This window comes from Diabrotica undecimpunctata, chromosome 3, assembly GCF_040954645.1.
Source record: "Diabrotica undecimpunctata isolate CICGRU chromosome 3, icDiaUnde3, whole genome shotgun sequence".
NCBI classification, from domain to species: domain Eukaryota; kingdom Metazoa; phylum Arthropoda; class Insecta; order Coleoptera; family Chrysomelidae; genus Diabrotica; species Diabrotica undecimpunctata.
In genome coordinates, this window is record NC_092805.1 from 107,688,594 (window position 1) to 107,760,682 (window position 72,089).

Sequence of the window (72,089 nt, forward strand, 5' to 3'; positions counted from 1 at the left end):
TATAATACCCGAAGCTCAATTCGGCTTTACATCAGAACACTATAGCGAGCTACAAGTACGCAGACTAACAGAGTACATAGCAGCTGGATTCAACGATAAACAATTTACAGGAGCTACCTTCCTAGATGTAAGCAAAGCATTCGACAATGACAAGACTGATCTCTTCATACTTGGGCAATCGTTGTTTCAGAGTCCGGATAGGACAAGGCCTATCCGAACTCGGGAACCCGGAGGCTAAAGTGTCACAGGGAGCAGTACTGTCACCTCTACTGTACACGATATATACAGCAGATATACCTAGAACACCAGGTACACTATTAAGCCTCTATTAGTGGTAAACAACCTACAAACAGCGCTAGATGACTAGAAGAATGGAGTTTAAAATGGAAAATAGCAATAAACTCAGATGAGACACAGGCTGTACTTTTCAAAAAGAGGAACCAACAACCAGAAGAACAGGTAACTGTGCAAGACAGTCCCATCGAGTAGAAAAGCGAAGCAAAATACCTCGGATTATCATGGAAAAAAGGCTTAACATTTAGCAAACACGTAGAAGCCACAGTACGAAAAGCCAACATGACAAGAGCATCTATAAGAGGCCTAGTAGGAAGGAAAAGCAAATTCAAATTGAAAACAAAAATAAGACTAATAAATAGTACAATCCTTCCTATACTAACATATGATGCATCTCTTGCAAGGGGACACACATGCAATACTTCAAAAAATACAAGCGGCAGACAACAACAGCCTAAGAGAAACAGTCAACGTACCAAGATACGTAGCAGAAAGATTCCTCTTTAGAGAATTGCAGCAAATCAGAGTGACTGACACGATGAAAGAAAAAGCTAGGATAAAGTTCGACATGAAATACACGATAGAAACGAGAGTTCAAACAAAAAGAATAATTAAAACTTCAGAAATGAGAGATTTGAGATCAATTTTGAGAATACATTAAGAGACAGAAAACCAAATAACTAAATAAGAGAAGAAATCTCTATAAAATACTTTACTATATTGTACGATAAATACGAAAGAGAATGTGTGATACCCACAATTGGTCGTTTTTACAAAATTTTGCCTATGAAGTAATATAGTTTATAAGTTAAATCAAATGCCCAATTTATCCAGCCAAAATGTTGATAATGATGATACATTGACAATCATTCAATTATTAGGTTTAAATAAAAATTAATAAGCATGCATTTCTTATTTTTATCTATTATTCAATATTTTATATAAAGTAGTGCAATAGGGTTTTTTCTAACGAATGTGGTTGTAGAAAATAAATGTGTAGGCCAGTAAATGAACGTGAAAAGGGTGATACCCTGTAATTTTCCGTGTCACCACAGAATTGCATGAAAATTTGTGAGATAGGTTCTACCTACCATCCCCTTCACTTTTGGACTTATGCCGTAAGTAGCTTTTTATTTTTTAGGAGTGAAAACTAACCCCATTAAAAAAACATCATATAATAGTAAATTAAAGCGGGTAATTGATTTACATCATATTTAAACGAAGTAAATAAATGTCAATTAACATTAAACAACATAATTTAAAATTTTATCATAGCTTAATTCCTAACCTATCACCCCCTGGGGGTGATATTTAGGGGTTATTTAGGGGTACCACCCCCTGGATTAGTTATAATTAAAACAATGTCATTGATTACCTTGTATCCACTGATTTGCATGGAAATTTGGTTTAGGGTTATACTTACCCTCCACATAAAAAATGGACTTGCGTCGCTGGTTGCTTTTTATTTGTTAGAGTTAAGAACGACCCCTAATTAGAGAAAAAATCATATAATAAATTGTAAATTGAAGCAATTTGGAATTATTTAATTATACAGTGGCGTTAAATTTAGAACCGCTACAATTTTTTACCACATTCTATGCTTATAAAAACCACCCTTGCGAAGAAATTCGAATAGTTGTAGTATAGTTTTTATGAGATTATTGGTATTAATACACTTTTTGCTTCCGCTGATACCTTAATGTGTTATCTACAGGCTGTAAGGCTCGCCTAGTATGCTATAGCTTTGTAGGATAGGATGATGCAAGTCATTTCATAATGTAGAATCCTCTACACTCAACTCCATGGTCTGAAGTACATAGATTTACTTTTCATAATTAATAAAAAACTCAGTAGCTGTAAATTGTATGCCCTCTATTAACCTAATATCCCTTCGGGGTTGGGGTTAAGAAAGCGATACTGCAAATTCTAGGTAAGGTCTGACGTAAGTTATTTAGAGTTTCAAAAACAAGTCTGGAACTCTATATAAATTTTTGACACAAGATATAAGTAAAGCAGAATTTGCTTTAGTAATGCTATTACATCTGTAGTTGTTTGCATACACCAGATTAACTTATGGTTGACCAAAATACCAAAGGCATTAACTCCCTGATCTTGTTTTGTTGGATTCCCATCCGTAAAATGTCACAAATGGATTATTATTACAATTTCTACTAAAATATTAATGAATACTAATAATATGTGGACAGTAATACAACTTTAAATAATCAGAATAAGTCATTTATTTTACAGAGATCCACAAGTTAAGTCTTATATAGTAGAAATAGAATGGGACCTAAAATGGACCTTTAAGCGTAACCACTGGTTACTACATGAATCCAAAATAATGTAATCATCTTCCACTTGTACGAAAACGGTCTCACCGAAAACAAATTTCCTAAAAAGTAACTCCATATAAACCGTGCTTTTTATTTATTTTGATTTATTATACCTTGCTGAGTATTTCCCATGTGCCGCTCTCCCCTAATTTTACACACTAAAAAGAATGAATTTGTTAAAATTTATTATTTTTCTTCAAACTGTATTGAGAAACCAGTTTTTCTTCCCCGCCTTATAATTATTTAATTTTTGAAGGTTATGTACTTTATGTATACTAATTATTTATTAAAATGTTTAAAACGTGTCTACATAATTAAAAATAGTGTGAAGTTTAGTTTATTGTTTGTCAGTTTATAAAAGAATTGGTGAGTCTTTCCTGTCATATCTTTTAAATTGTTTACACAAAAATATAATCAGTTCTATTGAACTAATTAAGATTTTCGTTTATTCTTGTTGTACTAAACAAGCTAAGTAGAGGTATTGATTTTTGAACTTTTTAATTATACAGTCCTTTAATATATGCATGATGTGCAATATAAAATTATTAACTAATGATTTCTACTTTCCTTGCTAATTTCTTTTTTTTTTTCGAAAAAATCGCTTTCTGCATTTAATGTTTATGTCTAATTTTGTAATTCAAAATAATTTCGGTTTAAGTAACCCTCTTGAAAATTTTGAATTGATTCTTAACGGACAAATAGATGTTAGAATGGCATCATTGTCTCTATCAGGTATTCATTTAGAACAAAGTTTAAAAAAAAGTAATTAAATACACAAAAGTAATTTAAAATTATAAATTTTTCTGGAGAGTCTGAGGTTTGCGCTAAGCATGTCAAGTTGACTATATTTCGTGGAAGTTAATAATGGTGTTTTGTGTTATATTATTGAACTTTATTGGAATCAGTAGATATATGAAATAAAATAATTGAATCCAATGGCATAGTAATGAATCACGAATTCGAATGAAGCCTATTGCCATTCTTGGATTTTATCATACATATTTAATGAACACCAGATTTACACCCAGGAATTCAGTAAAGCACTAGACCGTTTAAAAAATATAAAATCTTCAGGACCAGATAAAATACCCATCAGCATTCTCTTTTACTTTATCCCTATGCGGGGTCGGCTTCCCTAATTACATTTCTCTATAAGATTATATCTTGGGTCACATTAATATCAATCCTCTTTACCGACGTGTCCTGCTTAAGCGTCTTCCTCCTGCTCTACCTCTCCTACTACTTCCAAGAACCCGCAAGTGATTACCGTCTCGACTTTAAACGTGACCAAACCCTCTTAACCGATGCTCTCTCATCTTGGCAACAATTGGTGCCGCCCCTGGACTTCCCCTAATATACTCATTCCTAACATTATCCTTTTTTGTCACTCTACACATCCATCTAAGCTTTCTCATTTGCGCTACATGCATTCGTTGTTGCTCTTGTTTTTTAACTGCTTAACATTCAGTTTCGTATACCATAGTTGGGCTTATAGCTGTTTTATAGAATTTTCCGTTCATTGCTTCATTGGAATTTTTCTATCACACAACCCACCACTCGCTTCCTTCTACTTCATCCACCCAACCCTAATTCTACTGCATGCATCTCCATCTATTTCCCCATTACTCTGTAATATCGGTCCTAGGTACTTAAAACTAATATATTGGATTTACAAATGCAATGATTTGCTGGCGCCAGCACTAACACCAGGTAACCATCACGCTAGCAGCCGGTTACACATACAATGATATTTTGTCTCGTCAGTCTCAGTTGTTAAGTGCAACGTGTTCTGGATATATGGAGTTCTCTTTTTAAAGGATATTAAATCAATATGTCAAGTAAACTGGTTCGTAGAAGTTGTCGAATAGTAGCACATTTGGTGCTTAACGATATCATGGACGATTTGCAATGGAAATATAATCATAAACATAAAGGCCGTATAGGGATAAAATCATGGATTAGTCGTAGGCAAACGTTAGGTGCTTCGCAGAATTATGTTAAAGAACTTTCAATGGAAGACCCTACGTCTTTCAAGAACCTTTTACTTATAACGATGGCACGTTTTGATTATCTTTTATAACTTGTAACATCATATGTCGAAAAAACGAATACCGCCATGGGACACACTTTATCTGCTGAACTTAAATTGCAAGTAACATTAAGATATTTAGCCACTGGCGATTCTATTGCATCATTGTAATGTTTACACCATGTACCTAAGAGTACAATATCAAAGTTCTTGCCAAAAATGTGTAATGCGATCTACAGCGGACTCAGAGAACATATTTAAGCAAGTATTTTTATTGTATTTATACAAAGCAACAGTTACATAGTACTAGTGATATTCATTGTACTCATCATTTAGTATAGAACCTATGTAGAGCTTCCGATAAAATGTTACTAGAAAGTAGGGAATGAGCTGCATAGTCAGAAGTCCTGCTTGATGGAGTTGTACTTGGTCGAGATAAAATGGATTTCAAACACCTAGCAGCACGTAGACGTTGGTCCACTAAGTATGACTGTAAATAAGCCATTGATTCTAGAACCCATAACTCCGGAAGTTTCTTAAGCTGGCATGCGACAGACTTTCCAAAGCAATCAAATTCATTTTTCTCTGCTGCTGGTTCATTAAGGTCGACGCAATAGCTTTTAATTTTTCTAATGCTTTCTCTGTACCGGTTTTGTCATATTTCTTGGATCTTTTTGGTGAAATATGTACTGTTGTACGGCTGCGAGTCCTAGTGAAAGGTGGTATATTATCATTGGTTGCTGTATCTTCTGTAACATCAGCAGTCTGCGATTATGTGTTGTCTATGTCGTAACTATCATCATGTGTCTCCTAAAAATATACACAGTTAAAATAAATTATTACTTTTAGGTTTCGACAACACAAGTAGAATGGAGAAACATTGTAGAAGTGTAATGAATTTATTTAACTGCTATGTCTTTATTTAATTTATAATGTCTTTACTAATTTATTATATTGTTCCTACTTTAATTTATCAAAAAGCACGATAATTTATATTAATTTATTTAACTAATAATACATAATTTATCTGGACGAACGTAACAATTAAAATCGAGAGCGCGTCGTCAAAATTAACTGCCTCTCTTCATAACAAAATTCCTCTATAAATATAAAATCCTGTTATTCGAGAATGAAAACAGCTGTTTCTCGAAACCCATTGAATAGACTGCTGTTTTGGCGAAAGGCCTATGATGAGTCATTCCCATGACTCGAAACTTCCAAGCGGGACCAAAAAAACCAGTCTGGGGTCGCACTCTCAAATAACTACAACAAAAAAGAATTAGTCATAATATTTACAGTTTAGGGTCAGAATTTATCGTAACAGAAGGCTTTTATACAATATGGAATTTCCCGAATTGTGGTGGGGCACTAAACGGAAAACATATTTTATTGGGGTGTCCACTCAGATTCAAACTTTTATAATTATAGGGGAACATTCAGTATTATTCTTTTTTGCGTTGGTAGATGATCAATACTGTTTCCAATATATAGATATTGAAGAAAACGAGCCAGCCTGTGATCGAGGAGTTTATGTAAAGTCAAGCCTAAAGACTGCCTTAGAAAGTAACACATTGAATGTTCCTGTTTAAGACAGTATTTCTAGCAGACAATGCGTTCCCGTTAAAGGAATACCTATTAAAACCTTATTCGCAACATGTTCTGTTAATAATAAAGGAGAACTTTTTTAACTATCGGCTATCACGAGTCAGAAGAATTGTAGAAAATGCTTTTGGAATCTTTGTCGCCCGTTTTCGTGTATTTGAGAAACCGATTGCCTTGTTACCCGAATCCGAAAAAGTGGAATCTATAGTACATGCTGCTTGTGCACTACATACCTGACTACGAAAAACAACTACTATTTATCAGCATCTACCTATCACAAACAACTACTATTTATCAGGATTTACCCAGGATCTGTAGATGAAGAAGATTTTGTAACCGGAACAATAATAGCAGCACATGAAACTCGTAATTACTCAAAAGCGGCAGCGGCTATTAAAAACAAAACAGCTGATTGGTTCATGGGCGAAGGAGCTGTTCTATGGCAAACTGAATGAAAGATAATGAATAGCAATGCATCTGCCTGAGTTCTCCTCAACTAGCATACAAAAATCTGCAAAAAAGAAATCAAAAAAATCCAAATCAACTAATTGTGACTATCATATTATTAATCAAAAATCTCTATTTATTAATAATTACCTTTACGAAGATGTCCCTGAATCGCTTTCATTTAATGTAACCGAACTTACTGCATTCCTCGAAAACTCCTTTGGCATCAACGACCCTCTATCTGAAGCCAGTAAACTTATCACTGACATACCCTCCTTAATAAAAGATCTCACCCTAATATATACTAAGATAAAAGATAGATCCTTAAAAAATCGTATAACACGTCTGATAAAAAAATTAAGCTAAAGCTCCATCCCGATCAAAAAAATTTCACTGAACACCTATTCACTGACGATGGTAACCCAAGTGACCCCTCTGTTCTTTCTTAACAGTTCTTCTTTCTTTTCTCCTGTATTCTTTAAAATTGATAACATTTAGTCTGATATATTGGAATTGGATTTTATCCTCGCCTTAAAAGAATTCAAAAGATTATTTCCTCTCAATATCCCGGCATTTTTTGTCTCAAGGAAACAAATTGTAAAATCGATCATCAAGGCAAACTTAAAATTTTGGAAGGACATCATCTTCTTCTTAGTCGTTAACCTGATGCAGGTATCGTGATATCATGAAGCTATTAACTAAATTTCCCAATGTTCCTCCACGTTTTTCTATCTTCTGCCATTCTAGCACATTCTGACAATGGAGCGCCAATGGTAGCAACAATATGGTCCGTGTATCGTGTGGGAGATCTACCTCTATTTCTTTTGCCTTCTACTTTTCCCTGGATGGTAAGTTTTTCAAGACCATTTCTTCGAAGGACATGTCCAAAATAGACATCATCATATTTGCACAAACTGTGCAAGAGCCAGTAGTGGTCAATTTTTGTATCTAGTGATGTATACTTTCCCTTCTACCGTTAACTACAACTTAAGAAGCATTTTTGTTGGTGACTTTAATTCTCATAACAGAATTTGGTGCTCATTTTGTATTTTGGTAAAGGCGACGTTATTGAGAATGTCTTAAATTGTTCAGACACCTTTCTGTTAAATACTGCACTTAATACCCATTTTAACATGTCTTCAAGATTATGTTTCTTCTTCTTCTACGGCACTACAGCCCAAATTGAGCTTTGGCCTCCTTTATTTTTTGCCTTCACTCTTGTTTGTCTGTGGCTGATCTTCTCCATACATGGACTACTAAAAGCGCTTGTGCGTCGCTGTTTACTGTGTCTTTCTTGGCTTTCCAACCGGCCTCTTTTCCTGCATTCTAGCATTCAGTGCTCTTTTTGGTAGACTGTCCCCTCCCATTCCTATCAAATGTCCGGCCCATTGCAATCTTTGTATTCTAATGAAGTCTGACAGTGGTGCTTCGTTATTCAGTTAATAAAGCTCGTTGTTGTATCCACTCCTGAAGATTCCGTTGTCCCCCACAGGTATTAGTATTCTCATCAGTACTTTCCTTTTGAATGTATCGAGTTTGCTTTTGGATGTTTCTTTCAGGACCCATGCTTCATTGCCATAGCATGCTATTGGTCGAATTAAGGTTTTATAGATTCTCATCTTTGTATTTCAGTGGACATTTTTAGACTGAAATATATGGGATCCTCTTTACACCCACAAATCTCTTTAATCCTCTTTATTCCCTAATTACCATAATGCCGTCTTCTTCCAATAACAATATCCAACACCGTATCATAAAATCTGTATCTTAATTAATTACTCCACTACTTAAAAATATTGACTTCCATCTAACTAGTTCACTTCCTCTACCCTTGATTTCACCCCTGGACTAAATACCTTCCTTCAATAGACACCTCACTCATCATATTTACCAAACATGAATATTTTAACATTCTAATAAAGAAAACATTTTTAGAAATTATACAAAAAAAAATTATATGATTTAATTGTCTATACCAATACGTCTAAAATTACCACTGGTGTTGGCTGTGAGGTCACCACTAAACACGTTCTTGTAAGATCATCTCGGTATTCTGTTGACTTTTAAATGTATCTTCCATTAAAACAGATATATTGCCATTTGTTCAGATTCCCTTTCATCTATCCATTCAATCAATACAATCTTCACTGACCACCCATTAGTTCAAAACACATTTATGACATACACCAAAATATCTTTGCTAACGATGTAACAGTCTTTCTCATATGGCTGATTTCTCAAACTAGTTACTGGTAATGAAACAGCCGATCATTTCGATAAAAAAACTACCAACCATATCACTGGAGTCACCACAATTTAACTAGCTAGCAACCTCAAACTCGTTTTCAAAAAGTCAATAGAGAATAATTGGCAAAACTTATGGCAAAAGAGCAAAACAACTCTTCACGAACTCCAACCGTTTATTGTTTATCGCTCCCTGTACTTCCTAACTAGGCGTAAAGCATCGATTATTAGAAGACTCAGAATCACTACACCAGTCTTACCTATGATTTTTAATATCAATTAATTTACAGTTGAAATTCCATTGGTCTAAAAATGAGGCAGTTAGATAATAATGTGACAAAATATTTCCGCTTCAAAATAAGCTGTCCCAAATTAGAGTAATGGCAAATTTAAATTTGATTTTGCATCTTCATCTCTGGTATAGAAATAAAACACTTTGAGCACACATCGATATATTATAATGTTGAAATAATTTATTTATGGCATAAAACATATTCGGCACTAATCAACTAACAAATTAATGTCTAATTACGCTAAACACATGAATAAAATGAATTAAATAATAAATAAGCCACTATTGTGTTATAGCACACTTTGCAGCACTTGCGCCTCTAGCGGCGATTGCCGAAAGCTGAATTAGATGTTAAAAGTAGGCACACAAACGATGCTTTGCGTTTCCACTCCTTCTTACAGCCCTCCTTAATCAGGACCAACAGAAGTACAGGGCCATCACAGGTCACAATTGACTTTCTCCTTTACAAATTGATAAATTTTGATGTCTGCATGATTGCATTTTAGGATATGGGCTATGCAGATCTTTTCACAAAAAATATTTTTTACCTAAAATTAAAAATAAAATTTTTTTTAGATGTTTCTGTAATTATATAAGTTAATATACTATCAGCAAAAAAAATAGGACCTACAACATTAACCCTTTCTTTACCAGCGAGGTATATATACGGTTTGGGAAAAAGTGCCACTGTTCCCAGTGACGTATATATACGTTCTCGAGTGAAAACGTTTTTAATACCATGCCGTTTGTATACGGCATCAAAATTTTTTGCACCTCTGCCAGCCCCATTGCCGCATCTATCCGGCATTGTTACAATGCCATCAGCTCCAATTCCGTATTGTTACGTTCGAACATGCATTGTGATGAACCCACTGCCGTATTGATACGGCAGCTTCATGGTACAATACGTATGATACATAATGTTCCAAAATCGGTTCGCTTTCGCGCATGACGTAGTCAAGAACGCTTATTCCCGTAACATTTGAATATAGTTGTATAGGACAGACTTTTAATTTTAAGTTTTTTTATATAATTTGGCTAATTTAATCATAGTAATTATAAAGAGATGATAAAATTATGTCATTATAATATTTAATCATAAATAAAATTTGGAGTTAATTTAAGTTTATTGATTTTTGGTACAGTTATTTTGTTAACATCGATATCCTTTATAAAACAAGTTTTAATTATCTTTTATTACACGTAGGTACAGGTTAATTAACTTATACTCCAGAGTTCGATATTTCAGATGTGTAAAAAGATACAGAAAAGTGGTAATGAAGGTACACAAAATTTGTACGTATATACCTACCGAACTAAACACAAAATCAAAATAAATAATGATAAAGTCAACTTTATTTATATCGAATGAGCTAGCTGGCCATCGAATATAAGTGTAGTGAGGTCACACAATATTGCACAACATTTAAAATGACATCTTTTGATCTTTTGTAATATTTACACATAAAATTTTCTTGGTATTGTTTATAATAATGATAACATTATATATTTTAATAATGATAACATGATTTAACAAAGAAAAATATGTTATTTTGGAAGATGCTAAATTGATTTCCTCCGAAACAGTTCTCATTGCAAATTGCATAGCAGGCTGACGCTAGTTTCTTACTTAACAAATCGATATGAAAAAACCATTTAAGGTTTCATGACTAATAATTAATAAAAATAAAGATTTAGACTTACGTCGTTGTCCTAGAAGTAGTAAGAAGCTGCTCAACATACTTTTTGGACTCTCTGTGTTCGGCTCTTTGTACGCGTTTCTTTTGGTTGGTTTAAAGGGTAGATGATTTTGATTTAGGCAAATAAAGACTAGGTACTGCCTCAGGTTTGAGTTTTAGACCCTTTTTAGAAACGTAATTTACAAGTTCCTGTTGTAGATTTCTTTGGTAATCTTCAGTTTTAAAATGTTTAGAACAAATTCTTGCAGTATTACAATTAAAATTATCTTATCTACAACAAGATATAATTCCCAATTTTCTGGTCACACTATCTTTAGGAAATGTATGAAACCTAGAGATTTTATCTTCATTGTCATTATTGCAACAAGCAATTGCACAGCGCACTTTGAAAAAGGTACAAAATCAGATATACAATGGCAAATAAAAACTTTCAGTTTTACAAAAAAATACTATACAGTATAAATATAAACAGTAACTAAACAGCATTTGTATAAAGGCACATATGTAAGCATATATCTAAATTATTTTTCTATTATAAAATAGATAACTCAGTCAGTATTGAGTTACTTTAAAATATATTTATTATCTCAAACTTGCAATTTGCAATAGTCACCATTGATAACCGATATTATTGTTGAACTTTTGTTTTTATACAAGCTTTCTGTCTTGCCGGTGTAGAGTCGTCCGAAGTCGATATTTATTGTGTTTTGCGTTTGAACTAATTTGTGTCTTATTTTCATATTATTATATTGTTAAGTAAATTTTGCTTATAATAATCGGTAGGTTATAGTAATGTGTATATTTTTTATTTTACTAAATTTCATTATAACTCATCTAAAATACCATATTGAATTGTAAAGCAGATTTTTCTTTATTGTAATCTATTTTGTTTTTATTTCAGTAAAACTGCTTGGAAGTGAGTGACAGTGAATCAAAATAAGCAAATCTACTATTATATACCTATTCACAGTATTTCCTCTGCAGAAAATTTTTAAATTTCAACGGATATTAGTAGTATACGTATGAAAACAAAAATAAATATTTCGCCTGAATCCCTAGGAAAAGTAAAGGTTTTACGCTACTGAAAATATATTTTTTATTCAATTATAACCAAAACAAAACATTTAAAAAAAAATTAGATCATTTTTTGACCATAATTTCAAAATTAATGTGTACCTTAAGCTGTAATAATGGGTTCGTGGTGGCTCGGGCGATCTTGACTACGTCACACTCTTGGGCCAGCTATCAAATGTCATGCGCAATATCATACCTTGTGTATTCATTGTACCATGCGGCAGCTTCTGATACACGGCGTTTCGGTAACTGTCGGGTATGGTCAGGTTTTTGGTCTATTTTTAGCATGCGTCTTGTACCGCAAATATCACGTTAGCACGGACTACGCAGTACGCAGTATTCTGCTGTTACTGTTGCAGTGCAAATGTATTGTGAAATTTCAAGAAAATGTCTGATTCAAGAAAAAGAAGGCGCTCATGCGATACAGGTGGTTTGTGTGGACTAACGCAAAAAGAATATGATGATATACTGGCATGCTTGGATTTCGATGAATAGCCTTTTGTAGAAAGTGAAAGCGATTATGTACCAGATAACGATGATTCAAAAGAGGAGGAGATTGTTAATGTTATTTATGAGAATGATGAAGCTATTTCTCAAAATGAAGGTGCCGATAAGGACGAAGCCGAAGTTGTGGTTGCAAATACATCGAGAAATGAAAGCAAAATAGCTTTAGCGTATGATTTTAGGATACAGTGGGATAAACAGCAATTTGTTCCTGTCGTGTACGAGTTTGATGTCACAAATTCAGGTGTCCATTTAGACAATATTGAGAATACTGCCAGGGAAATAGATTGTTTTCTGTTCTTTCTAAATCCAGGTACCGTTAATTTAATTTTACATGAAACAAATAATTTTGCTGCAGCGGAAGTTTGCAAAAATAAAAAGATTGCTTGGTCGCCACTTACAGAAAATGAATTTTTTACATTTATCGCTGTGCTATTGCTCGCAGCACGCCATAGAAAAGCCAAACTTACAGAAAATTGGTCAACAAACGATTTGTTATATACACTCATATTTTCTAGTATAATATCCCGGAATCGCTTTCAGTCTATACTGAGAATGTTATACTTCGCTAAAAATGCTGATGAACCACAAGCGGATTCTTATTACAAGGTGCGAGGCGTTTTTTTGCAGGTAAAAAACTCATTTGCTAATAATTTTACGCCATTACAAAATCTGGTAATCGACGAAAGTTTGGTTCTATTCAAAGGACGGCTGCAGTTTAAACAGTTTATAAGAACCAAACGCCATCTATTCACAATAAAATTGTTTTTTCTGTGTGACTGTGAAACGGGTTATGTGTTAGACTTTATTGTTTATGTAGGTAAAAACACCGAAATAAATCATTATGAGGATATCGGCCTCTTAGGATCTGTGGTTGTCACTCTTATGAAACTCTTGGACAAAGGTCACTCGCTCTTTACTGATAACTGGTACACGTCTCCTAGTTTGTGAAGTTACCTATTTGACCATAAAACTAACTATTGTGGAACAGTCAGGGTCAACAGAAAACACATGTCTAATTTAGCAGCAAAACTACAAAAAGGTGCAACTTCCTCAATGTCGAGTTGCAATATGTTAGCACTAAAATGGAAGGATCGAACAAAAGGTCACTATGCTTACTACCATGCACTAAGACAAATTGGTAGAATCGGTTAAAAAAGACAGAAAAACAAACGAATTCATTAAAAAACCAGCTTGTGTAATAGATTACAATATGAATATGGGAGCAGTGGACAGGACTGACATGTTACTAAGTTCCACAGAAAGCATTAGGAAAACCATCAAATGGTATAAAAAGCACTTCTTTCACATATTGGACCTTTCTATTCTAAATTCACATGCAATATACCTTACACAACACCCAGAGAAAACACCATTGGCCCAGTTTCACTTGAATCTTATTCGGCAGCTTCTAGACAGATATGTAGATCTAATCTTGAAATTATCTTGCTACAATGAGATGTTATTTTTAGGTACCATTTAGCAAAATATACAACTGTAGTGCCTGTGCGAAACGTTTTTCGTCTTGTAGGTAGACATTTTCCTGATATTGTCCCCAACAACAAAGTTCGTAGATGCACTGTTTGCTCAACAACAAAGACTCAAGCAAAGAAACGGCGCGAATCAAGGTACATGTGTCGGGAATGTGACGTGGGTCTCTACGCATATCCTTGCTTTGGCATTTACTATACCCAGGAACAATAATTATTCTAATGACTACTTTCGTATTCATTTCATATTTAGTTATTAAAAATACTTTCGTTTTATATTTTTTTGAACATTAAAGAGCATTTTCTGAGTTTTTCTTTGCATTTAATGAGCAACCGTATATATACGTCGCTGATACTGCTGGCACTTCAAAAACTCTGGGAACGGTGGCATTGCGTCGCTGATCAGGTCAGATAGATCAAGTCAAGAAATGATAATTATTTGTGTATCCACATATCCGCCATCATATAAAATGTATAACTTCCGTTACACTTTTTTCTCAGATTATTATTAAAAATTTTGATGGCCTTTACACTATAATTAAAAATAGGTAAATGTAATAATATATTTCTATCAAAATCAATTTTTTATCAACTTTTATAACTTTATAACACTAATAATCAAAAAATGATTATTTTATTAAAGTAGTTAATAGATCAATAAATCCTTCTTTTAGTCGTTCAAGACCTTTATTCACAACCGACAATGAAATTCAAAATAATTGATGTTGAAGAAATCTATAAAAATGATGATAAACTCAAAAAGGAAGATGTCAATATGTTAATGGAATGGGCAGAAAAACAAGCACATTTGCCAAAAGTTAGCGGTATGTATCTTTGTAACTCCTAAAAATAATAATGAATTATATTTATTTATTGCAGAGCTAATAATGGCTTGTTTTCTGCATAGCTGTTTTTACAAAATAGAAGCTGCTAAATCTGCAGTAGATGTATATTTTACGGGTAGTACTTTGAACCCGGATATGTTTCAATTTAAAACTTTAAAAGACCCTATAGTTAAACGTACTACAGACAATAAGTAAGTAAAATAAAACTATTTTTCTACGTATATGCAAAAAAAGCGTAATTTAACTATATTTGACAAAAGTATAAAATAACAAAACTGTAGGAATGTAAATATGTTTCGAACTAAAATTGGTTCTTTATTGTATTAGTGTAATAAAAATTGTATTCTATTTATACTCCAGTAGTCAGAGACAGAAATGTCACTGAACCTCTAAAAATGGTACGAACAAGCTGAATTTTGCTAAGATTTTGGGACTCCAAAAAAAGATGCAAAAAAGTTTGCCACTCCTACCTTCGAATTTCCCCCTAAAACCTCCCTCGTGATTCTCTTTCCTGCTGTCACACACTATGTAGCTTCTTCAAATTTAAATATTTTTAAACTATTTATTATTTGTCTAGTGTTGTGTAGATGTATTATTTAATTTCTATGACATTCATACAAGTACTCGATAGCCTATAATTTTGATGAAATGCCCCCGAAGATGCTCTGAGAGCGAAAGTACTTGGGCAAGATCTAATAAAAAACTATGCTCGATATTTGCCTTTTGTTTGATTAAAGTTTATATTAATAAGACCCAACTTTAACTTAAATGATGGAAATCTGTCAATTAACTATATATTGTAACCTCAAAATTCTGACATTCGACTTTGTCTTGCCTTAAATTTGTTTAAAATGTTATTTTTTCAAATTTAAAATAATGCTGATTACTTCTTTAAGTTCGAATTCTTCGAAAATGAATTTATATAAATGTATGCCACTCACAAGTTTATAGAGAAAGAATAAATTGTTTAGAATAATCTGATGATTTATATTTCTTTGACAGGTTTCCTTTGACAAAAGATACAGTTTTGAAGTTATACTTCTATACGCGCGCTCCACGTTGGGAATTTGTATGGAAGTGAATCTGTGAAATCATTACATATGTAAGATAATGAGTAAGAGAGAGACAAAAGATATATTTTCTATCTCTTCCTCTCTCGAATATAAAAATGTTCCTTTTGTATATATAATTTAATATTATATATATAATAAAATATTTATTAATATTATTATTTATGTGATATGTTTTGTATTATTTATTAAATGTTCATAATTATATTAGTCTTTTGTATTTCAAAATAATCTCAATAAATCACTGTATGATTCAGAACTGTCAAATTTGAAATACGTTTGTGTCATGTGCTCGGTAGTATAGTAGTCAGTATCCCCGCCTGTCACGCGGGAGACCGGGGTTCGATTCCCAGTCGGGGAGGACTTTTTTATTAATATTATTATATGGTAAAGTAAACATATATATGCGTAAGTAGAAAAGTTATGTATATTATTGTCATTTTTAAATACTTATGAATATTGCGTTTTAATTTGTATTGTATTAATATACTGAATTATGTTGCACTCTTTTGTACTGTATTTTTTTTATGTATATTATTGTCATTTTTAAATACTTATGAATATTGCATTTTAATTTGTATTGTATTATTATATTAATAACAAAATAAACAATGAATTTTACTGCAGAGTATGTGTAAACAAATTTTTGCATTCAACTCCTTTCATACATATATGAAAATAAAAATATACATTTTCATCAAAATATTGATTCAATCCTTCATTTACTATACTCTTATTACAGGTCAAAAGTTGTTTATTAATTGTTAGTAAGTTGTTATTAATTCTGTGTCTCTTTTTGCTATGTCTTACCTATAGCATTACATATGTAATGATTGTGCAGATTGACTCCCAAATAAATTTGTAACGGCGAATGCGTGTATAGAAGTGTAACTTCCACCGACAGTCCCACTGGACTGCCACACCCGTTTTTTTTATTGTTACATTGCATGTTTACAATCTACTCTATACACAGAGTAATAAGTAAGTAGTCTGTATGTAAATTAACGTGAGTTAGGTACCGTCCAGTGACGGTTCTCTAAGTATTATTGCGGTAGGTCTTCTGGCCATATCCTCTTCAATCTTCTTTCGGCAAGTGGTTGGGTGAATAAGTTATTTACCAGTTCGTTGTTGTGATCAGTGGTGCGATTTTTATATTTTATTGATTGATTCTTTATTATGTCCTTAAGTAATGGGATGTCCAGATCATTGTGAAGTGTTTGGTAAGATACATACCATGGAGCTTTACTTATACGATAGTATAAATACTCCATACGGAGTATTTTGGATTGTAATGTTTGAAGTATCTTCGTATTTGAAGGTTTACTATAGCCCCACAGTTCTATTCCATATGCCCAAACTGGTATAAGCATAGCTTTGTACAGAAGCAGTTTATTTTCAAGAGATAACTGAGACCTTTTGTTAAATAGCCAATTCATATTTTTTAGTTTAAGATCTAGTTGTTTCCGTTTAGTTTTAATGTGCGTTGTCCATGTAAGTTTTTCATCCAGGTGCAATCACAAGTATTTGACAAATGGTTTTATAGGAATGAGAGTATTATTACTATTTATTATTAACACTGATCTTCCATGGCTTAAGCCCGTTTTGTAATTGATCTAAATGATTTTGTACTTTTTGTGATGCTACATTAGGGTCGACATCAACTGCCAAGATTCTCGTGTCATCGACAAATGTAGCTAAGAAGGTATCATTGCTGATTGGAACGTCTGCTGTAAATATCAGATATAGAAATGGGCCCAAAACGCTACCCTGAGGTACGCCAGATTGTATGATGTGGTAATTTGAGTAGCTGTCTTCAATTTTGACTTGGAAGTAACGGTCAGTAAGATATGATTTTAGTATAAATGATAGTTGGTCTGTTAGGTGTAATTTCAGTTTATCTGTTATCTGTTATCTGTTATCTGTTTAGCTGTTATCAAGTTATAGCCAGGAGCTTTCTTAGAATTTAGCATTTTTATTTGTTGTTAAACCTCTGTCGGAATAAATGTTATCAGAGGAAGAGATAGTTGACATGGAGTTTCGATCTACATTCTTATATCATCATCTTAATCGTTATTAGTATCTGGTGCTGCGAATACAGTTGCAACATGTTCTACGAATACTGTTGTTTTTTCTGCGTTTGTGCGGGCCCAGGTCATATCTGTTTTTCTTAAAGGTGAATTTGTTATTGTCGGTCGGTTAAACTTTTTTGTAGCTTTCCATATAGAGTGGTCTTCATGTGAGAGACTCGAAACATAAAACTAGAAACAGACGTTTTTTTCTTCATGTAATGCTCTATTTAGTCTATGACTAATCCTGTTAAGGTACGTTTTATTTAGTGGATTTCTTGTTTGTTGCCATATGCGTCGAGCTCTTCTTCTTTTCTGCTACCAATTCTCTTATATTAAGGGGGATATTATGGTTTTCTTGCACTGTTATTTGGTTCTGTGGTGTGGCTTCCCATCATGTTGTTTGTAAAACTGTTGTTAAATAGTCTACTGCTTTCTCTACATCTTCGTTTTCTTTTATCCTAATATCTAGTATAATTTTTGTATTTACAGAATTTTGGAAAACATCCCAGTTTGTTTCTTTAGTTGTGAGTTTGGGTGGTGGTGTTCTCCATATTATGTGTCTATTTAAAGTTATTATTATTGTACTGTGATCTGATGTTAAATCAAAGTTTGACTCTATTGCACTATGAATGTCAGATATTCCTTTTGTTACAGCAAAATCTACCAAATCTGGAATTTTGTTGACATCCGTAGGCCAGTATGTGGGGTTCTCCCGTACATAAGTATCTTAAGGTATTTTGATGGATGATATTCATTATTGCTCGACCTTTAGGCGTGATTAATCTGGAACCCCATGTGATGTGTTTGGCATTCCAGTCTCTTGCTCCTATGAGTTTGGATCCAAGAGTTTGTATGAAATCATGATACTCTTCGCTTGAAATTGGATGTCTAGGTGGGCTGTAGACTGATGATACACTGAAGGAGGTATTTGTTTCAATTTTAATGATTGATGTTTAAATTTTTTTTGTAATATAAGGTTGAACTGCATAGTGTTTAATTTTTGATTTAATAATAACGACAGAACCTGCATGTGCTCCTTCGTCTGGATGGTTTGCATAATACACAGTATAGTAAGGTATCTTAATAACCGTTCTTTGTGTGGCATGACTTTCAGATATTAATAGAATGTCTATATTATACATTTTTAAAAACAGTGATGTCTCTAATATATGGTTTGAAATGCCATTAGCATTCCACGATGCAATTCGTAGTGACATGAAAGCTATTTTGTTATTTTATTAATGACTGTAGTTAACATGGTTAAAATCATGCTATTTTGGTTTAAGAGTTAAGAGAACATATTTTTGAATTCGTTTAGGAAATTTGATAGTTTATCTGCTAATTCATTGTTGTTATTTTTGTTATCTGCATTTATGTTTCCAATGGTAGCATCTCTATAACTGATTGTGTTGAAATTATGAGCATGATGTTGGGTAGGTATATTTACATTGGGATTGTTGACAGGATTTTGAGTGGTGATTTGTTTTGATTTGTCATGGTATCTGACATTTAGTAGTTCACGATAAACAGAACATCCTCTGTAATTAGAAGGATGGTCTCCATTACAGTTAATTCAAGTTGCTGGCGTGTTTTTTGGTTTCTTGCAGTCCTTTGTGTTGTGTGATCCAGCACATTTTTCGCAATTATATAGTTTTGCACAGTACGTTTTAGTGTTATATTTCTGTGTATTGTAGTATATTTCTTTTAATTCTCGGTGGTTCAACACTTATTTTACAATGTTGTATATACTGTAGTTCAAATATTTCTTTGTTGTTCGTTTGAGGCTCGAGGTCCACAAAAAATAATGGTAATGGTTCACGACTCAATCTGTGTCTGATATTTGTAACGTTCCTTACCTTATGACCCGTTTTCTGGATTTCCGCTTTTATTTCATCTATCGGGAAAAAGCGATGTAGATCTCGAATAACTGCTCTGTATGCTCTGTCTTCCTTAGGTTGGTATGTATGGTGAACGATATTTTCCTCTCGTACGTGATGTATAAGTGTTCTGTAGGATTCAGGTGTCTTTGGTACATTTTTTTTGTGTTGTTTGTTAAGGCTTTAGTAAAGTAAGTTTCTACTTCTACTGCTTGGGCTAAATTATCTATCATTTTACTATATAAAAATATATATAAATATATATACATATATAAAATATATATAAATACATATATAAAAATTGGAGGGGGTTTGAGATTGGTGGATTTTTATTCGTATCATTTACGGAGTTTTTCCTGTGGAAGTGGCTGAAACCTATTTGAGAGTGTAATTGGAGCTTCTTCTTCTCTTGAATTTTGATGTTTAAGCCTTTTTATTTTTAATCTTATTGGTTGCCATGCGTGTTTATTATTTTAAGAGTCTTCATGTTCTTTATCTGACATCGAATCATATTCATTCTGTGTTTCTAGATTGTTTTTAAGTTTAAGTTAGCTTGAGAGTTTGATGTAGAATGAAAAAAGTTGGTTTGCTGTGCAACTACTGGCTGTATCTGATATTGTTGTTGATAGTTATCAAAAGGTATCATTTGGTGGTTGACTGTTGGTTGATTTGAGCACAATGGTGGATCTTGTATTTATTTGACTTACTTGGTAATACGGATGTATTAGATTTGTAGGCTCGTTCGGCATTAGAGTTGGAAACTGCACTGTAGGATACTGAAAATCATTTGATCCTGGTCCATTCCCTGTTGGAAACATTTTCTCTTCACTTAGAGCTTACTTTTATTATTTTATTATTTATTTACCAATAATCAATTTAAATACACCATATTTCGAGAAGATTAATAATTAGTTAGCACAATTACAATTATCTTCAGAAAACCGCCAAAAATTAATATTTTTTGGGGAGAATCCCAAAATTAACATTAAGTTTGACAGTTATTTTGACGATTGTTAAAAAAAAAGAAACAGTTATGTCTTTATTTCAACAGATTAAACCTTTAATAAAACTTCGTAACAAAGAGGTAAGTAATACCATTCAGATATATAATAAAATTTTAAAAATACAGAAAACATAGTATGAAGCTTCAAGCTAGTCCACAGTACCGCGTACTGTACCACTTTTTGCACCATTTTAGAGTCCCAAAACTGACATTCTTAGCAAAACTTGTTCGTCTCATTTTACAGATCAAATCTCTGACGACTGGACTATGTATCTCTCATTCTAGCACTTTGTTATTCGAGTTTTCCATTTTGTGAATATTTAATCCCATTTCTTTGAGAGTGTATTACATATTCAACGATTGATATACATACATTAACATATTAAATTACGATATTACTTTATACAACAACAATAACAATAAAACAACAATAATTACTATGATTTCAAATTATGAATATAATTTTATTGTTTTTTTTTTTAATTTAAAAGTACAAACGATTCTTATTCTGTTTTTTTTCTTCTTTCTTGTCTTATTGGTACAAGCTTTGTCCATAAAATTTGTACAATTTTCAGTGACAACAGAGCATATTACTTATTTACTTACTTATTTATTTGTATTGCTATTAAGGCTAAAAAATAACCAAAAAATTAGTTTTAGAGCATTATAATAAATATATTCTAGATATGAGATTGCAATAAATCTTAATTCCTACGGTCAACAAAACAATGTCGTTATCTGTATATTATATATTATATATAACGTAAATATACAGTGATGAGTGTCTTACCACCCGGCAAAATAGCGGAAAGGATAGGAGACAGATTAAGTTGTGAGATAGTACGAGATAAAGCTAGTTCTTGACGTGGCTATTTCACTTCAGTCATAATTATACGGATGACCTCGAAAATATTTTATTTTAATAATTGCTGATGTTAGAATAAATGATTGAATAAATTAAGATATATTATAGTAAAAAACAACAATTATTAGCGATTTTAAATTATTAATCTGTAAGTTTATTTATAATAAAAATAACTTAACTGAAATATTTGATTAAACTAAAGGTAGGTATGTTCTATCCGAAAACAATTATTGTATGTGGAATTGGTGTAATAGTTAGAGACGTGGTCTAGTGACAAGAAGATTGTGGTTTAATTCACACTAAGGATAAAATTTTTGTTTTACTCAATCAAAAAATAATAGAAAATATGATACATATTAGGTAAAAAGTTTTCGAAAAACTCATTATTTAAAATTTATTTTTGTAGAATTTTTACTTATTTAAACATTCTTTAAATGTTCTTTTAATTTTGAAGAATGTTTACTTTATTTTCGAAAGTACGACGATACTTTTTTTTCAATAAGATATTTATGTTTAACTTTAAACACTTCTAATACTAGTAACGACTGACATAAATGTTTAGCGATTCAAAGCAAAACGATCTCTGCATAATTTCAAATTATTAAAAAAAAAAAGAAAACCACATGTGGGTTTTGAACTCTAATCGTCTTCGACGTCTGTGTCGAAGTGTCGAATTCTTACCACTAATCCACGAAGGATTGTGATTATTCCCTGACAAGAGTGTATGAAACTCCTCAAATCATAGTAGAAATTATTCTTGGTTAATAATTTAAAACTTTGGATTAAATAATTACTATTAATTAAATTATTTTATTCACATTTTTGCTTTATTGTGGTCAATCAGTTTTTACTTTATGCGAAATTAAAAAATGGAAATACGTCACACATACGTTACACATAATAATTATGACCGAGGTGATTTAGCTCGAAGCTAACGTCTAAAGGTGTGAGACTATCGATAGTGGTAATGTAAATTATAGGTTTCTACCGATTATTTCCCACCTCCACGAGTTTCATCTCTTTTTATTTCACAAGGTAACTGTGTTTTCTATCTCTTACGTTAAAAAGCCGGGTGGTAAGACACTCATCACTGTATACATTATACTTAATCGTTTAACTCAATGCATGCACATGATTTATATTGGTAGATATTTGTCTCGACTTTTATTTGTTTATTAATATTTATATTAATTAATGGCTTTGATTTGACATCAGATCTTTCTTCTCAATATCGCTAAAGATAGCTGACAATTGTTTATTATACAGATTGTCTCACAGCCCGCTCTCAAGAAAAATATTTATTTATCACTCTAGTAAAAATACTCTATTAAAATTAAAATCGCGTCTTAGTTGAAAAAGACATTTACACTAAACAAAATCATTCACTCTTATTTCTCGCTCAGCATATATTTGCAAATAAATTCACTTTAAATAAAAAATGGAAGCTTTAAAGAAAAAGCGCAAATCACTTAAAGCATCAATTACACGTATCTCAGAATGGTTTATAGCCAATAAAGACACAGAAAACGAAATACTTGATTTTGAAAATAGGAAAGAAAAACTTTTTAATTTTTTCACACAATATGAACAAATTCAATTAGAAATCGAACAGACTGATGACAGCGACCAACAATCAGCTGATCGAGCAAATGTTGAAGAAAAATACTTCAACACACTCAAAGGTTTGCAAAGAAAAATAATAGAATTAAATTTAACAGAAAATAAAGTACCTAGCTCAAATAATAATGCTGTTTCCAGTGCGAGGCTGCCTGAAATTAGCATGAAAACCTTTACCGGAAATTTCTCAGAATTCAATGAATTCTTTCAACTATTTGAAACTCTGATCACAAACAATTCAAGTTTAAATAATGTACAAAAGTTTATATATTTAAAATCCTTCCTCAAAGGAGAACCTTTAAACTTAATTAGCAGCATCGAAGTAGTAGATGCAAATTTTGCTATCGCTATAAAAACCCTAAAAGAAAGATATGATGACAAATCACGAGTGATTAGTACTCTTATAAAAAAGCTGTTAAAGTCTCAATCTCTAGTTAAATGCACTCCTCGGGTACTAAGAGATTTTCTTGTACACACGAAGCAAACGCTTCAAGCTCTTAGTAATCTCGAAGTTCCAATTGAACATTGGGACCTCCTTTTAATAGAAATATTTTTAGAAAAAATAGATTTTGCTTCTCACAAGGCTTTTGAATATGAAGTAGGTTCTAAGAATGTTCCAACACTTAAACAATTTTTTGAATTTCTAGAAAAAAGATGTGATGTTTTAGAGAAACTTAATTACACTGAAACTCAGTCAAAGTTTAATAATAAAGTCACTCAAAAAACTGCTCATATTTCTACTATAAATAATAATAAATCTAGCTATGAAAATTGCATATTTTGTAAACAAACTGGTCATAAAATATATCAGTGTAACTTATTTAAAGACACAAATTCTCGAGAAAGGTTTAATTTTGTAAAGCAAGCACAGCTTTGCAGAAACTGTTTTGGCACTAAGCATTTTACTGATAAATGCATCTCTAAATACACATGTAAAATTTGCAATAAAAAGCACAATACACTTCTGCATGAAGAAAATCATTTTTCTCACACTCATGAAAATAATTTATTCTCTCCCACTCGAAGCAATCAAAGTGCTTCAAATTCACATGATGGTAATCAAAGTCACGCCAATAGGCAACAATCACGCTTTAATGCACCACAAACCTCTCAATCGTCCGCAAGTATACAAGGTGATTCACAAACTCGCCATAGTGCACCACATATCTCTCAAAGTCATTTTCATGCTCCTCAAAGGAGTAATAATGCCCAAGTTACTCAAACAATTAATTCTCCACATTCATATAATGAATCACCAAACACTTCTACTCACTTAAGCACTCAGACAAATGAAAATTGTCTACTCTCAGATACGCAAAGTCAAAATTCATCTTGCATCTCTTCTCTCTCAACTTTCAATCCAAAAAACGAAGTTTTGCTAGCCACAGCGCTGGTAACAATTTACTCTAAAAGTGGACAACCTGTACACGCAAGATGTCTTCTCGATAATGGATCTCAATCGAGCTTTGCAACAAAAGATTTAGTAAATAAACTAAATTACTCTACCACTAATAAAAGATTACAAATTTCCACAATCTCTCAAAATTGTTCCATCTCAAATGAAATGGTAAACATTGAATTTTTCCCATATAAAAACAATGATATGAAATTTGAAGTATCATGTGCAGTTTTGGATAATATTACGTGGAAAATACCTCAGGTACCTCTAGATCGTAGCAAAATAAAAATACCAGATGGCATAAAGCTCAGTGATCCCTCTTACTCCTCCCCAGGGAGAATCGATCTCTTATTAGGTGCAGAAATTTACTGTGATCTATTAAAGGATGGTTTAATTCATATTGGAGCAGGTCTTCCAGTGCTTCAAAACACTCATTTAGGATATGTCATGTTCGGGAACTTATCTCCACAAGTTTCATCTAAGAAAAAGATGCACTCTCACTCAAACTGTAACTATTCACACTCGAATCATATTTCTTTATTTGTTCAATCTCACACTGAAGAAGAAAATATAAATAATCTTCTCCAAAGGTTTTGGGACATTGAAGAAGTTCCCGAAATAAAGCATTTAAGTCCTGATGATGAAAAGGCTGAGAAAATATTTAAAGCCACAACACAAATTCTACCGAATGGACAGTTCCAAGTAGATTTACCCCTATGCACGCCTAATGAAAATAATAAATTGGGCGACTCTTTCCAAATGGCGCGAAGGCGATTTCTAAATTTGGAAAACAAATTCTCAAAAAATGATTCTCTTTACAAACAATATAAATCTTTTATAGATGAGTATGTTGAATTAGGACATGCAAAATATGTTCCGTTGTCTCTGCAGAATGTACACTCAGAAAACAAATATTTCTTGCCTCACCACAGTGTAGAAAAAGACACTTCTCTCACAACTCGTTTGCGCGTAGTTTTTGACGCATCCATGAAAACCACTTCTGGTTTTAGCCTTAATGATATTATGTTAAAGGGTTATACCACACAACCAGAACTATTTGACACTTTAGTCAACTTTAGACTCTTCAAGTATGTATTCACATCTGATATAAAAAAGATGTTTAGACAAATCAGAATAAACCCCAACCAAACTTTCTTATTAAATATTTTGTGGCGCAACTCTCCCTCGGAGCCGTTAAAATGTATACAATTGGAAACGGTTACCTATGGAACGAAACCAGCTACCTTCCTTAGCACACGATGTTTAATTGAACTCGCAAACATGCATAAGGAAGAATATCCTCTCGCTCATGATATGCTCATTAATTTTTGCTATATTGATGACATATTATATGGTACAAATAGTATTGAAACACTCACACTTGCGCATGAGCAAATCACTGCACTGCTACAAAAGGCAGGCATATCTCTTCACAAATGGTGTTCAAATTCACCACAATTTTTAGAAAATATTTCACAATTTTCAACTGACTCTACGTATGTTATATCTTCAGAAAATCATTCCAATAAAATATTAGGTCTTTGTTGGGACTCTAAATTAGATAGTTTCTCTAGTTCAGTGCCAGAAATCGAAATAAAGGATTCCTACACTAAGAGACAAGTGCTCTCGATAATCGCCCATATAATAATAAATTTTTTTCGACCCCAAGGGATTAATTAATCCTGTAATAGTAACTGCAAAAATATTAATGCAAAAAATTTGGCTTTCAAAAATTCAGTGGAATGAAAGTTTAGACTCTACACTCTTAAATGAATGGTTAAATTTTCTCAAACATATTTCAGCACTAAAACATTTAAAAATTCACAGACCTTTTTTTATTGAAAATTATATATGTACTATACAAATACACGCATTTTCCGACGCTAGTGAAAAGGCATACGCCAGCTGCATATATATTAGAGTTACTTATAGCTCAAGAAATGTCTCTTCCACACTCATCACCTCTAAAAGTAGGGTAGCTCCAATAAAAACATTAACTTTACCTAAGTTAGAACTTATGGGTGCTGTTTTATGCAGCAAACTCACTAAAAGAATAGTTGAAATTCTAAATAATAAATTAACTCAAATAGACTCAATAAACTGCTGGACGGACTCAGAAATCGTACTTGCTTGGTTAGGCTCACATAGCTCGAGATGGTCACAGTTTGTTGCAAATAGAGTTTCTGAAATACAAGGAAACCCACAATTTAAGTGGCGATATATAAAGTCAAAACAAAACCCCGCAGATATTGCGTCAAGAGGCATGTCTGCTCCTAAACTTCTAAACTCAAAATTTTGGTTTCAAGGTCCCTCATTTCTACTTAATTATGACTTAGATTTAACTTCTTATGATTCAAAACCAAATGTAAGTAAAATACCCGAGGAAAGGAAAATAGTTCATCTAGCACAAGAAAGTCCAATAAGTTTCATTGAAAATTTATCTCTCAAATTTTCAAACTTCTCAAAACTACAACGCAGTATCACACTTATTCTCAGGTACATTCACAATTTCAAGTTTCCAAATGAAAAATATGTTGGACCCTTCTCTGTTTCAGAATTAAAAAATGCTGAAAATTTAATAATAAAACTTTTGCAAAGGGCACACTTTTTTCGAGAATTTTCTTGTCTTGAAAATAAGGAGATAATTTCAAATAGAACAATTTTAAAACTCAACCCATTCATAGATAATCAGCAAATGATTCGTGTAGGTGGTCGTCTAAGGTACTCAGACGTCCCATATGAACAGAAGTACCCATTACTTCTACCCTCTCATAATCACATAGTAAAATTAATGCTGCATAGAGAACATATAAGATTATGTCATGCAGGCCCTCAAAATACTCTTTCCAATTTTCGTTTAAGATATTGGTGTCTAAATGGTCTCAAAGAAACTAAAAGAATAATTAATAAATGTCACGATTGTTTTAAATTTAAAGCAAAGACAGCCACACAGTTAATGGCTGATTTACCACGGGAACGTTCATGTTTCTCCCCTCCATTTACCAATATTGGTCTAGACTTTGGTGGTCCATTTCTTATAAAAAGCTCCAATTTAAGAAAGGCTCCAAAAATAAAATCCTACATAGCGTTGTTCGTATGTATGGTTACTCGTGCAGTGCACATCGAATTAGTCACAGGTCTCTCTACCGAAAGTTTCTTACTTGCTTTAAAAAGATTCATCAGTAGGAGAGGCTGTCCACAAATTATCTACTCAGATAACGCCACTAATTTTCTAGGAGCTAGAAATCAGTTGAGGGAAGTTGCACTATTTCTTAAACAAAAGGAAACCTCTGAGTCCATATTCAATTTTCTCTCCTCTTCTGAAATCCAATGGAAATTCATTGTAGCCCATTCTCCGCATCATGGTGGAATTTGGGAGGCGGCCATAAAAAGTGCCAAATATCACATTTTAAGGCTTTTAGGCAATACCACTTTAACCTTTGAAGATTTTAGCACAGTTCTCGCACAAATAGAAGCAGTACTAAACTCACGTCCTCTTTGTGCTATGTCAAATGATCCAAATGACTTTAACACATTGTCTCCAGGACATTTCCTAATAGGAAAACCAATTACGTCATTTCCTGAAGAGATAGTGACGGAAATACCTGACAATAAATTAACAATTTGGCAAAACTACATGAAGATTCAGCAATCATTTGCCAAACGCTGGAAAATTGATTACCTTAATCAACTTCAGAATCGCCCCAAGTGGTTAACACCACAGAAGAATCTTGAAGTTAACGACTTAGTTTTATTAAAGGAAGATAAAGTTCCACCCCTACACTGGCCATTGGCAAGAATTGTTGAATTGTTTACTGGTAAGGACGATAAGGTCCGTAGTGTTAAAATAAAGACTAGAGATGGATGTTTTAACAGACCCATTACAAAACTCTGTCCTCTTCCTGTGGACAAAGTAGAAAATTAAAATTTTAAATTTTGTTACATTTATATGTATTACTCTAGTTTAGGAATAGTTATTTCTTAAATTACATTTAAGTTTGCTTACTTTCTCAAATCACTCTTTCTTTCGTTTTGAAGTAAATACTTCAACGCGGGCAGTCTATGTTCCAGAAATGAACATATCATTTTAAAATATAAAATAAAAATATAGTTCTTTACACTTTTCTTAGTGTAGAATAAGTAAAATAGTCACAGCCGACTTATTGGCGCCACAGCCTCTTAAATAGCTTTCACACCTAAATACAAGAGGGGTAATCTACACTTTTACGTATCAAGTATTATTTCATTAGTTCGTTATCACGCATCGCCCTTGAGGCACGTGCATTTTAAAACACTCTCAATTCACGTATAAAATATTTCTCCACGCCGAAATCGGGCATTTTTCTCATAAATACGGTTTTCTCTTTTACGTGTGATAAAGAAAGAATTATTTGATATTGTACTGTCAGCTACGTCCGTATTGAGGCTTGTTTACTCTAAAAATAGTTAATTATAAGTCGATAAACTAAAGGTGATTTTATTTCTCTGGAGTTATATTTGCTCCCATTAACAATCCTTATCCTTCAACGGTCACTGAAGAACCAAACCTATGGAGATACATCCATTCACAAGTCCTTTGAAGTAAGGCTTGGAATCAAAAGATTTCCAACCCTCGAATATAGGGAGCCAGTTACAAGGCCCCCTCACTGCTTTTGTTTAATTTTCATTGTGTATTGTTAGCGTTGATGTGGATATATATTATCAAATGGTTATTAATTACAGTGTTTAAAAAATTATAATAACAAGTTTGAGATTGCTGTGTTGAGGTCTTTCTATACTATGCTCTCAGCTTAGCAAGCTAGGGTATTTTTCTTTGTCCTGGGGCCCTTTTTCCTTCAATTTTACCTTGCAAAATGCATTGAAGTAGCTCGTATCTGCCTTGATTTCTCATTATATGTCCCAAGTACTGCAGTTTACGGCTCTTCACGATGTTGACCAAATCCGCAGTTGTGTTCATCCTCCGCAGAACTTCTTCATTGGTGACTTTGTCTGTCCATGGTATCTTCAGGATCCTTCTGTATGACCATAGCTCAAAAGCCTGAAGTTTTGATAGAGTTTCTACCTTCAATGTTTACGTTTCTACTCCGTACAGAAGCACTGAGTACACAACATTTAAGAAGCCTTATTTTTGTTTCTAGGCTGAGGTCATGCCTCTTGAACTTAGAACTTACAGTCAAGAGTGCACTTTTTGCCTTTCCGATGCGACATTTAATCTCTTGGGTATTGTCCCACGACTCATTGATTATAGTTCCCAAGTAGTTGTATTGTGAGACACGTTCAATTCTCATTTGGTGCACATATAGATTTGCTCCAGGTAAGTTTTCCTTGCTGATGATCATTAGCTTGGTTTTGCTGATGTTTATATCCAGTTCATATTTTCTACTTGTTTCCGTTATTTTGTTCATTAAGTTTTGCAGCAGCCCTTCTATGGTATTGTAAAACACTATTGTATCATCTGCATACCGCAGGTTATTGAGCTTGCCTCCATTTATTGAGATGCATTGATCAATATCTTTTAGATCCTCTTCAAAAATGTGCCCCGAGTACAGATTGAATATCAGTGGTGAAAATATGCATCCATGTCCCACTTTCCTTAAGATTTTGACCTGATCTATATATTCTCCATCTATTCGGAGTACCGCTGATTGATTCCAATACAGGTTAGCTATTATTTTTAAGTATTTTCCGTCAATCCCTGTCCTCTTCAGCACTTCCAACATTTGTTCATGCCTAACTCTATCGAAAGCCTACTTGTAGTCAATCAGGCATGCAAAAACATTACAGTTGACATCTCTACATTTCTGAAACAATACCTGCACGCTAAATAAAGCTTCCCTCGTACCAACGGCGTTCACAAATCCAAACTGATTGGGCGCAATTTGTTCCTCGCATTTCGGGTAAATTCTTTTGTGGATGACTTTTAAAAACAGCTTTAGCAGATATGGTTCATTAGACTTATGGTCTTATAATCTTCACAAACTTCTGCTCCTGTTTTTTTGGGCAATTTGAGCCATATTTTTCCTGCCTTGCATTTAGATGAATGTCACAATTGTGACCTTTGGGTCGCAATGACTACGTAGCTTACTTAAATGTGTGTAAATAAATTAAATCTTTTTGTTACATGTTTAAGTTCCAAAATTAACTTAACTTAAATTAACTAGACGATATACGAGCTAATCCTCATCTAATCTATGACATTTTGGATGATATTGATTCTGATTTTGAATTCGAAAATGAAGACGACAAAGGCAACACATCTGCGTTCGCAAAATTCAAAAATTTTGGCCCAGGCCCCTCTGTCATATTACATTAATGGAGGAATTAAATAAAATTTGAGTGTACCGGAACGGGTACAGTTATGATGGATAGATTACAAGCACCTGTAGTCTTCAAAAATGACAAAGAAATGCCTAGACAAGAATATGAACAGTTTACTAGATGTGATAGTGTAATGAGTCTTGTTAAGTGGAAAGACAATAAAGGTGTCCTGATGTTGTCTAATGCACTTAGTATCGAGCTAGAAGCCGTAGTAACTAAAATGATGTAAATCTGAGAAACGTTTTGTCGAAGTATCATGCCCTAATATTGTTAAAACATACAATCAGAATATGGGTGGGGTCGATACATACGACCAAATGATGGAATTATATAGAACATATTTCAAAACTCGTAAGTGACCATTCAAAGTAATGCTACACTTATTCGATTTAGCATTAGTAAACAGTTGGATAGAGTATATTAGGGAATGTAGGGCTAATAGTTCTCACAAGAAAGATATAATGGATTTTCTGTCATTCAGGAGAGCTTTGGGAGAATTTCTAATTGAAGGTTTGAGACCTAAAAGAAGTAGGTAATAACACAGAAGGTGCAGGGAGCGAAGACGGAGACAATGAAAAGAGTTTAGGAAATCCTCAAAAGAAAATGAAACGATTTCCGGTTAAATTACCTAAACAAGATAAACGTTAGATGGTTATGAACATTGGCCTCTTAATCAGGATTTACAAAACCCACTTCGTTGTCGGTTGGAAGCTTCCCAAAGCCGTTTACGCATACGTTGTAGTAAATGTAATGTTTACTTATGTTGAAGTAAAACAAAAATTATTTCAAAGTATCTCATACGCGATAGTTTTAAGTATTATATGTTTACATTATGTGTTAAGTTGCTCAATATATCTAATGTCAATATTTTTCAATAAAATATTTTAATATCGTCTTTATTTCTTTATTTTACTCAGAAGTTTTCAAGTCCCAAAAATGCCCAAAGTATACATTTGTGACTATCTCAAAATTGTGAGAGTATTTTGTATTAAACCAAGGCACACAATTTTGAGGGTCCTTAGAAACGTCCTGAGGGTCCCTAAAAAATTCTGAAAAAGATTGAATGTCATTGCAACCCAAATACAGTAAAAACAAGACATTGGTATTCTTCTGCAAAACCTTATCTTGTCGTGGGTCTGTAAAGGTTAAGATAAAACGCCGTTTGATATATTTGTGGCAGAACTCAACTACTCCCAATTTTAATCCATTTGGATATTTTCATTAAATAAACCATTTTATAAACATTTAGATATAATTAATTATTATATTATAAACATAATAAACTGATTATTTTGTACTTGGGTAACAAAGGGTTAAAAAATAATTTTTTATGTTTTATGTTTTGTACTGAAAATATATTATTATATCTTTCGATTAAGCCACATTTTTTAGTTTGGTGGTCATACTTCCTAAAAAAGCCCCTAATGGAGACAGCGTATTTATTTTAAAACCAGGTGAAAATCCAGAAAATTACCACTACCCCACTCAGTGCAAAGTGCTGGATGCCCAACGAATAATTCATTTACATGAGAAGGGTCCCTTTACAGGAATTCACATCGTTGTAGACCTGAAAGATGTAGTATTTGGGCATGTTATTAAATTATCGACTACGGTAATGGCCGTAAAGAACTACCTGTATATACTTCAAGTGAGTATATATAAATATATAAATCATAAAATTAAGAAATTAAAAGTATATTTATTTTATTCGGTTTTTAGGAAGGTTTACCAGTTCGCCTCAAGCACATCCATTTTATTAACATAGTATCTTTCATAGATAAAATATTAGCTGTAATTAAGCCCTTTATGAAAAAAGAACTACAGGACAAGGTACGGTCACAAATATATATTTTTAATTAGCTTTGAGAAATAAACCACAAATTGTAATTGAAACTCTTTATTACAAACTATTTTGACTTTCTGATTAGACAGATTATATTGTAACGATCTAAAGAACCTATTTTTTATTATATTAAATTCAAAATGTAATTTTTATGCGCTCATTATTTAACTGAATTACGTTTCAAGTAATGTAAACATTAATAGTCCAAGATCCCAGAGCGATCAGACATAACTTATTTTCACACAGATGAAACCTTAGAGTCTGAGTAGCGTCTCGTGTGCTTTGAATACCTGCGTATTTATGAAACTTTCTGAGTGACACCTGGGCAGGTACCAGGTGAGAAAGATAAATAAAAAGACAAAAAAAAATAAATTTACATAACTGATTTTTATACACATTTTGTAGAATATTATTTTGAAAATACTGTAATAAGTGTCTGATTTTTAAATATGTTATTAATGGAACTATAATAAAGTTATATTTAATCAGTCAGACAAATTAAAATGACCAAAAATCCCTCAAATACAAAAATTAGTTAACCAGAAGTATGAGCGCGAGAGTGCTGTGCGCATGAGCCTCATGAGTAAAAAATTCATATACATTAAGAATACTTACTGTTTTCGATCCGATTAAATATTTTTGCATCTCTATTTAAAAATCAGACATGTAAAAGTAAGTAAAGTTCATTTAATTTTAGTGGAGTTTTAAAGCGTCTGACAAAAGTTCTGGTCCATGACAAGTGTCTGACACTTATTACAGTATTTTCAAAATAATATTCTACAAAATATGTATAAAAATCAATTATGTAAATTTAAGTTAAATAGCTCTTATTTTTAGTTACCTTTCTCATCTGGTACCTGCCCAGGTGTCACTCAGCAAGTTTCATAAATACGCAGGTATTCAAAGCACACGAGACGCTACTCAGACTCTAAGGTTTCATCTGTGTGAAAATAAGTTATGTCTGATCGCTCTGGGATCTTACTCTATAATTTGTTTATGTCAAACGATCTATGAGGGATGACGCAAACTTTTTTTCTATTGATCAAATTTAATCGTATGATTCCGCACTGACATAATTTCTATGGAAAGAGAACGCCGTAGCAGAGCGCACCCTTTCTGTTCATAATCAGCGAACGCACCACACGTTGTGCTTTCCCTAATAAGTCCGTCAGGTGAGTAGTCATAATTTTTGTATAAGTTATGTTATAGCGGTTTTAATATGGATAAGGCATTAATAACTTCTTCATTCACTTGGTTACAGGAGGAAAAAATACTGATCTTCCCTTTCAAATATCCAACTACTTTGTCTTCAGTACTATTGGTCTTACTGCTTTATTTTTGTCTGTGTGGGAATAGGCAGTGACTTGGAGTTTTTGTTCCTCCTGGCGGACTAAGTAGGACTAAGGCGGACATATCATGAATAAGGTGGATCAAGAATAACCAGTATCTAGCTGTTAGACACCAGACCAGTGGCGAATCTAGACATTTTCCTCGGAGGGCAACTTCCAACTGGGGGAGGGGGGCATCCAAAGAAACACTAACCAAAAGACATAAAAACGATAAGCCCAAACTACATAAAAGATATAAATAAGTAATAAGATTTCATTAATTTTTGACCTTCTTGGGGTAGATGAATTTCTCTATCTCCCATGTTTCGACCACTGCACCAGACTCAAATCTAAAATATATATATATATATATATATATATATATATATATATATATATATATATATATATATATATATATATATATATATATATATATATATATATATATATATATATATATATATATATATATATACGGCATGCTCCTCCTCCAAACCTCTCGATTCCATCATCACTCTTCTAATTCCTTCATTCCATAAGCGTCAAGGTCTACCTCTTTTTCTTCTTCCAGGGGGCTTCTATCTGTGAAGTTTTTGGGACCAATGTTCGTCAGGCAATCTCAATAGGTGTCCAAACCATTTAAACTTCTTCTTTCTATTCTGTCAATGACCGTTTCTGTAGCATTCATGTTATTTCTTATAGATTCGTTGGCCTTCCTTTCCAGCTTTGATATTCTAGCACTTCTTCTTAAAGAGAAGACGTCATCGCACGTCATAACAAAGAACTGATTCAACCATGGTTTGCCCTATTTTTTTTTTCCTTTTGGAAATGTTGCGCTCCCACCATAAGGAGTTCAGACATCCTACAATTTTACGTCCCTGAATAATTCGGTGTTTAATTTCAGTTTTTCCCAAGCCCTTCTTATCAATGAGTGCACCTAAACATTTAAATTTTTCCACTTGTTTGATTTCAACGTCCTCGTCTTTTCAACACTTCAAACGTTGCATCTGAATTGATAACTAAATATTCAGTTTTCTTTATGCTGACTTGTGACCACAATTTTACATATTCTCTCTATAGACGCGTTATCATAAATTCTAGATCATAAGAATCCTGAGCTAGGACGACTTGGTCTGCTTGGTCATCCGCAAAGTTCAGGGAGAACAGTACGTCATTTCCTATGGGGATTACCATTCCCTGGCAACGGTTTTTCCAATTTTGGAAGGCTGCTTCTATATATGAATTAATATAAAATATACAAAATACATAAAAAAATATTCAAATAAATAGCAAAATTTTATCGGTTTCTTCCGTACAATAAAAAAATAAAGTATTAATTCTGGCAAAGGTTTTAAAAACTGCGAAAAATCAATACAATTAAAATGAAACTAAAATAATATGCGTTAGTACACACATGCACGCCAAAGTGAAGGCATATTCTGGGTTAGAGGTGGTTGGAGGATCAACACTCAATCCGACAAGGAGCGGGAAGTGACTAATCAACACTTCGAAACGGTATGGTTCGGTCTCAGATCAATACTTCGGGAACTGCTAATTTCACTTTTCTCTAAGCTTTGTATCGTGGGACCCCAGTAACGAAAAGTCCCTTTTAGAGGGTTTTCAGACGAGGATACTGTATGCGAGATACAGAATTTTCGATGACGGCTGCATCGGATTCACGGGCATGCTCGTCAGTATGAAAATAGTAGCAGTGCAGTGCGGTTATATTTTTGGATTATGGATGTAGAAGAGTGTGTTATGCTGTGGTACATATTAAATGAAAAGAAACTGAAAAGACGACGTAATTTGTGGGTTCATCCTATTGTAGAATTAAGAGAAACCAAGGGAACGTATAGTTTGCTGTATCAAGATTTATTGCAAGATCCATCGAAGTTTTTTAATTATTTTCGAATGTCTGTGAAGTCGTTTGAAGAACTTCATAAAATTTTGGAAATTCAATTGAGTAAAAAAGACACAACTATGCGTAAAAGTATTTCATCAAAAGAACGGTTTTCTATGACTTTAAGTTAAAGTTACAGTGTATGACTTAAATTTAAAATAAATCTGTGTACTTTTCTCCAATTTGTAAATTGTTTACCTCGCCCTAAATAAAAAATGACCGTATTCCTTTCACAATAATGTAGTTTTATATTCGTTAAATAATCAAAATTCCAATTAGCAAACTTTTAAAACTAAACTGTATACGTATGAAACAAAATACCTATGTATTTATAATAAAAACATGTTTATTTCTTTCCATATTTATTTTGCTGTACTGCAGTCATGGCCTCAAAATTGTCGCACATTTTCTTAGCAATTTCGACCCAGCACTGCTGCTTTTTATTTCTATTGCAGTAATCTGGCGATGCTGTATCCCATAGACAGGGATTTGATTATACCAAACAAATAAATTTGTCATTATCCAATACAGCACGCTCCATTATTTAACTATATTCAGAAAACACCTTCTTACTTTCGTTGCTCATTCTCAATTTAGTGGAGCGCCTGGGGGTTTTCACCTCGGATTAGAGTTACAGTGAATGAATTAATATGATCGATGTGGGGTATTGTTTTTAAAACTATAAATTGCAATGTTTACCCAAAATTTTTTTGCGCACTCTATTTTTTTATTGTTTAAACAAATTATTATAAAAAATTAATGTTTGACATTATATTTTCACTTTAAACAGTATTTTTTTTATTTATATGTTAAATCTTACCTGAGTAGACATATCTTCTTCTTCAAGTGCCGTCTCCATCAATGGAGGTTAGCGGTTATGGTGGCAAACGTTTGTCTATCTTCAGCTGTTCTTAAGAGTTCCTCAAATCCAAGTAGACATATAGGAAAATTTTTCAAAGATACCTGTATAAAAATAGCAGTAGGGATCTCGAACAGGTAGGAAAACCTGGAGGGGAGAGCGGAGCGACAGCTGCTATGTACAATGGAATTTCTCGGCCAGTTTATAGTTTAATTATAAATGAAACGTACTCTATTGTGTACATTTAAAAAAATAAGGTAATTAATTACGAATAATGAAAGAAAAAAAAATATTAGTACAAAATCTGTTTATTTAAATATACAACATTGTTGTCTACTTCAAATAATATTTTCTTCCACTTCATCTATCTGTATAATAGGTGAAGAGTTGGAACAACTATTTCCGCTGCACTGTAAACATGCTACACTGCAGTATAAACTACTTTTTCGGCATCCACACGCAGCTCCACATCCCTTTTTGCAATTACAAAATAACATTTGCAATAAATTATCCGGAGCTGGTAATTGATTCATTGTTATTGGGATGTACATGTTATTGGAATACTTCCATCCCCAATTTTCAATAACTACGTCATTTCCTAGCCATATCTGAATTTGTAGGTACACTCTTTTAAAGTGCTCAAACGCTGCATCAGTTGTTGGAGGCAGTGATGACAAAAGAACACTCGTATTTTTGGCTGTTGCTTTTATAAAAGAATTGAACCTCAATGTATTTAAATCATGAGTTTTAGACGGAGCGCCATATAAACTCAAAATACATGCTACACCTGCTTGCAATATATTGTTCATTGATATTTTTGAATACTTTTACTGAGTCGTGTAAATCAATCCGTTTCTCAAAATTTTTGGCAAACTTAATTTTTCCTTTATTGAAAAACGCAGAAGTAGTGTCACAACCCGTAAAGGCATGTAAAAAAAGAATATGTTCTTTACAATTTGGTAAAGATTTTTCTAAACATTTCGATGAAAATATCTTCTGTTGAACTTTGCCTCGGGATGATTTTAGAAAATATATTTCACGATCTTTTTCTACCAATGCCGTTAATATCACTAAGACATCGATATCTTCTGAAACTATAACATCTTTTGATCCCAAATTCATTGCTGTCTCAACAATTAATTTGTCGGCATCGCTTTCCGCTTGGCATGTAAAAATATTGTTGTCAGCTAATTTAATTCTCAACATTTCTATCAAGCGAATTTTATTTTTACTATTTGTCAAAAATTTATCTTGAGCAATTTTTAAAGGCATATGTTCATCAAATTCAATATCTGCACATTTATTTTTTAATTCGCGACGATTCCGTTCGGCTGATTTAATACTATCTTTTTTATACCCATCAAATACCACGTACGTGTTACTATTATAATTATTTTTTAAATATCTTACATAATGGTCACATATATCATTGCAAACGTTTCATTTAATTGCCATTTACAACGATGCCATTTACAACGATTGCTATTTTCATCAGCCATGCTGCTAGCCGTTGGTTTATCCATTGTTCGAAATCTAAAAAAAAAAAAATTAATATCTAATTAATTGCATTTGATTCATTATTATCATATATTTCTTTTTTTATTGAAACTGATCTTTAATTTTCGATTTATTTATTATTTAATTAATTCAATAATGAACTGTAGTTATCAATCTAATCACTTACCAAATTAAGCAATACGAAATAATTTGTAATAGTTCAATATAAAAACGTCGTCTTCAATACACCTTCCAGTACAAAAATATACAAGAATTTTTCACTAAAAAACCAAATTTTCACTGTTATAAAAGCACAGAACACGTGTTACTTGCAACTAAACTAGCTGAGACATTCCATTGTACTGCCGCTTCGCTCTCCCCTCCACGTTTTTCTATCTGTTCGACATCCCTACTGCTATTTTTATACCCAGGTATCTTTGAAAAATATTCCTATATGTCTACTCAGGTAAGATTTAACACATAAATAAAAAAAAATGTTTAAAGTGAAAATATATGGTCAAACATTAATTTTTTATAATAATTTGTTTTAACAATAAAAAAAATAGAGTGCACAAAAAAATTTTTTAAAAACAATATCCCACATCGATCATATTAATTCCTTCACTGTAACTCTAATCCGAGGTTTTACTGTTTTAAATGCTCCAGGAACTCCACTATTATTCGACAGAAAATCGCGCGTCTATGGAATGTGGTGCTAACGTATTCGTGTCTGAAAGCGTTCATTTCGTAATGTTTCTTCTGTATCTGGCATACGAATTCAGTCGTCGGCGACAGGAATGTCCGAGATACTGAATTCGGTATCTCGCATACTGTATCCCTCGCGCGTCCCGTGTGAAAAGCTCCATTTGAGTCTATGTAATATCTGCGTCTCGGATACGCGTATCTCGGATACAGTATCCTCGTCTGAAAGGGGGCTTAAATGAACCTTGCGAATATGCCATCTGATTCCGCTGCTTTGTTGGTTCGAATGTTTTTACAGTTTACCTGACTTTATGACAGCCAAAGATCTCATCTATTGTCCTGAGAGGGAAACATTGTGCAGAAAGTGGATACGATAATACTCAATTGTTTCATTTTCAGTTTGTGCGTACTTTTAATTTTTTTAGTTTAACTGATTTTAGTTCAGCTTGTTGAGCGTAGTCTAGTGTATTACAAAGGTACAATCTTCTGAGTCAAAACCCATATCATTTATTTGTAAAAAATGTCTTAGTAGTCTCTGTTTATTATGCAAAAATTCTTTCTACTCAACTTATATGTTAACTTTTTTGTTTATTTGTTTAACGCTTTTTTGTTTTTAGTTACGTGTACATTCTGACATTAGTTCACTCTTTACTTACATACCACAAGATTTATTACCAGTAGAGTATGGAGGTTCTTGTGAATCTAGTGAAGTTTTAAAAGGTATGTGAAAATATTAGTTTTATATTTGCCAACGCCCAATTTATACATAGTGTACCATATTAAAGAGAACAAAGCCTTATTGGACATATAGATACAAGTCAGTGTCGTAATTAGAGGGTGGCAGGACTGGCAAAATGCCAGGGGCTGTGATGGGGGCTCCCAACCCGAGAGGCTGCAAGCTTAGAAGTGACCTAACATTTTTAACAAAATTTAGTAAAATATGTATATTTTATCTACCGAGCATAAAATTAGGGTCATCCCATAATTTGAACTGATTTTAGAAATTATTATTATTTTTTAACTATCTTAAGTTGTAACATAGTTTACTAACGGATTGCTTACAGAAAACAACGTTTTTGTCTTTCAAAGTTGACTGAAAGTAATGAAAACGAACAATTTTTCTTTGATTTACTATATATAGAAAACAAATAATTTTAATTTAATCTGTTTTTGTTGAAATTAAAGAAATTTTAAGAACTTCAGTAGCGAGTATTCCCTCCTTTAGCAGTGATAACATCTTGCAAAGGACGAAACATGCTTTGTATTAAATTTTGGATCACATTATATGAAAGATTGTTCCATTCCTGCAACAATATGTCGCAAAGCTCTCTTTAATTTCTGAGGGCTGGCACATGACCTCTTAATGTCTCTTCATCTCATCCCAAACATATTCTATGAGATTCATATCTGAACTGCGAGCAGACTAAACAAATCGTGTGATTTGAATCTCATCAAAATATTTAGTAACTATCCGTGTGTTGTAGGGCCATGCATTATCATGCATAAATGTTGCGTCGTATCCAAGAATAACCATAAACGATAAAACATCAAATGTCAAGTACGTATGCGCAGTGAGTGTCCCTTTCTCGATAAAGACTATGCCATAACTGACCCTCCAACAAATCCAAGTTTTTGGACAAAACATGCTTGAGCATATATCTCGCCTATATGTCGTCACACTCTTACACGTTTGTCTCAGCAAGCAAGATAGAATCTTGATTCATTTTAAAATAGTACACGACTCCAATCCTGTATTGTTCAAGCCAAGTGTTCTCGTGCAAAATTCAACCTGGAAATTCGGTGTTCACGGGAAAGTGGCGGTCCAGGTACTCTGGTTCGAGAAAATAAACCAGCAGCATGAAGTCTCCTCCCAACTGTCCATTCACATCCGTTTACATTTCTCACTTCTTGCAGATGATTTCGATATAATACTGCCTTGACCGTTCCGTTTCTTAAAGCACTACAAACAATAAAGCGATCATCTCTAGCTGTTGAAATTCTACCTCGAAGTGAATTAGGTCTTCGAGTATGCAGACCGGTCTCTTCGTACCGTCGCGATATTCGCTGTACACTCGAGAGACGTAGACCAATGTTTCTCGCAGTTTCGCTCTGACCGTGACCATCTTATTTAAGCATCCATTAGTAAACTATATTACAAATGAAAATAGTTAAAAATGAATAATAATTTCTAAAAGAAATTCAAATTACAGGTGACCCTAATTTTATACTCGGCAATGTATAAGTACATAAAATCAATTAAAGTTAGACACAATCAAAGACTATATACAAATTTAAATATTATGTTCTTCCAATTACATGGAAGTCTAGATGAAAAGCCAGAGTTCATGATAAAGAAAGAAAAATCTTTTTGGCGTCAAGGAATCTTTAGATTTCTTGATGTTTCACGCTTTCAATGTGTAATAGCCTTTCGTGGCCACAAAGAAAAGGCAGATAGTAATGATACAGGTTATTATTAATTATTAGCAAAATACGATCCGATTTTATAAGGATTGCTAAGTTAATCAAAGACCGAGAAAAAATACTTAAGTACAAAAATTCTAGTTCTGAAAATGCACTCATAAATTAAATAAACTCTGTACCTTTTTAATCTATCATATTCGACACGATTTAAGATATTTCAAAAACAAATCAAATATCTGAACTTGTATGATCAAGTGTGCACCGTTATATACGATCGTTAAAGACCAAAACAGAATTCCAAAGCCGCTCGTCATTAAAGGATAATTTTGTGGATCTTATTAAGTTGTCGAAAACAAGGATATGATTGAGCTAACACTTGATATTGATATTTAAAATTAAAATAACAATTGATATCTAAATTTTATAAATTCACTTTGCTGCTCATAACTTATATTTAGTACTTAATGATAGTGTACTGAGTAGTATAATAGTATAATAAAAAAGTAGTACATCAATTCTTAGTTTTCTTGAACTGGTCAATGCCATTTTGGCATTGAACATATATTATCAAGTATTCCAAATCATTGTTAATCGACTGAACTCGCGTACAGTGAATGAAACTGTTTCCAATTTCAGTGTTTTTCAATCTGCGACTTTGCAAAATTCAAATGATACTGATCTATTAAATAAAACACTTATTAGTTTGTTGAAATATATAAAAAAATATATCTGAATAATTTGCCCGAGAAATTCTCAGCTTTCGGTTCACCTTCAGAGATGAAATAGAAAAGTCAATATGTATTAAATAACTTTCTGAGTTATTAAAACTAAATAATCATTTTGTGGCATGCAGCTTTCCTGAAGTATGTACTGCATTAATGTTATTTGTTACAATATCTGTGAACAAGTTTAATTCTCGTCTTATGTTGGAAAAAAGGGAAATCCACAGCAATAATATTATCAACTGTTCCTTCCCCTTTATTCTAATATTTTTCTTCATTTCCGATGTTATTTTGTCATATCCTGGGACTTTTCCGTTTTAAGTGCTGTTAATTACTGTTTCTTATTTCATCGCGGTTAAGTTTTCTTTATTAATGGCATTTCTTGTCTCTTGTTGTGTTATTCTTACTTCACTTGTAGTTATATATTCGTCATTATTATCATTCACTTCCTCGCTTTGTATGTTACTTCCCTTCTGGTCCCGTTTAAGTAGATCTTAAAAGTATTGTTTCCACCTATTTATTCCCCTTTTTTCTTCTTCTTCTTCGTTTTATGTAGACATAACTCTATTTGATTTTCAATGTACTTCCAGTAAGTTGTCGTTCCATCGTTTTCGTGGCCTTCCTACTGATCGTCTTTCTATTGGAGAACCGTTTCATGCCGTCTTTGCTACTCTGTTTGTTGTCATTCGGCTTATATGATCGTTCCATTCTATTCTTCTATTTTTTACCCAGTCCTTGATGTTTTCATCTTGCATCTACGTCGTATATTTTTACTTCTGGATAAGTCCTATAGTATTTTACCATTAATCTTTCTCTGCTGTTGTATTCATCTCTGCTGTTTCTAACATCCTTGTTGTTCTCTTTGGGCCAGGACGTGTTTCTGCCGCGTATGTCATTATTGGTCTGATGACTGTTTTGTAAATTCTGACGTTCATTTCTATTCCGATATTTTTATTTCTCCATATTGTTTCAGTCAGATAACCTGCATCTCTGTTTGCTTTATTCACTTAATCTTCTAATTCTATTTCGAGCTTTCCGTAACTAGATTATGGGATGCCTAGATATTTAAACTTCATCACTTGTTCTATTATCTGACCTTCCAGCTCCAATTTACATCTTAGTAAATTTGCTGTTATAACCATACATTTTGTCTTTTTTTTTTTTGAGAAATTAACATGTTAAATTTTCTGGCGGTTATATTAAATTGGTGCTGCATACGTTGTAAATCATCTTCACTTTGAGAGTAGTATTGCGTCGTCTGCATAGTAGATTATTTGAGTTGTTTTTCTCCCATTTGGTATCCTTTTTTAGTTCTTACTTTTTTTATTAGTTCATCCATAATTAGGTTGAACAATAGAGGACTCAGGGAATCTTTCTGTTTTATCCCATTGCCAGCTTCAATAGGGTCAGTTAATTCTTCTTCTACTTTACTTTTATTGTGTTGTTTTGGTAGATATGTTCGATCGTTTTGATTATTCCTAAAAGGTATATCGCTTGCGTACAATAAGTGGATAACGTCCTTTAGTTTGACCCGGTCAGATGCCTTTTGGAGGTCCACGAAACATAGATATGCCGGTTTGTTGTATTTTTCTTGCACTTGCCTCATTATAAATATAGCGCCGGTGCATGATCTTCCCGACCTAAAACTTTGTTGTTCTTCTGCTAGTGCTATAATTTCATTCAGTTTATTTGTTATCACTTTGGTTGTTAATTTTAGTGTTGTGTTTATTAAATTAGTTCATCTGTTTTCTGGGACCGAATTGTCCCCATTTTGGAAGAGATGCTTGATCTCCATTCTTGAGGAATTCTGTTTTGTTCTATTATTTTTTGGATTAGTGTTAGTAGTTGTATTTAATCCTTGCTTATTGTAAGGAACTGTAATTTTTTATGTGATGTATATCCCTTATTTATTTTATCTATTTATTCCTTTCTCATTTGACAATATTCCTACTTTTTAATTTTTTTATGTGATTTATGTCATGCGTGTTTTCGTACAAAATTGTTAGTATTCTATAAAAGAGTTTTTGATTGTTGATATTATATTTCTTCTTTCAACTTCTCTAGTGTACCTATTTGCGTATTTCTTTGTGTTTGTAGAAACTATTAGTTATGATTAAATTCTGTATTAAATGCCCCTTTAATAACTCTTTAATATTTCACCATCGATGTTGATTGTCATGTTCTCCCATTAGTATAATATTACAGAAAATGTTTTCAATATCTTTTCTTACTATTTATTTATTTAATTTGCAGAAAATGTAAAAAAGTTAATAGTGGAAAACGAAGAATTTTTAATCGCACAAGATGCCCTGGTCGTAGATGAGAGTAAAAGAACAGAACGTAATGAGAAATTGAACGATGTGTATGGAATAGCAGGAAGCTTTAAAAAATTAGAGGTTGACTAACTATTATATTATTTGTTATAACATAATGTTATTTAAGTAATGTGGTTGTTTGTTTTTTGTGTTGAATTTAAAAAATCTCAATATTTGTAAATAATCCAGGTATAAATTGTTCTTAAAAGCAACACTTACAGTGGGTGATCAAATTATTATGATCACTTGAAAAAACTTTGTATTTTGCTTTTTAACCCTTCAACGGCGAAATTTATTTTTTGCAAAAAAGGAAAGGAAAAATCATAAATATTGGTCAAAACACTTTATTAAACATATTGGTACAAGTATTTTTCTCAAAATATATGTAATTTAAAAAAAAAATAGTCGTTACGTTTTGGTAACGCTAGCCGGTTAGGGTATACAAAAAATTTTTGGACAAGAAAATTATCACTTTGGGCTGTGAAACATTATATTGCACTCTAGACATAATCCTACATCACATTTGACACACATAGTACGAATACTTGAGCTACAACCTTCTCCAGCACATCGACGCCTCTTATTATTGGGGATGTTTATCAAAAAATGGTCTGTTCTGTCATATCTCAAGTTATCCGAAACCCTATTAAAAGATAAACTTGATTTAGCAGCCGCAGGTCTTCCAACACCTTTTGAAGTCATGCCATATTTTATCAGATAGGCTTGAGCAATCTCTCGTCTGAATTCTAGTTGGGTAAGCTGTGTTTGATGTTTACACTTCTTGGATATACACCAAGCATTGACTATAGCAGCTTCTAGTAGCCAAGTAAAAATTGACCACCACCACTTCTTTCTACGAATTGAAATCCTGTATCTGGATATCTGCTGGTCCATGAAGTCAGTGCCTCCCATAAATCGATTATATTCAGAAATCAGATAAGGTTGTGGTACTTGAATAATTTTTTTTTCGGCTCGAGAATAGCGTTTTACTTGAGTGACTGGATTGACGCCATGACATGTAGATGCTACTGTCACTACATTATTATCCATCCACTTGACTAATATTATTGCATCTTCTTTGTCGATGACAGATATCGTGTCTCCTCTTTTTTTCGATTTCAAAATAATACTTTTTTTAGGTAACTCACAACTTGTAGGAATTCTATTTTCCCTCATAGTTCCCGTACCATCATACCCTCTTTGTTTCAAGGAATATAACAAATTTAAGCTTGTGAAGAGATTGTCGAAGTAAAATGTGAACGGGAGCTTTTTTATATCATCCGAAAATTCATCTATCATGCAGAGGAAGTAGAGGAGTAGCACATTTTCCAAAATTGCTTTCGTAACTAGTGTTTGACTTTGGGTTTTTTCCTTGATATATATCAAAGTTCACCAAATAACCAGAAGCAGAGTTTAGGCACCACATTTTATACCCAAATCTGATGGGCTTACCCCGAATAAACTGTTTACATGAATGCTTCCCAAAGTATTTGATCATAGCCTCATCGTAATTCAAGTTCTGTTCAGGTATCCAGTTGTCAATAAAGCGGCGTTTCAAAAGGCCCATCAGTGGGCGTAGCTTCCACATTTTGTCACCATGTACAGGCTGTGTGTTGTCAGCGCAGTGCAAATATTTTAAAATTTGGCGAAACCGATCTCTTCTCATAGATTCAGTGACTAAAATATTTTTCATATCTTGTTTGGAATCCCAGTAAAAGTCCCTTCCAGGTAACTCATTATATCCTGTAACAATCATAATCCCAATTACACATTTCATTTCTTCGTTAGAAATGTTTGGATCCGGTTTATTGCAGAAAAGTGCGTATTTTCTTGAGTCGGTCATAAGTAGTTCAATTATTTCGCTATCAACAAACATCTCGAATATATCTAAATAGTCCATATCACTATATTTACTATAATCTGGTTTAGGAAAATACCTGCTCACACGTTCAAAGTCACCTTCAATCCAGGATATTTTTTCTGACCCAGGGCGGACGATATTTGACACTGGCTCCGATTCAGGTACATCGATAAAAGCTCTGACAGCACGAGGAGGGACGATTTCAGCTCCTGGTGTCAACTGTCGACCGCTTAAATTATCTAGAAATCCGCCACCATCTTCATCACCAGAATCCTCATCGGTAAGGACATTCGCATCAGGAGGCTCGATGAATATTTCATGAACGTCCAGGTCTTCTTCATAAACCATTTGCAATGCTTCTTCCAGCGTAAACCCACGCCTAAAAGTAACAAATGAATATACTAGACAATTATTAATACATAAACAAGAGTCCTAGCTTTTCTGATCGCATATATACCACATACTCAACACGCAAGACATTTATACACGTACAATATTTTTTGTCTCCCTAAACCAGCTAGCGTTACCATACGGTAACGCCAATATTTCTGAGGTTACATTATAGAACTTGAAATACTTTCATAACAAAATTTGGTCTAGAACTGAAGAATAACTATCTATAAATACTCTTTTGTAAGTATTTTTCATAACAATTCAAAAAAGAAGTTTTAGTAATACTTACTCTAGACGGATGTCCATCTTTGGAAGCTCGTAACTGTTACCACAATTTTTAAAATTTGAATAAAACTGCCAAAAAGATTTTACGTTGACGTTGTACCCAACAATGTGTTCATTCACATACTAAAAGCGTGTTGACAAATAACCAACGCATTCCGATGGAACCAAAAGCTGTGTTGCCACTTCTAAAATGAGGTTGTCTACCGTTACGATATGGTAACGCTAGCCGTTTAAGGGTTAATAAAGAATAAAACTGCAGATAAGCGTCTAATGATGTGAATATAATATAAAAATAGATCATAATCACGGTCTTTTACAAAATTTTAATATTTTTTTCTTTGCCTTAAATAACAATTTTTTTTTAATATTTTTTGTGACCTCCTTTAGCTTCGATGACAGCTTTGATCCTCCTTGGCATGCTTTGAACGTTTCTCAGGCAGTCTTCTTTTATTTTATCGTTTCTGTGCCAGGTGGCAATGAGTCTCTCAATTAACTGCTGCGTTTTTGAGACAGTTTCCTTTGCAATCTTCCTCTTCATAAGCTTCCATAGATTTTCGATCGGATTGAGGTCTGGGGAATTACCTGGCCACCTCAGTACTTTAATTTTCTTTTTTTTTAGGTACGATGTTACTATTTTTGCCTTATGGCACGGTGCTGAATCGTGCATAAAGGTAAAATCCTCCGATTCGCCAAACCAGTCTTTGATTTGTGGCATGAGCTTTCTTTCCAGAACTTCAATATACTGATGTTGATTCATCATTCCATTCACAATGTACAGAATCTCTGTGCCCTTACTGCTGATTACGGACCATACCATGATCTTGAGAGGATGCTTTACTCGCTCCACTGTGCAATCCTTGTGATATTTTCCACCCACTCGCCTTCGGACGAAGGCCGACTTATTCATCTTATCCATGAGTATCTCCACTGTAGACTCATCGGAGAAATAAACCTGTGGATAACAAAAACTATAAGATATTTTTTTTAGGATAAAAACAGTGGTTATAGGGATTTAAACTTTAGTAGTAACGTAATTTACCTTATTCCAATCCTCAATTGTGTAATTTTGGTTCTTCCTATTCCAGTCTCTTTTTCATCATTACGATGGTCAACTTTGGTTTTTTGGCAGGGCGACATGATTTGAAACCTTGCTCAGCAAGCCTTCTGCGGACTGTCATGTCAGAAACTGGCATCCCAGCTTCACGAATAAGTCCGGTGAGGATTCTTCTTGGCTTCTTTCTATTGTTTACGAAGATATCCCTCATTTTTCTTTTGTCTCTGGGTGTAGTGACACGCATTCGACCACATTTTTGGGCACCCTGGTGAGTCAGGGGTTTGTTGGTATCAATTTTTTTCTTGATATTGCTCACTGTTGCTTGCGCTACTTGGCATTGTTGAGCTATCTGACATTGAAAAAGTTTTGTATTCAATAAAAGTGTCTTTATCTCCAGCATTTAAGACACAGAGACGTATTTAGCCTTACCCATTATCATTTTCTTCTCAAAAATCAAAATGTTTTGAAAATTTCTGTAAAATTAAAACTGATAGTGTTTTTTACTCACAATCACCACTAATACATTAAAAAAACATACTACAAAGATAAAACGATACTAATCTTTCAAAAACAATACAAAAACATACAAATTCAGTTGTAAACTCCAAGCGCAAATTCACCACAATGTGTATGTTGTCACGTAATTTGACACAAATGACAGTTCTAGAGCTGTAAACGTCAAAAAAGTAAGGTTATTAGTGAGAAAATATATTGACATACCTTAATCGTATAGCAGCATATGATTTTATTATAAAATTCTTGAACAAATTTGAAAAACTTAAACTTTTGTGACTGATCATAATTATTTGATCACCCACTTTATCTCATCCAAAATATTCAAAAGATTATCTCACTTAACAAGATGATGCAGCATTCGATACAGCGAAATTGGGAATATCATGGTTGCAGGAAATCAATCAAGGTTGCTGTTATAAAATAATCTTCAATCCGTCCTAATTTATTCCCCATCAAGATTCTTTGGCATCAGATGAAAAAAACACAAAACTACCAAACATTAGTGGGCACTATGCCATAGAGAATTGATGCCATATGCCGTTTTAATACGAGTAAGAGTGACTCCACACGGTGGTAACGCTGACTAAATATAAGGCCCAATTAATTTGCGCCAAATAATATTTTTTCTTTTGGTTTATTTTATAATTGTTGTAGTTGATATTGGATTCTATTAATTAGTATTATATACTGTTGATTAATTGACAAAACCATACAGTATCAAACACACTTAATTGTATCCTTTTAATATAGTTAAATAAATTCTAATTTAGAAAAATAAAATTGTGTTGCATATTCGTTTTGGTCGAATTTATTCAAGATACTACCTATATTTGTATCTTTAAATTAAAAAACAAATTGTACCTGGATTATGTTTAAAGTTTTGCCCAGTTCCCAATTAATGTATTTCGTTAATACATATTTATTTTGTTATGCTTACTTTTAAGAAATATTATATATTTTAATAATAAGTGAAGATAAATAAAGTCCATTTTATGCTATTTTGACTTCCAAAGTAATTATAGGATTATTCAGTGACAACTAGAGCTAATTTGAAAAGTTTTGTTGTTTCATTGCTATAAGTCCATTAAAATGTTACAATTTTTGTGCCTTAGCGTGCATTTCTTAGAGGATGCAATTTTATTTTTTTGATGTATTGGGAGAGTAAGTCTTACCATCCTAAATAGGGGATGGAAAGGATTTTCGCGCTGATTCTCGTAAACCAACAATCCTACAGAAAATATTATTATAGCAAATTAAATTGTCTACAACTTTATTTTTATAACTTTTTATCGTAAAATGAAAAATAAACAAGTTATTAATAAAAATACCTAAAAAATCTTGAACAAATTTTATTTTGGGCCTTATAATATTTTTTAAGTCATTTTACGATGAAATAACATCAAAGCAATATTATAAAGGGTTTTTTAAAGAATGTATGTATTTTACAAATTTGTATAATTTTATTAATTTTTCTTGGTTTTACAGGACTCCAAAATAAACCGGGTTCTTGATTACTCGTAAGAATATGATAAAAACGAAACATTAGACTTAGTATGTTCATTTATTCATATCATTTTAAATCAATTAATCACTTTTTTATCATTTCTATATTATTATTAATTGATTGTCGACCATTTTTGCCACCGCAATACTTTCCCCACCTCGTGCGCTTCCGACGCACAAAAAAGAACCAATCGACAGACATAAAGTTTAACAAAAATATCTTACCAACATTATCCCAAGATAAATTTCTTGGTAATGTAAAGAACAAAACAAACCTACAGTCCATTTAATTTATAAACCGTTGCACGTCATTATCTACGTCAGAGATCGAAGTTGACATAGTTGCCAAAGTATAAAAAAATCCTGAATCCATTTTAAATCAAATAGGTCACATAATTATTATTATACTCTTTACAACGACTATTTAAATTCTTACGTGACATTTTTGAGATAAAACACACTAATTTTGTTCTAAAAAGAATAGATTTTATTAAATAGGTAAAAAATGTAAAACAAGATGTATGCACTTTAAAATTTAAAATAATAAAATACAAAAAGTGTCAACACCGCAACTGTCAAATAAGTGTTACCAATTTAAACATTTTATAATGCATTTATACAAATTCAATAAAACATATTGTTGTCTGTTTCTTTAAGTTAACATTAATAGAAATCTTTAAATATTAATTCTATGCGTATATAATAAAATATGTCTAGTGGCTGTAATGCCAGTGTACTCGGCAAAGTGATTCTAAAAAAGAACACACTTACCGCCTAAATATTTCGTGTTGGTATCATGTGACGTCACGGGCTATGACGCCGATGACGTGCAACGGTATGTCAATTAGATGAAGTATAAAAGACTTTCACAAAACTGCTCTATTAAAAGTGGATTTTAGTGTCAACCAGGCTGAATCTGATGCAGATATAATCGTCATCCGTTTTGCACTTGCTGCATTTGAATTTTATGATTCTATGACTGTCGCACCAGAGAACATTGACATTCTTGTCTTGCTCACAGCATTAAAAATTAAACAGTTTAATGTTGTATGCCTAAAGTGTCCAATTTTTTTAAACCTTTAAAAGTTGCATCAATTATACTGTCCTTCAAGTTTTATATATGGCGACCTTTTTTTTTTATTTAAACAAATATACCCGCATCAACCACTAAGGGTTATTAGCGTGGGGACATACACAAACAGTAAGATACACATTGTTACATAAAAAAATATTTTTTACAATCTGGTATATAGTGTAATCATTTTAAGATAACTTAATAAAGACTGTAAATTTGACGTTAGTATACTTTTTAAATTATCACTAAGGCCACACGCGATCCTTTCATTCTGGTACACTGGACACTCAACTGGGTTGTATTTCAGTTGACTCTGTCATCCCTTACAAAAATTGCTGTTCCGCCGCTTGAGTGATCTGCAACTCGGTTTCTTAGAAAAGGAACATAATTCTTTAGTGTCACATTTTGGTGCTTGAAATGGGTCTCTTCTAGGCATATGACTAAAGGAAGATATTCGTGTATAAGAAACTTAATGGATTCTATATGTATAAAATAACCGTTGGGGTTCCACTGTAATATGAATGTGCTGGCCATTAACTCTTTATGTGTTAAATATTTATTGTTGAGAACTTGATTCTTAGTCAGTTTCGTTAGTAGAAGAAGGCCTGTTGAGGAGCAGTTTCTTCTTCAATCTGGTGATATTGTTTTTTAAAGTTTTATTTTGTATTTGAGAATATATAAAGTTTAAAATTTCTTTTATTTCTTGGCTTTCATTTGAATAATTTTTAACAATGCGTTCAGGATGTTTTGAGTGAAGGGAATTTGCCAGAAAATCACATATTTCATGAAAAGTAAGTGTAAAGGAAGGGTTTCTATTTTCAATTTTTTCTTTATTTTGATTTAGAATAATTAGAATATCTTCTTGGGTTTTAGGCTTTTTCTTAGGTTTTTGAGTATCGGGAGGAGGTAGGTCATTTTCAACAATTTCAGGAGAGGATATTTGTCTTTTAGTTGCAGGAGTAATTTCAGTGGTTTTTCTATCGCTTTCAATTACTAAGGAATTATCTTGGAATATTTTTGGTTGATTCAAGATTTGTAATTCATTGTTTGTTTGTGAGGAAGTGGTTTGGTCCTTTGTAGCTGATGCGTGATTTTGTATGGTATTGGGTTCTGGTATCTATGGAAATGTATAGTCGATATGATGTATTGTCGAATGAGATTAGAAATGATTCAGGAATTGATGCATTTTCTAAAGGACTTATGAACATTTGCCTCCTAAAGCTGAGTACGTGGCTGTATTCTGAGTCTTGCATGCCTACTCGTAGAAACGTCATGTTGGAGGCGGATTTTATACCCATAGTTTTTAAGTGCTCTTCAATTATGCTATTAGGTATAGTAGGACATACATTAGATATGATGAGTCTCTGGGCAGGGGTTATAAGTCTTCTTACTTCAATCTGGTTACCATCAATATTTATATTTGTGGGAGTTAAGAAATTGATCAACTACATATTTAGAGGAGAGGTATATGCAGATGCGGTTGTTTGCTATTTTGGATGCCCAAACAACATTTTTGGGCTGTACTATTGATCCAACAGCTTTTATATATTCGAAAAATTTTATTCCTTGTATGGTTGAAAGTATAATACCTTGGTCTTTTGAAGGATATTTGAAACTGTTTAATGCATTGGAGTAAAATATATGTGACGTAGTCGGTATATTTCGTGAGGTAGTAGCTGATTCCGGTTCATCCATCTTCCCGCTGAGAATTTACGTACATTGGCACAGAGGATCTGAAGCCGGACCTGGCCACTTAATAAAATTGAACAGCAGCCTAGCCTAATTACTTGTCAGAAGCAAGAACCAGCAAAAAGTTGTCGATAATCGATAAGTTGAATTGAAATCAATAAAATATTTTGCATTTTAAACTTCTGATTTTAAGGTTATTAATAATGCAGTTTTGTACTCACAGAATTCTACGATTTTCAGTACACTGTCACATTTAACTTTAAGTTGCAAACAGTATAAAAATTAAATTATATTTTTAATTTTAACTACCAGTAATTAACAAATTTGTCAGAACCGATATAAAGCTGTATGATCTGCTAGATATCGGGGCCGGACTCGATATGGCGACCTTATTGCAGAGAATTTACTGTTTCCCTTGCTTTTCAGGTTGTGACACAACATTAGCAGCTTACAAGATCGGCAAACTTAAATTCATCAAAATTTTATAGAAACATCCTACATCTCCAACCTTTACAAAATCTCTAACAGATATCTAAATTACAAATAAAATTAAAATTTCAATATTAAAAAGGGAATCATTAAATCCTTAGACGATAGAGCCAAAATTACTTCTTCTAACGAAAATCCGTTCTAAAAGGAAAAACATTTGTTAACATATGTTTTATTGAAAAATGATTATCATTTATCGTTTATAAATAAGGAATTTTCAACAATCGACCAAATAGAACAGAACAACTTAGAACGAGATCCTATAGCATACATAAGGAATAATACGAGAAAAATAACAATACCATACATAAAAGGATTATCAGAAAAACTTAAAAAGATTTAGAAAATAAATTTAATATTTCAACAAGATTCAAAACAACAAACACATTGAGATATATTTTATCTAAAACTTAACCTAACAATGAACAAGAACAAGGAAAAACATTTGTTAACATATGTTTTATTGAAAAATGATTATCGTTTATCGTTTATAAATAAGGAATTTTCAACAATCGACCAAATAGAACAGAACAACTTAGAACGAGATCCTATAGCATACATAAGGAATAATACGAGAAAAATAACAATACCATACATAAAAGGATTATCAGAAAAACTTAAAAAGATTTAGGAAATAAATTTAATATTTCAACAAGATTCAAAACAACAAACACATTGAGATATATTTTATCTAAAACTTAACCTAACAATGAACAAGAAAGAACAAAGAATTGTATTTATAAGATATCTTGTGAATGCGATCAGTTTTATTTAGGTGAAACATCAAGGCCATTAAATGTTAGAATAAGTGAATATTATATTAAAATAGAGTTCAATGGAATAATTTAAGTATAGTCCTAAAAGAAACTGATGGTATAAAGAGAAATCAAAGAACCGACTCTAATTATGCTAAATAAGACCTATTGTGTTGCACATTCCTCGTCAGAATGCAGTAGGATCTGGTTACCCATATTAAAAGAGGAAGTTAATAAAACTAAAATACCACTATTAGTAAGTCAGCAACATATCGAGGATACATCATTTATGTTTTTTAAATAACATACATATAAAATCAGAATTTGGTGTTTATTGAGAGTAAGCTAAATGTAAGACCAAATACTTACCATGTCGGGATAGTATTATGAGGTTTTTTTCCTGATTTTTTCCTCATGATTTAATATGGAATCACTAACAGGAGAATTTTACTATCATCATGGCATGTGGTTGTCTTTTAAAAGACGAATCACATGCTATGATTTTTTCTGACGGATATTCTCAAGGTAAAGTTGATTTCATGTAATCGAATGAATTATCTTAAGTCGTTCCAGGAACGCAACTCAACAATATTGGCAATATCATTTTAAAGTCGTCTACTTCAAAATGAGTCAGATAAAATTAAATTATTATAAGAATTTTTTACCAAGTAACAAAAAACAAAATTTGTTTAATTTATTAATGTTTGTATTGAAACGTCAATAACCTTATTTTAAACTTCAATCATTCTCATTAAAATACTAAATACTTTAAAATTCTACAAGAAAATAGCTTCAGAACAATAGAATCATCCTAGGTCAGCTAGGATTTCGCCCTGTCGTTGGCGAACGTTTTTTCGTTTTTTTATATGATGGAAATAAAGATGATTCTCTGACAGCATAAGATACAAACGATTCGCCAAGACAGTGACCAAAAATACATTTAACTACTCATTGCTTCCGCCAACAAAAGATGCAGCTCGTTTCCACAGTCTTAGAGTTTATCACCAGAAAACACTGCGATCCTAAGGATTGGGGCTAGAAAAAGCTTGAAAAAATTTGGATACCAATCAAAACTTTCTAAACTCCAGCACCTCCGAACTTCTGAAATTAATTTTCTGCAGATGCAAGGGAAACTGTGTGGTTGCCGAAAAGCAGACCTCAAATGCTCTGCAGTGTGCCTCAATTATTCTGGTAAAACATGTAGTAACATCATGGAAATATCAAAATTAATCAAAAACTTTGAAGAATTCAAAGATAAATTACCCACAATGACGCCAATTATTAATCCCGTTCTTCCGCAAATATTCACCTTCGATACTGAATTAAATCCTGAACCGCAGCCTGGACCATCAAAGAAAATAAAATAACAATCGCTGGTAAACAACTTTTGAAATATATAATTTTGCTCAATATTATCTCGCTTGGAAATTCTCCTTGGATTAATGCTAATGGGGTTACCACTTAAAAAACGCGCCTTTTACCACTTAAAAAAAAAAAGGATAATAAACTAATAATAACATAAATGTTAAAATGATCAATTATATAAATAAAAAAATATATAATAGAAAACTAAGCCTAATAGTTCATTTATATCGTATTCTTAAGAGTATTCAAGAACCTGATCAACTTTGGAGTGCTGTAAAATATAGCGAAATTATTGAAATTAAACTAATTTGTAATGAAAGTAATTCGATGATAAGCCCCCTATAATATTCTTCTAATATCATTTTATTGTAAAATGACCAGAAAAAAGTTATAAGACCCAAAAGAAAATTTGTACAAAAATGTTTAGTTATTTTTGTTTATTTTCAATTTTACGATAAAAATTTAATTTGCTACAAATATTGTTTTATAAAATTTTCTGAAGGATTACTAATTTACGAGATACAGCGCGAAAACCCTTTGCTCCCATTTTTCCAAGATGGCGACCAGGGGACAATAATTTAATCTTATTAACTATTAAGAACCTCCACACATACAAAAATTACGTCCTATCAAAAATGTAATTCCAGTATAACTTTTCAATGGACTAATCATAATTTTGTAGTGTGTACCTTTAGTGTCAAAATGTAACTTGTTTATAATAAACTTTACAATTTATCGTCCAGTGCGTTATTTATTTTTTTTTTTTTTTTTTTTTTTTTTTAAGAAGAAATATTGCCTCATCCACCAAAAGGTTATTAGCGGCATTACACAGTAAACAAAACTTTAAATCTGATACAAGATATTAATTGACCTTAGGTAATTTAATAAGTTTTTTACGTGGCAGTTTTCTCCTAATAAATCTGGTAGAGTATTTGGTATATTGTTTTTATGGAACGTTCTCTATGGTATTTTGGACACTCGATTAACAAATGGACGACGGTAAGAGGCGTAACACATAGGTCGCACAGCGGGCGTTCACTGGCCGAAAGTAAATACGAGTGTGTTATCTTAGTGTGTCCTATACGTAGGCGCGTTAGAAGCGTTTGAATAAACCGTGTGCTAGCACTAGTTTTCCACTGTCGTGTATCTGGTTTTAGCGATCTTAATTTAGATTGCGATAGAAACCATTCGCGCTGCCACTGACCCATCACTTTTTGTTTAAAAAACGATTTGAGATCTTTACACACACTCTCACGCACTAATTCAGATTCCGCACTTGTTGCTGCGTCACGAGCACTACTGTCTGCCTCTTCATTGCCGATAATTCCTATATGCGATGGGATCCATATAAATTTAGGAGTTATGTGGTTCTCTTGGGCGATTTGTTTTTATTAGTTGCTCCAATGGCTGTTTAGGATACAGATGCTGTATTGCAAGAAGAGAGCTGAGCGAGTCAGTGAGAAACAGAGGTTTTGGAATTCTTGAGAGGTTTGCATGTTTTAGGGCACGGTACAAAGCAAACAGTTCAGCGGTGAAAACACTTGAGCTAGGCGGTAGCTTAAATTTGAAAGTAGACGTTGGAGTAACAAAAGCACAACCAATGCCATCAGTAGTTTTAGATGCATCGGTAAAGATGTTTGTGCAGTTAAGGTAGTCTCGTTCAAGAATCTCATTTAGTTTGTTTTTGATTATTATGTTGTTATTGCATTTTTTGGACAACTCTATTAAAGAGGTGTTGCAATTTGGGATGCTTATCAGCCATGGAGTCGGATGTTGGATGTTACAGTGAAATACATCTGGGATTGTTGTGTCAAAATTATTTAGAGTTGATCTTACTCGTGTGTAATAAGGTTTTCCAGTACAAGGTTTATTAAAGAGAAAGTCAAGATTGTTTTTAGAAAAAGTATTTTCGAAGAGTGGATGATCCTTATTAGCAGCTACAGAAGAAGCATGTGAAAGTGTTAAAAGTGCCCGCCTATACTGCAATGATGGTTCTCCAGTTTCGGAATGTAAGCTTTCTATGGGTGAAGTGTGAAAAGCTCCGAGAACGATCCGAAGTGCGGCATTGTGGATTGTATCTAATGGTTTTAGGGTACTCTTGGTTGCGGAGGCATAAACAATTGAACCGTAATCGAGCTTGGATCTAATTAGTGTTTTATACAGAAGGAGTAGTGTAGAGAAGTCGGAACCCCAGAAACGATTTGATACGGTTTTAAGCAAATTGAGTCTTTTGTTGCATGTTAGCGCCAAATGTTGTATGTGCTTTTTCCAGGAAAGTTTTTGATCCAGCCACATACCAAGGAATTTTACGGAGTTTTGGAAGGGAATTATGCTGTTGTGAAGATAAAGGACTGGTGTAATGCATGATTTTTTCGTAAACACCATACCAGTTGTCTTTGTAACGGAGAATTCGAAGCCTGTACTAGCTGTCCATTCATCTAGTTGGGTTAAAAATGTCTGTACTATTCTGCACATAGATTCTTTTTGTGCTCCTTTAATGTATACCACTAAATCGTCGGCATAGAGGCGAGCTTTGAGAGGTTTCTGTAATTTGTTTAATATGTTGTTTATGGCAACTAGGAATAGGGTAGGACTAAGTACTGAGCCTTGTGGGGTACCGTTTTCTGCAGTATAAAAATCAGAATAAACGTTATTAACTCTTACTTGGAAATAAAAGTCTTTTAACAAATTTTCAATATAGGCTAAGCAGTGTCCTCTAATATTGGATGCGTGCAATTTTTTAATGATGTTGAATCTCCAACACGTATTGAAGGCTTTCTTTATATCAAAGAAAATATCTATGCACATTTGATTCATTGCTAACGCTTCTTGGACATCACTTTGTAAGTCTACGATATTGTCCATTGCTGACCGATTACGTCTGAAGCCGTTTTGCTCTGATAAGAAGAAATGAGATTTTTCCAGTGTCCACATAAGCCGGGCATTGACTATTTTCTCCATTAATTTAGCCATGGCACATGTTAGAGAGATGGGTCTGTATGATTCTGGATCAAGTCGAGGCTTTCTGGATTTTAAAAAAGGCAAAATTGTGGTTTTTGCCCATATAGACGGATATTGTCGTTGTTGCCAAATTTGATTGAAAATTTGCAGTAGATGTTGTTTTGCTAAGATTGATAAATGCTTCAGGAATACGACAGGAATATTGTCGGGTCCTGGACTTGAGTTTTTCATATCTTGTAAGGAGTTATTTAGTTCTATAATAGTAAGAGGTTGAGATAGGGGGTTTTCGTGGGATTCTTCTAGAGACAAGATGGTGCGTTCTTTCTTTAGCTTGTAGTCCCTAAAATTAATGTCGTAGTTTTCGCTAGAGGAATGTTGTTCAAATGTGAAAGCAAGAGTGTTAGCAATGTCTTGTGAAGAAGAGACTGTGGTATTGTTTATTTTAAGAGTGTTAATTGATGAAGAATACTTTAAACCGGAAATTTTCTTTACCCTTTTCCAAACTTCGCTCATTGGACTAGAACTATTTATTTCTGAGACGTATTTTGACCATGAGGCTTTTTTTGAATTTTTTATGATTAATTGGGCTCTAGCTTTTAATCGTTTGAATTCTATTTTACTTTCTTGGGTTTTGTGCCGTTTAAACCTATTGAAAGCTTTTTTACTTTGCTGTATTGCTTCTTTGCAATCCTTATTCCACCATGGTACTGGATGATGATTGTGAATTTTTTTTGTTTTTTGAATATAGAGTTCTGCACTTTTTAGTATTAAGTCATTAAAATTGGTGATTGTTCTATCGATATCACAGTAATTTATTTCACAGCTTTCTACGGAATTATCAATATATGTTGAAAAACTCACCCAATCAGCCTTTTCTGTTTTCCATTTTAAGACAAAGGTGTCTTTTGGTTCCGGTAGGGCGTTAGTATTGCAGATTTTTATGGGGTGATGGTCGCTGCCGTAGTTGAACGACAAAACTTCCCACGATAAGCAAGGAGTTAAAATTGGATCACAGAGACTTAAGTCAATTGCCGAGGATTCTCCTGATGCTGAGTTGAACCTCGTGGGGGTTCCATCATTAAGAAAATTTAAATTAACGTTATGTATTAGGTATTCTTCCCATCTTATTTGTGTTAGAAGATCCCCATATTATATTGTGTCCATTAAAGTCACCGACGACTATACGTGGTGTTGGAATTTGGTGTATAAGGTGCAGTATATCTGCATAATTTACCTGTGAGTTGGGAGGAATGTAGATATTACATAGATAAAATGACATCAAGGAATCAATTTTGATGACTATAGCTTCTAAATTGCTTACTACGGGAAATAAATTTGCATCGAAAGATTTTTTTACTAATGTCATAACACCACCACTAGCATGGCTAACAAGCATCCTGTCTTTACGAAAGCATATGTATTGTTTAGGACTGTATTTCTGTTGAGGTTTTAAATTGGTCTCTTGGAGACAGATTATGTCTGGACAGTTTTCGGCAATGATAATCTGTAGCATAGCCAAGCGATGGAAGAATCCATCGATATTCCATTGTATGATCGAGTTGAATGTAAGAAATAAAAAAAATTAAATAAAAAAAAATAAAAACTAAACGGTAGCTGCTAATAAGTGCTGGTTTGTGATGCATCACTTTCTACTTCAGAGCCCACCTCTCCAAGATAAGCAAATATTTTTTTGTTTAAGTTAGTTAGTCTCGATTTTATTGACCTTTCTTTTAAATAGGGACGGATTTGTTTTAACATGTGAGAGACACCTAGCAAATCAGGAGTGAAATCCTTGATCGAGATTATAGGATTAGATAAGCCGGCAGTGTTGTCTAGTAGGAGGGCTAATTGTTCACTGTTCAGTGGAAATGGTGGTTCGTGATTATTGATGAAGGTTTTGGCTGGTTCTATCTTGGATGAAAAGGATAAATCCGAATGCGTTTCTACAAGTTTAGTTTTCTTTGGCTTTTTTCGAGTTCCTGTAGATTTTGGTGTTACAAATGGGCTTTCTTGAGGTGCAGTGTCAGTTTCTGGAGAGATGACTTCATTTATAGATCGTTTTGAATGCGTTTCTTTATTTCCTGTTTCTTCTGTATTTACATTGGGTAATTCTGACTCGGTATGTTGTAAAATGGTGCTTTGGTGTGATAATAGAGGTAGAGTTTGGTTAGACGGCGACGTTGAAGGTTGGCTAATTTCACTGGCAAAGGAATCCATAGAACATTCTTCAACATGAACTTGTGAGTTTTCATTGCAGCGATGGGCAGTATGTCCGGTCTTTTTGTAGTTGTAACATACCATACTATCTTGAGACAGAAAGATATGTTGTTTCATCATGATTTATAGTAAACGAATCAGGTAGTTCTATACTATGAGGACTTACATAGACCTGTCTTCTGAAGCTGAGAATATGACTATACTCAGGTGATGTAGCGCTGATTTTTAAAAATGTTATTGGAGATACCATGTTAAGTCCGATATTTTGTAGGTAGTTGATTAAGAAACTATGCGGTATGGTGGGACACACATTTGAAAGAACAATACGTTCCGCAGGGATGATTAATCTTCTAGCCTGTACAGTTACATTTTGAATTTTTATATGACCGTGGTTTGTCATAAAGTCATCAACAACTTTTTTATTTGCTAGATACATACAAATACGGTTATTTGATAATCTGGATGAAAATATTATATTCTTAGGTTGAATTATCTTGCCCAATGGAATTAAATAGTCCTGCAATTTAGTATTATCCAAGGCACTGAAGACAATCGCTTGTTCTTTCGATGGGAACTGCATATTTGCTACTGCTGATGAGTACGTTGAGCTATTAGAGTTTATTTCAGACATTAGTAGTGAGGTAGGTGAGATGCTGCTGTTAGTAGCCATATTTAATTTTCCTCCAACGTATTAAAATTATTGAAGGATTTAATACGTCTGTGGCCAGCTTTACAGCTGGCCGGTGAAACTGGATTTAAAACGAAAAACTAATAAACTATTTTGTAGTTGTTGATAGTTTTTTTAAAACACTACTAGTTGAAATTTTTTATAGACGATAGATAGTCCAAAATTTATAATTATTTATTCAATATGTAGAATAAAAAACTTACTGACTGTTAATCACTTCATATGCAAACATACAAATATTATTTCACATTTTATCAACTGTATTAAACACCAACATTAAATATCAATTAACAATATAATTGATTTAAAGCGATAACGTGTTCACTGTTGAAAGGTTCGAAATTAACTCCTGCGTTATTTATTGTTTCTGATAATCCTTAAGTCTTATAAAAGAGTCTGAAAATTTATCTAATAAATATATTTACAATCCCAAAAATTAGAAGAATTTTTCAGTGCAATGGATTCGGCCAAAAAAACATACAAAGAATTAAAAGGTATATAGATACATTTATAAAACAACTAGCGGACCCGACAGACTTCGTTCTGTCAAATAGATTTGGAATGTGGCAGTTTATTTCTTTAATTCTCGTGAACATAAACGTCACCATGATGACAGGGCGGTGTGTGGGGGTCAGCTCGGGTGACCTAAGTATCTTCGCTTCCACGAACTTTGGCCACCCTTTTGGACCCACTAAAAACCCCGACTGGGATGTCTGCCAAAGGGCTTCAAACTAAAAGGGGAACTTAAGGTTCAGGTTCTTAAAGAATAATGAAATAAAAGGTATATAAGTATTTTCAGTAATCGCTTTATTGTAAATCAAGTAAATCATAATTATTAACAAAAATCTTCGGCTAATTCTTAACGGTAAAATCGAAGGAAAGAAATGGATAGGACGAAAGAAACTCTCTTGGTTGAGGAATTTGCGGCAGTGGACAGGTTTGACAGCGGACCAATTGCTACACGTAGCGCAAGACCGAGATCAGTATAAAAATATTATAAGCATGGTAGTCGCCGACGTTCCGTAGTGATATGGCACTCTAAGAAGAAGAACAAAAATATGTTTTATTTTTATTGTAGTGCTTTATGATAGGTATACAATGTTTTTTATTTGATTACCTGGTGAATATACAAACAAATCTGATGGTTTTCCAACACGGGAAGAGGCAACATACAATTGACCATGTAAGAAACATGGGTTTTCTAGATTAATACCACAAACACCTAATGATTGCCCCTGGGACTTATTTATGGTCATAGCAAAAGCAAGCCGCACTGGAAACTGTAGTGGTTTATATTCAAATGGTACATCAGTCGGATTCATTGGGATGCGTGGTATCAAAACGTCTTCTCCTTTATACTTTCCTTTCAGTATCGTTGCTTCTATCACGTTGTTCAATAATTTTTTTATCGCTAACTGTGTGCCGTTGCAAGGACGCGGTTGATTGATATTTCTCAACATTATAACTACCGATCCAACCTTTAATTCAAGATTGTGAGGTGGCAATCCTGGTAAATCCAGCGAGTTTAAAAATTCAGGCGGATAGTTGACGACATTATATTGGTTAGTAGCCGAATCAACTGATTTATATATCCTCAATTCGCCTGTAATTTGTTCTTGAATTTTAAAATTTAATTCATTTACATCTATGTTTTTTGTAGCCAATATTTTGTAGCCAAAATTTCTTTGTTCGATTTTAGCCACGGTTTACTCGTCAATAGAAGAGCTCTAAATACTGTAATACTCTTCTTTTAATACAGTTTTATAATGGTTTTATGTAGTTTTAAAAAACAAGTTTTCAATAATACACAATTAACCAACAAGTTTTTATTAAAACAAAAGTTTTAAATAGTGACAGGCACACATAAATACAGAGGTACTTCACATGCAGTATAAACACACTTTTGAAGATTAAATAATGCGAAGCTTTCTTTTTCTCTTATAAACTTTTGAAAACATTCAACTATGTTCCTATTTGATAGTCATTCCTGCATTTATTACATAAATACAGTGCACTCAAAAGTTTTGAGAAAGGCGAACAAAATTCAAGTATGTGATAAAAAACTGTATAGTTTTAAGTGTTTTTAACAAACTAAAACCTAATCAGTGTAAAACAAAATAGATCATCATTTAAAGAGGAATAATAAAGATATATAAATAGTTATTTATTGTACAAGACGATAAAATTGTACTTTATCTTCGAGAGCGTTTTTTAGCGTCGAGACGTCAGTCGAGACGCTAATTATGCTCGAGAAGATAATGCAATTTTATCGTCGTGTGCAATACAACATTTTTTTTATAGCAAGACTTCAAGTTCAGGTGAGAAATAGAATTTCAAAGAAAATTGTAATTTTTAGCACAAAAATCGCAATTCTGTTGCTCCGTTGCTTGGAATATGAATTACTCTGTCAACAAATGTCAAACAAATGTTACGTGTTGGTTTTTGCGGAGAATATTGTTGCGTTTTGTGTACAAAGTGAATAAATACGAAATGGACGGAAAAGAATTGACACAAGAAAAGGAAAACCTGCCATCAGATGTAGAAAATGCGTTTTAATGTGTTTGAATTTGTAAATTTCATTGAATAAAAAAAAGTTAAAACATTTTATCTACTCTTGCTGTTAAAGTGTCACTTTATCTACCCTTGCGGTTAAAGTGATACTTTATTTACTCAAAACAGTTGTTATAGCAACACTTTAACATTAGCTATGGAAAAAATTCAAATTATTCTATTCGGAAAATACATCACTATCACTAAAAAGAACATTAGTAGAATGTATTAAAATTATTAAAACATTGAGTATTTATATTTTCAACGGCTTTTGCGCTATTCCGCGCTGCTGCAGACACGATACAGATTGTCGTGATGATCACCAACATTCGTCACAGATGGGCACCTCAAGAAGAACCGCTGTTGACTCAAAAAATTAATGGTTATTACGGATTCTTCCAAATTTAATTCGATCAATGGAGAAATTAGTTCATCTAACAGGTAGTTTTCCGCTTGTTTTCCAAGTGGTTTTATTATTAGTCAGTTTATTTTAACTACTATATTTTATGAGAACTTTTTACCGATGGCATTGATTATAAACCACCCACATGGGTGGTTTATAATCACTGCCGATGGTCATCTGATAATGCATTTTGAAAGTGAGCTACAAACTATAGTCTAAAAGAATTTCAATATGAAATTATCGATAAAAAAGAGAAAATTGTGGACAAAACACAAAGGTTAACATAAAGGTGAAAAAAGCGTGAACTGTTCAAATTAATTTCCAATAATTTAAGAATTAAAATTTCGAATTAATCACTGTGAATTCGACTCAGTTTTCGACATTCCCATGAAAAGAGTGAGGGCAAGTCACAATAAAAAAGTTTAAAAGTACAGCTGCACTGTACTAACAAAAAAAAAGTAAACAAAAACATTAGACAGAGTTGGCCCACTTTAGAGTAATGGACCGTGGAAGTGATGACGTAGATTTTATTGACATCTGTCAGTTTCACTTTCCAAACAAACCTTGTTTAGTGTGGATAATTTGTATTTTTCGTTATTTTTTCATTTTTTTTACAGAATCTTTCCGCTTTTTGCAATATCTAAGTATTCTAATAGTTACTACAATAATTTTACAAGGTTGTGTAAATAATAAAGCATGTTGTTTTATAAAAATAACAATAAAATGGATGTATCAATAAAGTAAGGTTAGAATGTCTTTAATTTAAACTTTGAAACTATATTTCATATAAATAGAACATTAAATTATGATGGTATTATTGTAAAAAACACTATACTTAAAAAAAAAGCAGCAGAGGAAGCAAAATGTTAACTTTATAGAAATTAAAAAGTCTTGAGATTGGGCATTTCAACTTTTGTTTGGAAAGTAGTTGACAGTTGTGACGTCACACTTCCACGGTCCATTGTAGTTATTTAAATTTGTGAATACTTAAATTTAATTTCGGGAAATGTTGAAGGTCGCAGAAACAGAGGTCACTCAACCCACTCCATGGGCCAATCAAGTTGAGATAAGCCAGTGGCAAGACATTCTCTGCAGTCCATTACAGCAGCTCAGAATAGAAGCCGATGGAAAGAGATAGTTGCTAGTATGGTAGGAAATCACGACAATCAGTAATGAGGAAACGAGGGTGAAGAGGGACAGTAGATAAGGAGGATTAATTAAAATTAAAAGATATTAATAAACAAACGAATGATATTTTTGGTTGATTAACAGAGAACTAGGTAGTTAGTTGTATATGTTGTAGGCAACATTAAGACTTGAAACGAATACATAAAAAAATACAGTTTTTTTCACATGTCTTTGTTATTGATATGTTTTACAGAAAATGATTTGTATAAAATATCAAGACAATAACAATTTTAAAAAGATAAAAATATTAAAACATATTTTCATATAATCTATCAACACAAAAGAACAGAGCTTTGAGAAAGTTTATTGTTCCACTATAAAAAGTTAAAAAGAGATTAATAATAAAAATTCTGTATATTTAATCTGTAATTGATCTTACAGCCGTTGTATAAATATAAGATATCCAGATTTTTCTTTTATTACTATAATAGACCAATTAGTAAATAAACAGCATTTTTCTTTGATACACACAGCACACTCTTTGATACAGGTATCTAACAACTACTTTTGATAAATTTGGTGATAAAAATATGTATTAAATAGACTTCGGCAAATATGCATATTGCATATTTTGCATATTGTGCATATTTTATGCAAATATTTCATATTTTGGCATATTTGTATAAAAGTTTGCATAAAGTGCATAAAAGTTCAGATTTTTATACTGTATTTGAAAATTTTTAAACATACCAATTTATTTCAATTCTTGTATAAAATTTTGTAGTCATTTTAATCAAGAAATGATCTAAGTACGTAATCTCTACAGGTACAAAACATTTACAATTTCAAAGAAGATCAATTTAAGTAGCCCTCAACATTCTTAGAAAGTCTCGGTCACTGAGGCATTCAGTTATTGGATAATCGCTAAGGGTTCGCTCATTTGCATTTTATGATCTAATCCCCAAATCTATCTACAATTTATTGTATCTTAACAGCAGGTAAACGGCTAATAGTTTTGTTCCTAATTTAGGGATTTTCCAAAATCTCCCAGTTTATTGAATTAGGTACCTAAACATTTCTAATTTGATGCTCAGATTTGTAAATCATTTTTGTTTTCATATTCAAAGCGTAAACACTCGTTGTCGTAACAAAAAGGAAGATTGTGATTTTATAATGCCTAGAACAACCAGTGCTTCAACTTGGATTAAACCTTATAAAGAGCTGTCTATGGATATGGGAAAAATCTACTGTTCAGTCTGTGGCAAAATTGTAAGTATCTAATATTTTCTATTAAATATCTAATATTTCATACATACTGGGTGTTTCCAAATGACACTTACAACGTTTGACTGTAGATACTTCTCGAAAAATTGAACAAAACGATATAGTTAATGAGGGGTCAAACTTATTTTTTTTTCGAGATACAGGGTGTTAAAATTAAAAAAAATTAAATTCTTTTAGTTAATAACAACAATAACTTTAAAACCAATAAACGTATTTACTTGAAATTTAGTACTCGTAGGTTGTTTTTAAATGAAAAATAGCTTCCTTTAGTGAGAAAAAATTGTCCATGGTACAATACAATGGTGTGTATTTAGAAAAATTTTTCACCTTTACTTTTTTTTATGAAGTCAGCTATTCTAAAACACAATTATTTTTATTGTAATTGAATTAACAAAAAAAAACTTTTGTTGAATTTTAAATTAAGTTATATGATGTACTAATGGTTAGTAACAATAACTAATTTGTGGATTAATACTGCATTTAAAACACTTAGCGAGTGTTTTTTTTTCCAAACCAGTTATTTGATTAACCAAAAACACCTTGTATATTTTTATATTTTAAAGGTTGGGTCAAAATAAAGGTTTTTATTTTTATTTATAGATAGCATGTGAGAAGAAATTTCAGACAGACCAACATGTGAGAACTGCTTCACACATTGCAAAAAAAGGAAAAATAGGAGGAAAACATCAAACTTCAATGGCTAAATGTTTCCAATCTACTTCAAAAAAATTAGATGAGCAAGAAACTTTTAATGAAGACTTGTGTCGCGCATTAGTGTCTGCAAACATACCGCTTTCAAAATTAGCAAATGTAAATTTTAGTTCGTTTCTAAAAAAATATTGCAAACTTAATGTTCCAAGTGATCGGTCTCTAAGAAGAAATAATGTGAACGGGCTATACTCGTCGGTGTTAATTAATATTAAGGAAGAAATTGCAGATAATTATTTTTACATATCTGTAGACGAAACCACAGATTCCTCAGGAAAGTATAATGCTCATTTATTGATTGGTGTTCTTAAAGAAGATACCTTACCGAAATCTCATCTTATTTCATGTCAGCAACTTGAGAAAACAAATGCTTTAACAATTTCGCGTTTTATACAAGAAATATTAGCAACTTTTTTTCTTCCGACAACTATTCCTTCTAATAAATTACTGCTTATTTTATCGGATGCTGCTCCTTATATGGTGAAAGCAGGACAAAATTTAAAAATATTTTTCCCAGATTTAATACATGTTACTTGTGTAGCGCATGGATTAAACAGAGTTGCAGAGGAAATACGAAAAAAGTTTTCTCTTGTAAATACCATGATATTCAGTGTCAAAAAAGTATTTCTTAAATCTCCTATAAGAATTCAACTTTATAAAGAAATGCTACCTAACATTCTTCTTCCACCACAACCTATTTTAACGCGATGGGGAACATGGTTAGAAGCAGCTAATTTTTATGCAGATCATTTTGTTAAAATAAAGAACATAATTGATACGTTAACAGATGAAAGTTCCCAATCTCTTTTGGATTCTAAACAAACTTTTCAGAGTAACTTGCTTCAACAAGAACTTTCATTTATAAAATCAAATTTTAGTTTTGTTCAAAAAACAATTACTCAGTTAGAATCACCAAAACTGTCATTGTTCGAAAGTACAGCATTAATAAAAGAATTTGCGTCATGTTGTCGGAACGTTAGAGGTAATATTGGAAAAGATATTTTAAAAAAATTTGAAGCTACTATGGAAAAAAATAAAGGTTACCATATTCTTTCTGAAGTAGTCAGTGTTCTAGCTGGAAATATTTCGGAAACAATTAATTTAGAACCAAATGTTTTGGTTAGTTTGAAAAATGCTCCCGTTACATCAGTTGATGTTGAACGAAGTTTTTCCATATATAAATATAAATATGTACTCAGACAGAAGCCACAAGTTTTTGTTAGAAAATTTTGAACACCACTTGGTCATTTATTGTTACCATAATTCTAAGTAAGTTTATTCATACTTAAAAATGATGTAGTTACTTAAAATAAATGTAAATCTTAATGAATAGTAGGAAATATTTAGTTATGTACACTTTTTTTTTTAAATAAAATTGTTACTATTTTACGATTTTTTTATTTATTTGTATGCATATTTTATAAAATATTTGCATATTTTCGGGTAAACACGTGCATATTTATGCGCATATTTTCTACATTTTTATTTGCATATTTGCCGAAGTCTAGTAATAAACAAAAAAGCAAAAAATTAAATGTACTTATTTACCTATAAACAATATATAAACATTAAAAGATCGCTCTTTGATTTTAAATACTGAAGGTGAAGACCGGTAAATTATATAGAAAAGTGACACAATTTTACTGAAAAAGCATAAAAATCCATTAAAATGAGAGTTTGTAAAGTTATTTTTGTTAATTTGTTGCTTAATTATTGCAAAACTAGCTTCAAAAGTAGAGTTTTTGAAAATTATTGATAACTTTTCTAAAAATGCACAAAAAACTTAACGGAAACGTCTAAAAATACGGACAATATCATATGTATTCAACGATAAAAATTTCAAGAAATTTTACCTAACAGCTATTGCAAAATTGAAATTGTTTATGCCACACAGCTTTTATCTACAACATTATTATGAGTAAACTATTAGATCTACATGAATTCTGAAAGCAGCAAATTGAAGAGAAAGGCTTATTTTATCAAATTAAATCATTAACGATTAAAAAAATTATGTTAAATATTGTAAAATAAGTTTACAAAAGTACTGTGATTTAAAGCTTATAAAATTTAAAATAACTGAGAGGCATCAACATATAGGAAGTTAATTTTTTATTCTAAATGTTGGCATTTTTACACGAATTAAAAAAATACAATGTGTTACGAGCATTAGAACTCGAGTTAGCACTTTTTTATTTCTCGATTTTACTATTTCAAAAACTGAATTTTCAGCACTAATCAAAGAAAAATGTTTTTTTTTATTTGGGGTATAACTCAACAGATATAACTGCAACGCTCAAGGTCACTTCATCGATAAAGGGAGGAGCCTATAGTCAGTTGGATACAAGCGCCCGAAACGTAAACATCCGTATACTTAGTATTGAAGAGGTGAAATAATTTTTAATTTAAAAGAATCGCGTAAGTGCCGTAAAAAATCGGATTATGAGTGCACAAACTCGTGAAATTATATATTCGGTTTTCGTAATATGAAGATTATCAGTTTATTTAAAAAAAAACTATTAACATTTATAAAAAACCTAAATTTTTGACATATTTTACAATTTTCAAATCAATGAGATAAAAACATTTAAAAAACGCTATTTTGTAGGTTTTTATGTAACTTATAAGTTTGTTACTCTCAAATTTTTCAGTCTTCACCTTGTAGCATTTTTAAATTCTTTGGTATATATTGAAATCACCCTGTATGTATTGAAACACCGAAGAATATTTTCAATTTATTTCTGTTTCCTATCGTATATGCTAAAATACCAAAATGTTATTTCAATCCTTTTTGCACCGCCGAGGTCGATAATAGACATATTTTAAAGTTTGTTTATATATCACAGATGGATATCTCCTCTGTATTCTTTGATCTTCTTTTCATGTACCATGTCCTTTCAGAACGTTGGTTATCATCATAGCTATTTTAATTTTATTCACTGCCACCATAAATAGCATGCTTGTATCAACACCATACCAATCTCGCAAGTGCTTCAACCATGAGGTTCTTCTTCGTCCTGGACTGGGTTTGTCTGCTATTTTTCCTTGCATGATATTTTGTAGCAACCTATATTTGGGACCTCTCATTACATGTCCGAAATACTCCAGTTTTCTCTGCTTGATGCTTTTTATGATCTCAGTGGTCTTGCTGAGACGTTCTAGTATTGTGGAGTTTCGAATCTATTCCACCCAGGAAACTTTTAAAATTCTTCTATAGCACCACATTTCGAAAGCCTCAAGGCGATTTAGATCGATAGTCCAGGACTCGACACCATAAAGTAAGACCGAGAACACGTAGCAGCAAAGTAGGCAGATCCTCAATGCCAATTTTAGGTCTCTGTTACATAACACCTTGGACATCCTTCTAAAAGCCGCTCTAGCCTGCTCTATCCTAAATCTAATTTTGCCGTGACTTTCTGCGTTACAATTTAATTGCTGTCCACGGTAAACGATTTTATCAACTTGCTCAAGTTTGGTATTATTTACATATTCTTTGATCGTTTTCTGCTTAATATATCGCCTGAAATAAACGTTTCGTTTTCGTTTTTCGTCCCTTTTCATGGAAAATATGTAGTGTATAGTAACAGTTCAATGTATAGTTACAGTTTAAGAGAAGGTTTGAAAGATTGGTCATTGAGAGCAGACGGCGGCGTGTATAGTTTGAGTGAACCGGCAAATTGGTTAGAAAAAGTGATTTATACTCAATGTAATGTGTCAGTTCTAATAAGAGTAATCACTATTTTTTATTTGTATGCCGTCTCTCATCTGAGATATTTGTAAAACGGCGTTTTTTCAACAAATTTGAAATATACCCACATGTTCCATTGTTGAGTTTTTAAGAAGACGAGTTTCCAAAGTTTGCGTTAAGTGCCTACTTCAGCCTCAACTTGTTTGTCCTAAGAAGCCGTTTCAGAACATTTTTCGCAGTTTGGAGATGAATTTTTTATGTAACGGAGAATCTAACTTCAGTTCCACCCCCAGAAATTTTAATAAGTCCAGTTCTTAACCCCTGAAATTTTAGTGAAAGCCTGGTAACTCTTTTGTGTTGATTTTTAATGGAAAAATAAACATTTTCTAATAATAATTGCTTTCATAACAGTTTAAGAAATTGTAATAATTAAAATTGTAGATGTTAGAGCGTGGTCTAGCTTGCTGTCATATTAATTGTTCTCAGTTTTAAGATTTAGTATTGACATATGACAGTTAGCACTATTTTTTACATTTGGTAAATACCTAATCATATTTGAGATTTTGTTTTTGTTTTTTAAAAAAGGTTAACCTGTATGCATAGTTTCACTTAAAAAGATATTTTTTCATCTGTAATAATTTATTTCTGCTACAAATTATCGCCCAGTAATAATTGTAAGTTCTTGTGGCATCTCCAACTTCTAGAGTTTGTAAACGGATAGGACATAGTAAGTTTGTTTTTGATATTTTGTTATTATTTATTTGTAACTGTTTGTGGTGAGACAGCAATAAATATTTAATTTTTTCCCCAAACCC

The 72,089-nt window shown here is 32.6% G+C and overlaps 1 protein-coding gene across 1 annotated transcript; it reads left to right on the forward strand.

The window, feature by feature from the left end:
* Positions 1–2,866: 2,866 nt before the first annotated feature.
* Positions 2,867–46,876, forward strand: LOC140437180 (alpha-tocopherol transfer protein-like). The gene is made up of 7 exons (XM_072526531.1): positions 2,867–2,996; positions 14,687–14,836; positions 14,892–15,048; positions 32,468–32,723; positions 32,795–32,905; positions 39,825–39,927; positions 44,604–46,876. The coding sequence occupies exons 2-7, from the start codon at positions 14,716–14,718 to the stop codon at positions 44,753–44,755; spliced, it is 900 nt and encodes a 299-aa protein (XP_072382632.1). The 5' UTR covers positions 2,867–2,996; positions 14,687–14,715; the 3' UTR covers positions 44,756–46,876.
* Positions 46,877–72,089: the final 25,213 nt, after the last annotated feature.

What these genes read in the sequence shown, in the direction of transcription:
- LOC140437180 (XM_072526531.1), top strand. Translation starts at nt 14,716, where the DNA reads ATGAAATTCAAAATAATTGATGTTGAAGAAATCTATAAAAATGATGAT. An exon ending in AAACGTACTACAGACAATAA is followed by an intron (nt 15,049 to 32,467) that starts GTAAGTAAAATA and finishes CACATTTTTTAG; the next exon opens with TTTGGTGGTCATACTTCCTA. An exon ending in AAAAAGAACTACAGGACAAG is followed by an intron (nt 32,906 to 39,824) that starts GTACGGTCACAA and finishes TTTTGTTTTTAG; the next exon opens with TTACGTGTACATTCTGACAT.